This window comes from Malus domestica, chromosome 01, assembly GCF_042453785.1.
Source record: "Malus domestica chromosome 01, GDT2T_hap1".
NCBI lineage: Eukaryota > Viridiplantae > Streptophyta > Magnoliopsida > Rosales > Rosaceae > Malus > Malus domestica.
In genome coordinates this window covers 11180904-11251956 of record NC_091661.1, presented here as the reverse complement: position 1 = coordinate 11251956, position 71053 = coordinate 11180904, and the positions used below count along the sequence as shown (strand labels likewise).

The window sequence follows — 71053 nt, the reverse complement described above, 5'->3', positions numbered from 1 at the left end:
TGTTTTTCTATTCAGTTTTCCAGTGGTGCTGAAAATTTTATTTCTGGGTTCCGGGTGAACTTGTTGAAATGCTAGTGCATCGTGCAATAACCAGCTTCTATTTTGTTTGTCTGAATGGATGAGCACTGGGTGGAATGCCTTTTAGACACTCATATATTTCCAATTTACTGCAATTGGGATTCTTTGTCTTGAAACTGAATATTTTATAAATGAAACCGCGTACCTTTTGAGGAAGATGATGTACTGGGAGTGATGGTGGACACGTGGTAGAGATGGAAATCTTGAAGTCTGATGTTTGGTTGGGTATGCGACCGGATTTTTTAAGTGCGGATTCTGGTGGTTGTTTAAGTGGCGAGTGACATTCTGGTGATGAATGTGGTGGTGATTGCGTGTCTTGTGAGGTGGCAGTTTGGTCGAGTTCTGGGGCTTCTGGTGGAAGGTCTCGTGGTACAGTATCAGGTGCAGTCATTGGTGGGGGCGTAGGTGGTGTGGCCATGGTGATGGTTTGGTTAGTGATGTTGGTGTGAGGCTGATCAGACTCTGTGAGTTGTGGTGTGGGAAGGACTGCCTCATCTTAGTGGTGATGAGTTGTTTGATTTTGAAAAGCAGAGGTATTTTCATAGGGGATAGCCGTCAAAAGTGCACCCTATAACCCTTTTGACCTAGAGGATAGCCGATAAAAATGCAACTGCATGCTCGCGATATTCCAACTAAATATGCCTATTTTACAATTGGATTCTATGAAACATTATTTAAAGTATAAATCAATGCTTTAAATCCTATTTAGATTGTTGGAAACCATTTTTTCTCAAGTAATCATCACCTGCTTATCCTTGTTTTTTTTTGTAACGCAGGCACTTTATTTTTGTGTTCCGTTTCGTGAGCAGTTGCTAGAATATTATTCCAGCAACAAAAGTGCTGGGGATGCAGAAGAAAATCTGTTGACATGCTTGGCGGATTTGTTTACACAGGTAACAACTATACTAGATACATATGGCATTTGTACCTTTATCTAATCAGCAAAGGTGGGATTTGCCATATCAGGGCTGCTCTCCATTTGTTTTTGAACTATTTTTTTTGTTACCTCCTTTCCTTTTCTGGGATGTTACTGTAACTGTATGGCCCTCCCTACTCTGCTGTTCTGCCATGTTTTTGTTACTGGAAAGATTATCGTTTGCCAAATACATGAAGGTGTATCATGGGAATAACAGATTTTTCTTTCCCGTGTGTCATTATCAAATCCTTTTATCTCATATACACGAATGAAGATTGAAGCCAGGAGTACATATGGCTCTTGAATATTGTGCAACAAAGTCTCCAAAGATGTATTGCTAGTTTCTAATTGGTGTTCATGCCATGGAACATATTTCCTTGCCCATTGTTTTAGTCATGGTGCTGGGATCAACAGTTGGTTATTCATTTGTTGTAGATAAGTTCACAAAAGAAGAAAACGGGTGTCATTGCTCCAAAGCGTTTCGTACAAAGATTGAAGAAACAAAATGAGCTTTTCCGTAGCTATATGCACCAGGTATGTCTTTCCTCCTAACAACGAAATGTGTTCTTCTCCTGTGGCATGCAACTTCCTAGAAATTTATATCTGAAACATTGATAATTTTTTTATTTAATAATTGTAAAATAGTATTAATAAGGATATTGATTAGAAAAAATAGCATTATTATCCATTGAAAGCTTGAGCACAAGCCTTGTGAGATAGGCCCTAATAGTATATCCATAGTGATGGCTGCCCTTTGGAAGTTAAACGTAAGTAATTTAACCTTCTTATCCTCGTAAGTTTTGAAGTGGTTTGTAGAATTGAACTGTGATGAAAATTAAATGAAAGAATTGTAAATCGTTGTGTACAGCAGAGCTGGAACTCTTTGTAAAGGCTAAACTTTTGCGACAATCAGAAAATAGTTGAAAACTCGCAGTTTTGAAGTCTTATAATTGTTGGAGTTTGCTCACGACCTTTTTTTAAATGTTGTTGACATGGATGGCCAAATTTTGCATCTGGGGTTTTTACAGAAGTTTCTTTATAATGTGCAAGGTTTGTGAATGTAGTTGTAAATGCCTTTTCTATTATGCAAATATATATATGTGATGTTCCTCCTGGTCGTTGTTACAATGGTCTCAAAATCTTTCTTTGAATAGTTGAAGAGAATGTTACTTACATATTTCCTGACTTGTTACTAAAATATTTTCAGTTCTTATTTAATTATTACACAAAAATGATGTTACATAAGTGTAAATGTTTTCTATCTTTTTCATTCTGGTTTTGTAGGATGCTCATGAATTCTTAAACTTTTTGTTAAATGAACTTGTGGACATACTGGAGAAAGAAGCCCAAGCTGCAAAAAGTGATCAAGAAACTTCTTCACCTCCTGAAAAAATGGGAAATGGTCCGAAGAATGTTCAGGCCAATGGTACTCATAAAGATCCCTTAGTTACCTGGGTGCACAAAAATTTTCAGGTGATCTAGCTCTTAAAAGTCATATAAATATACCAGTTTCCTTGTGTTTAATTTTTAAGTTTATGTGATAAGATCACCACGTTCCTTTCATTTGCATGCATGTATGTATTTATACTTTGTTGAATTGCTTGCTCGTTTTTATATAAGACATTTTGCCGAGATTCTGTGTCATCTGTAATCGATGAATTAAGGGACACTTTGGAAGCGGTCCGTAGTCAACTCACCTTCTGTAGTCAACTCAAACTTTAGACCAAAACCTTATGTGTTCTAATTTTTTTATTCAAGTCCTCAACTCTTAGGACACCATGCCATTTGTCTTTTTCATTTCAAAACTGTTTTTGATATCATTTAAAGCAATTTAATCTAGCAAAATTTGTTTTGAAAAATATCTAACAAAGCAATTTAAAGCAATTTAATTCCACAATTTAAGGGGATTTAAAGTCCCACATTTTGTGGCATGTAAAAAGCCTCCCAAGAGCCAAAAATGTTAGAAGCAATGTATAGTTGCATTTTAAAAGAATGTATCCATCCATAGATTTCACACATATATAATATGGGTACAATTCCAATAATCATGGGTACATATAATGAATTAATATACCGATGTTAGTATGGGTAGATTCTGAATGATCGATCAAAAGGCTTATGGATACATAACCTACAACAACAACAACAACAACAAAGCTTTTTCCCACTAAGTGGGGTCGGCTATATGAATCCTAGAACGTCATTGCGCTCAGTTTTGTGTCATGTCCTCCGTTAGATCCAAGTACTCTAAGTCTTTTCTTAAGGTCTCTTCCAAAGTTTTCCTAGGTCTTCCTCTACCCCTTCAACCCTAAACCTCTATCCCGTAGTCACGTCTTCGAATCGGAGCGTCAGTAGGCCTTCTTTGCACATGTCCAAACTCATTTTGTGTACGTGTTGATGCTTCACCGCCCAACATTCTTTGCCATACAGCATCGCCGGCCTTACTGCCATCCTATAAAATTTTCCCTTGAGCTTTAATGGCCTACAATGGTCACACAACACGCCGGATGCACTCTTCCACTTCATCCATCCAACTTGTATTCTATGGTTGAGATCTCCATCTAATTCTCCGTTCTTTTGCAAGATAGATCCTAGGTAGCGAAAACAGTCGCTCTTTGGTATTTCCTGATCTCCGATCCTCACCCCTAACTCATTTTGGCCTCCATTCTATGGATACATAACCTACAAATGAAAAAAATATTGTACCCATTACATAGTACTCTGAATCTGTGTGTTTTGTATATATACAATTGGTTATTTTCCAAATGAGTAGTGCATGAAGAACATTGAGAGAGGGCAAAGGAGAGAGAGATGAATACCCAGCTTTGAATACCAATTGTTTTTCAACAAAGAAATTTGAAAATAAATTAGTTATTTATTTGAATTTAAAATTACAATTTTTAAGTTATAAAATAAAATAACTGACATGAAAATACTTATGTGTACAAAATCCAGGGACTTTGATAAAAAAAAAACTGAAAACTAATAAGGCTTCAATCTTAGAGCATTGGTAACTAAGGATCGAAACCTAATTTTTCCTTGAATTAACCATGTTACCAGGTTGCACACTTTATCTTTACTGCTCCTTTGTCTTATCAAAACAATCAGTAGGGTATCTTTACCTTTACCTTTACCAGTTTGCAAATGCCTTATCTATTCCACAAATTTATAAATGTGATGTTCCTCCTGGTAAATTTATATAAGCACAATGGTATCTATGGTAATGCTTAATGCTGTGGCCGATGTTTATCTGCTTAGTAACTCATTACCTTTGTATTTTACATTGTCATGCAATAACCGAAATATTGCTCCATGATTCTGCTGCTAAGAATCTCATAATATTCCATGGCTATTTGAGTCAGGGTATACTCACCAATGAAACAAGGTGCTTACGGTGTGAGACAGTGACTGCAAGAGATGAAACATTTTTTGACTTGAGCCTGGATATTGAACAGAACAGTTCAATAACGAGCTGTTTGAAAAACTTCAGTTCCACAGAGACATTAAATGCCGAGGACAAATTTTTTTGCGACAAGTGCTGCAGGTGGATCTCCTTCTCTCAAATTTTCTTCATATTCTTTCTTTTGTTAATATATGATTCGCACTTTTCTGTTTTCATCAATGTTTTAGAAGGCTCGCCTCAGGGCGCCTAGGTGTCCTCTGAGGCTGGGCATGAGGGTTGCCGCCTCTGTTTTGAGGGAGTGGGCGGAAGGTGTCCCCAAAGCCGCCTAGGCGCGCCTTAGGGGTTTTTTTTTTTTTTTTCAAACTCCCAAACCCAAATTTTGGGTAGGTTTTAAAATGCCTCATACACCTCTTCCTTGCACTATCGTCTCTTTGCCTTTTTTGTCTGATTTTTTTTTTTTTTTTATATAATGGATGTGTGTGTTGTCTGCGTGCATTGTTATATGTGTGTTCATTGTGCTTTTCATCCTCTATATTATATATATATATATATATATATATATATATATATAATATGTATATGTATGTGTATATATTTATAATATATGTGTGTGCTCAGGGTGATTATTGATTAATAATCTTCTTATTTTTAATATAATATATGTGTACGCTTAGTGTGTATTAAAAAATTTAGGTCCCGTAAGGCTTCGTCTCATGCCTAGGCCGGGCTATCCCTCGTACACCTCGTCCACATCTCACACTTTTAATACATTGATAAACTGGGGATGGGTTATTACCATAGTACCATTGTGGTTATGCTGGTTTACATAAAGCTCTAAGCATATACTCTAGATAATGTTCTGTAATTTCAAGAGTATTTTGGAAATCAATATCACTCACTACGAAAATTTGAGGTTAACTGTCCATTCTCAAAAGAACAAAACTAAGCAATTGGTAATTCCTAAAATAATAGGGGTCGGTTGCCATGCGTGCATGTATGATAAAATTGGGGGGAAAACTGTTACTTCCATTATTTATATAGCAAGGATTCCCTTGGCCAGCCTGATAGCGGACAAGTTATGCTTTTCATGATATGCAGCTTGCAAGAAGCGCAGAAGAGGATGAAGATAAAAAAGCCGCCTCACATCCTTGTCATCCATCTTAAACGGTTTAAGTACATCGAGCAGCTAGGCCGTTACAAGAAGCTATCTTACCGGGTTGTATTCCCGCTAGAGCTGAAGCTGAGTAACACAGTTGAGGATGTAGAATCTGAGTACTCTCTATTTGCGGTGGTTGTCCATGTTGGTAGTGGGCCAAACCATGGACACTATGTTAGCCTTGTGAAAAGCCATAACCACTGGCTATTTTTTGATGACGAGAATGTGGAGATGATTGATGAGTCTGCTGTGCAAACTTTCTTTGGGTCGGCACAGGAGTATTCGAGTAATACAGATCATGGATACATCTTGTTCTATGAGAGCCTCGGCACCAGTAACAAGAGTTAAGACAACGGCTCGGGATTTAAGATGGTTGGGTATTTCTAATCATTTGGACCTTTTCGCTTCTGTTTTTTTGTTTACCATCTCTCTTTTCTTCTTTTTCTTCCCTTTTCAACCTGTGGCCAGAGCTGTCGAGATGATGATATGGGTTGTGAAAAATGTATACTTAGGCGGTTCGCGTGTACAGCGGATGGTGGAAGCACACCATTCTTTTTTTCCTTTCTTTTTCTTTTTAACAATAAGGAAAAGAGTAGTGTATATGGTGAGAAATTTCAGACAGTATTCGTCACGGTTGAGAACATTAAACACTAGAAATGCCATGAAATCGGAATTTGCTCATCGCCATTTTCTCCTGGTGTACATTTCTTCTTTTCCACGGGTTCAATTGTGCAGGTGTTTTGTTATTGTAGTTTATAGCTTAGTACTTGGTTCTCTTTGCTGTTGGTCAATGAATTGATTTTGACCTGAATCCGATGTTACAGGATATGGCTGTGCAATTTGAATTCGTTAATCAGTTTATGATCTAAATCCAATAATCAAATTTGATTTCGACCTGAATCCGATGTAACAGGATATGGCTTTGCAAATTTCAATTTGTTAATCGGTCTTATGATCTGAATCCAGTAATTAGTGTATATATCATTTTCTGTTGTATGTATAATTTACTAAACTATAATAAGAACAGAGGGGGTGCGGCAATAGTCGAGAAAAAGAGAGGTGTAATTATGAGGGATGTGTTATTCCACCCTATTGTGCCTTTATTTATAGTAATAGGGAAGGTTTAGTCCTTACCCTAATAAGATTACAACTCTAATAGGATAATATCTAACCCTAGAGAATATTCTAAGATATCCCTAGATATATTAAATTTACACAATCACATTCCTAATCTAATAGGACTGCAACCACTTTCCCTTGAGTGTGTGAATACTCAAACAAATGGCGCATTAGGTCTTCAGCGATGAAATAAGTACAGTCGATGAAGTCGTCGGCACAATGATTGAATGCGAATTTCAAATCAACGAAAGAATGTATAAAAGGTAAAACTCACAAAACCTCGCTATGGTGAAACCCAAGGTGGGATAAAAACCCCTATACTAAGGAGAAAAGTGAGAAGTTGCATTGAGTCAAAACTAAACGTCTTCTGGACACAAGTAGAAGAGCTCACAAGGGTATGATCAGCCCAGGATAGGTGCCTCGTCCAAACCTAGTTAGGTAGCAAAAACCCAGTGCGAAAAAATGCTCCTAATCGTAGGGAAAAAGAGTAGGTTAAGATCAAGTGAGTATACTTCTAGATACTCCTCCTGAGTTTGACAAAACTTCCAAATGAGAACCATAAGCATTGCATATGAATAGTTAGGCATACCAATTCCTTGGACAAGCTTCTGGAAGGTTGACTTCAGCAGTGACGTCGTGTAGAGGTCGGCAAGGTTATCTGGGATCGGCTTGCATGACTTCAATCTCTTGATGCTTTGCTGATGTGAATGTAGACGCAATATGTCTTGGCGTTGACTTCGTTGATGTATTATGTCTTGGTCAGGTTGATACATGCGGCATAGTCTTCATGGATCGTCGTTAGGACTCAACGATAGATGAAAACAACAAGTACTTCGAATATGCTCAACATGAGCTCTTAATCGTGTCTCAAGTGTGGCGTAGTGAAGTAAGGTGAGTTTTGGAACAATTCAAAGATTTAGCAACTAAGGTCATATCATGGACCTCCAAGATATTGCGATATCCCTAACGGTAAAGACATAACCATTTGGGGATGTTCCTTGTGCGGGTTTGATAAGTAACCAGCATCAGCATAACAAACAAGGCAAGCATCATTCCGGGGATCAAAGGGGTCAAATCCGCTCGGGATGCATTGGGATTAGCCCAAATCCGTAGTACCCTTCAGGGTAGCAGAAAAACATCTTTAATACCAATTCAGCAGTTATGTGTAAGCGCGATGATGCATCCTTACCAATAGATTAACAACGAAGAAGATGTCCTATCTAATGCAATGAGCTAGGTACAACAAAGCACAAAGTTGAACTCAGATATGGAACTTCATATTCCATAACCTCTTCAAGGGTCTCATTTGCATATAGCTTATGGAAGATCATAGGTATACTCAAAGGTAACACTTTCGGGGTGTAGCTCGACTAGTAGACCAAAGTACCGTCAGAACAACGCTTGAACTTCAGGTCAAGGTATAAAAGAGTTATCCCAAGATCCGTCATCTCAAATTCCATCTTCAGGTGCGAGGCAAGTTTCTCAAGCTCTTTTACTGTCTTAGTGAGATCCATGTCGTGAACATAAATTGTAACTCTAGCAATTCGGAATAAGGCTTCATAGTTTAACACGCAAGGGCGTAATTCATATCCCTGACTGATCAAATAATCACTTAGACATGTATACCACATCTGTCGAATTGCTTCAATCTGTAAGTGAACGCCTTCAAATGAGTTAAGAGTGTGTTCCGTGGTTTAGAACTATTTGAACCAGTCCATGTAATTCTTCGAGAACTTACATATAAATCTTCATAGCAATATCCCCATGGAGAAACACTAACCACATTTCATACTGCTGTTGTCAATCACAGGGCGTTTGAGAGAAACCTTGCGTTGCAAGGTGTGCATCATATCGCACTATTTCATTTATCTCAGTACCTTGGGCAATGTAGGAACGATAAGTCCAAACACACTTTGGTAAGGAATTTAATCTGGATTGTAATTTCAATTGTCCAATCAGTTATACGTTGTCACTAATCAACAAAACACGGTTCGATATCATCGCTTTTCATTTATGTCGGTAGCTACCATATAAGTGAAAACATCATCATTGATAATCTCAGTCCAATTCCATTATCTCATCCAAACTAGTATACTAGACTAAGAACTTCATTAATCTTATGAGATGAAAATGATTTGAGACAGCGATCGAGTATGGATTCATTATGTGTCGTGACCTTCCTCTTCTAAGGAAATGAATCCTATGAATCGAGTGATCTGTCATGCTTCAAGCCGAGACATATTGATTGGTTATCTGCTTGTGTACCGGACCCTCTAACAAGGGCAGCCAAACCGTCCAATAGGAGCGGCACACCCTTCGAGGATGTTGACTTAACATCCGTTAAGTATGTCTATCATTGCAAGCATGTTTGCAGTTGGTATATGATCTCGTCATTTTAGCTAGATCAGAGAAATTCGTCGGGAGAAAGATTCAGAAAGCTAGAATTCATCGCACTTGTGCGGTACGGGGATCGAGATGAGACATAGTGGGCAACATCCACACAAATTCGCATCGTTCTACAGGAACGTTGACGTTCTTATCTCCCCCTAACGGCAAAAAGACTATCTCATTGAAGTGACAATCCGAAAATGAGTGGTAATGAGATCGCATGCAAGGCCTCTAAAGAGCTAGTATGAAGGAAAATCATGATCGACAAAGATTCTCTTCCTTATGTGAGGACCTATATTGGTACGTTGCGGTGGTGCAACTTGACACATGGAATGCAAACCCAAAATGTGTAAATTGAAGCACCAGGTTCATACCTAGCAACAAACTGTAATGTCAAAAATGGTTGGGTGGCAATGGGCCTCAAGGCAGACCAACATAGCTGCATACAAGATTGCATAACACTAGATAGAATCCGAAAGCTTGGTGCGTTTACCAATGTTCAGGCAATTATTGAAATTGCGCTTTATGATTGCTCTGCGAGCCTATATTAGGGTGAATATGGGAATTCGATGTCTAATTACAATCCCAAAAGAAATGCAATATTTATCGAAACATCTTTGATATAAACTCTCTGGCATTATCCAATCTTCTAGACTTTATGGGATAAGTAGGGTGGCGAACCCTTAAAATTGGTCAGGAGGTTTAGTAGCAATGTGTGGACAAACATGTGATCAGTTTGTCGATTCATCAGCCAAAACCATAAGTATTTATATGGTCTGCATTTTGGTTAGATTAGTCCACATATATTCTATCCACTGTGAAAAGAGGGTCGTTTCATATCTTTGCTAGGGATGATTTAGAAATCAACTTCCCAACGAGTATGCTTAGGAAAGTGTACTTTTAGGCACAAGATCCTTACTTCGGGTAAGAAGATGCGATGTGGCATCATTGTTCGACCTAAGTGTCCCAAAAGGTCGTTTCAAGACAAGTAAACTGCTCAATCACCAAGTTCTAGGCCGGCCACATGTGGCGTGTTCCCAGTTGGAAGGCAGCCCATTGGCCCTAAAATAAAGCTTCAGGCTTATTTTTGGAGGTGGTACAAAGATATTCTACTCTATTTTCCATCAGTGGTTTCATTCATGATCATTGTCATCTCGAATATCATTAAAACTCAACAACATTCTTTCATAACGGGGAGAATATAAGGTCTTTAAATGGTAATTTAGTATTATTCATACAACGAGGAGCATGCCAATGATCTTAATCAAATTGGATAGACTTGAAGTTATTGCTAGAGATGTGATTTTAGGTATAAAGTTAGTGTGCGTAGTATCTCATTCATCCAGAATACTAACTTTCCCATATTCGAGGACAATATCGATAAGATTATCCATAACTAAAACAAACACCAAATGTGAATCCAAGAACATAGAAAAATGTTCACAAAGTAAACCAAGGTTACTAAGGTGGATTCGGCCAACATGGTCATTCATGTCAATATTCTGCTTTTCCAACGGTGTTTGCTGGAGCAAAATTAGTCTCACATATTGACTACTAGAATGGTACTCCTCAACAACATTGGTAGAGCCATAAACAGGTGCATAACCAACGATCGATTCCATCGAGATGGAAGTAGATTTTACAGGGTTGAGGTTCGAGAACAATATCCCTTATTCTTGAAGTTTTAGATCTTAGGTGCTAAGGATCACGCTTCGGGCATGATGCCACACCTTGGCAGGCCTTGAATTTGACAAAGATAGACCTATGCTTGGATTCGGTAAGCTCTAGCCGAAGCTGGAGGGGTCTATTCAGTAGGCCTCTGCTGAAGCATAGCACTACCATTCGGTGCACCTCTGCCGAAACGGAGCATGCCTTTCGATGCATCCCTGCTGAAACAGGGCATCACCATTCGGTAAACTCCAGCCAAAGCTGAGTCTATACCGTTTTCTCACATTTATGGTAGTAATCAAATTCGAGAATTTGGTAAACTTCCACTCTCTACACTACTGCTTCAGAAGCAAGTTAGAAACATAGAAGGATGAGAAAAAATATTCTCCAGTCAAATTCGATCAGATTTATAAACTTCAAAGTTGTATTCATTCATGGACGTAATCATGGTGTGCTTTAGGCAATATCTTTCATGATTAAATGGTTCGTGGAGGCGAGCCAAAGAGCAATGGAATCCTCGTCTGAGAGGTATTTTCGTTTGTAACTTCGGGCATAAGTCTTCGTATGAAGATTATGGCGGAGGCTTATTTAGCTTTTCCATTTGTTGGCTACAATGGTTCTTAGCTTTTTGATAGTCAGGTGGAGATTCACGTCTTGTAACCACATAAAGTGGTTTGTGTCAAGAAACGTCCAAATCAATGAAATCGAACTTGTTACGGTTCGACAATCCACTGAATGGAGGGAACAAGATTGTGATTGGTGCTATGGAAATAAGATCTCCATAAACATCAAAGTTAGAACATTCGGGTTTTAAGACATGGTTTACATGAAAAACGTCGAGTTTCCATGAGTGTATTATTTTATAAAAACTTTGGGTTTCAAAGGCACTAAATTCGAAACTACAAGTTTGAGTTTAGTTATGAACTTCTGATTCATAAAAAGAGGTACCTGTAAGAACACATAATACAATATACAACCAAGTGTAGTGGATTTGGGTTGCTTCAGGAACTTAAATGTGTGCTTTGGGACTACGAAAGAGAGTCAGCGGTTCAAAGAAAAGAAATAAAATATTGAATCATTAATGTCCAAAAGTGGGCTTCAAGCCAATAATTTTGGATGTCATGTCAGATTAGTTGACTGCTAGTCACTTTAATTAATTCAATAGATCGGGACCATTTGGGGTCGATCACAAAATAATATAAATATTCAGGCCTATGCACAGAAGTCATGTTGGTTGCAAGCCAATTAGGAGGTAGTGTAATGACCCGAAATTTCTCATTTGGAAGCCAAACACACAGGTAGGCCACAATAAAATAATGGTTAATTATAATTCTAACTAACCACACTAAAAAAATAATCATTTTGTTTAGTTTATGGCTGCATCTAACATTCTGGTTAAACTGCCTACGTACCCTAAAAGAAGGGATCAAGCCATTCGTAGTTCACCTTATGCTTCTAGAACAACATACTAAAATTTCATTCCAATCCAACTGTCGGATCTCCGCCAATCACGAAATCAAGTGGCGGTCAACGTTTTATTTTACAAACTTGCAAATCCAATTCGGGAAGATCCATAGGTCGGATTTCCGATCCGTAAGTTCCTAAGGTCCTCAAATATTACGTACGATAAGGTCTCAAAGTTTGGTGAAGATCCAACGATCGGATCATCGATTCACAAATTGATCAAGTAAGGTATTGTTGTAAATTTAGGTTCAAACGATCAACCTATGTCATACGAATATCAAAATTGAAATCAAGGCATCTAATTTATCCTAAAAATTACATCAACAGCCATCTGGCCACGAGCTGCCATGGTGGAGACTCGCCGGAAAATTTCAAATATTTCCAAAAATTTCCAAATTTCACAGAAATGTAGAACAAGTCAAGGGGAACAAACTTTATACTTGTGGCCAACTCCAATTTGGTTGGGAAAAGCCTCAAATTTCCATAAACCCGCCGGAACCCTAGAATTTGGGTAGTTGTCGATTCGCCACCAAAATGAACTATGACGCCTCATCCAGGACTTGGGCCTTGCTCCTGGGGTTGAGGGAAGCTTTTTGGTGGTGGATATTGACGGTATTCATTGACGGGTTCACCGAAAAAAAAAGCATAAAGCCGTCGGGACACCCATAGTTTTTGTTGCTTCGATTTGTCCTTCCCCTCCTCCCTTCCTCTCCCACATCCCTCATTTCCTCTCTCTCTTGCTGCCACCTGGCAGCGTCCAACCCCATTTCTCTTTCTTTTTTCTTTTTTTTTGTCCAACAATGAAAACATCTCCAATTTCTTCGTTATAACTCTGTTTCACGAAGGGTTTACGCCTACGCGTTCGTGAGATCGAGCTCTATCCAAATATGTCAATAAACATGACAAATATATGAGGATAAAATACGTCCTCATAACATTACATTTAGCCACCTAGGGCATTTTAGTCATTTCACTTTCCGATAAAAAAATTCCACATAATCATATATGTTAAATTTTTCAGGGTATTACAAGCAACCCCAATTGGACTTGGTCCTTGAAAAGAAGCAACCCATGCTGGTGGTTGTCTAACCAGCATGAGCTGGTGTAGGCTTTGGGAAAAAAAATAGCACAATTGTAGGTAAGAGAGCTGAATAAATAAAAGAAAAAATTGCAAGCCATTGGGCTCTTGGGGACACGGGCTGCGTAGCAACCTAGATAGCTGCAGGTGGCAGTGGGCTGAGATAGAGCAAGGCCAGGAGCGCAAGGCTGTTGGCGATGGGCCAATGCACGCAACGAAGCCCAGTAGCTGTTGGCTTTGATTTTGGACCAAAACACAGAAGCCTAGCGAAGCTAGAGCGAGAAGCCCAACAAAGTTTGTCGGTTTTTGGAACGGATCAAGGGCTTGAAGCCTATGCACCAGGGACCCAAGCAACAAGCCTGGTCCAATTTGAGCAATAAGCCTAAAAATGTTATCTTGTCACTAACCCAAGCTTCAGGCTTGGAGCAGTTCGAGGCCAGGCTCAGCAGCAAAAAACAAAAAATAATAATAATAATAATAATTTTTTTCAAAAATTTCTAGGGTTTTAAATACACTAATTGTTTCTAATTTCTTTTGATTCTTTGACTCAAAAATTCCACATAGCAATTTTATAAATGCGCAATGCATGAACGTATATATATTAACAAATATATGAAAATATACAATATATATATATATATATATATATATATATATATATATATATCGGAAGGAAAATATAAATATAGGGGGTTCATGCATTATGAGGATTGTTTTCATGCTTCACGGTCATTTCAAATATCTTAATTTATTTTTAAAAAACCTAATTGGCAGAAAACAACTGAGGCCTTTGAATTTGTAGAAGATCCTTCTCTGAAAACCGGAATTGCATCTCCAATACGTTGTATCACGTTCAACAAAGAAAAATTAAATTGAATCAATAGCATGTAGATCAATTTAATAAAATAATAAATTAATTATAAAAAGAATGATTAAAACGTAATACTCATCTGATTAAAGAACAAACTCTCTTTAGCGCAACATCATGAGCATGCTGATAACGTGTTGTAAGCCTAATTTATTGACTATAATAGGAACAAAGAGAGGGGGTGTGGCAACAGTAGAGAGAAAGAGAGATGTCTAATGTGAGGTATGTGTTATTCCATCTCATTGTGCCTTTATTTATAGTCGTTGGGAAGGTTAAATCGTTACCATAATAGGATTACAACTCTAATAAGATAATATCTAACCCTGGAGAATATTCCAAGATATCCCTAGATACACTAGGATTTACACAATCAAATTCCTAATCTAATAGGACAACAACATTTTCTACAATTTTGAAGAATTATTACAATAAGAGTATCTCGAATCTTTTCCAGATTGAAGCTTAAAAAATTTAAATAATTCCACGTAGAATGTAACTAATCCAATAACAAAAGTTTCAATTATGAAGAATTATTATAATAAGAGTATCTCGAATCTTTTTCAGATTAAAGCTTAAAAAATTTAAATAATTTTATGTAGAGTAACTAATCCATAGAAGGCTACCGCGAGACAAAGTTTTTTTTTTTTTTAAAGAGGATTATATTGGGAACTATTGTATGTCGTCCAAGGTTTAGTATTGACGAGTTTCAGAAGTTTTTCTTGACTTTGCCTGCGTCATCAAACAATTGGTTATATAAAAAAAAAGCTGAGGTGATCAAACATGGAGTATTTATTGCTAATCGGTTGGTAGTCCTCCTTAGTAATTCGATCGGCAATCAAAATATATGGTTTTATTCTTTTTCCACTGACAATTATATTTTTCCAAAATCAGTTTAACATGAACAAACTCAAACATTTATAACTAAAAAAATGAGGCTGCACTGCTGCATCCACCTCCGGGGCAACTCTGTAAATTTACACAAATTAATGTTAAAAAATAAATAATGCCCTACAGATTTTACAAGAGGATACGTACGGTGAACTAGAGATGGATCACTTTGGAGCTTCTGTAGGCATGTAAATGTCTTCTTCGTCCAACAATGCTGCAATATCTATGAGGTTGTGATCCATATCGACTCTCCCTTCTGAACTAGTCGTACCACTATCATATACCACCTGCATAACATCAGTTCAAGTTCAACGAAAAACCAGTCAGCCTTATAAAGTGGATACAAAACTCAAACCAACCACCAACGCATATATGCTTTACCTTGGTTTCCTGTATCTCAGTGACAACATTCAGCAGCCGACAGTATTGATCTCTTGCTTCAGGATATTGAACCATGGATTTCACCCTGGCAAGCGCCTTTTGCAACCTTTGCTCTGTTTGCTTCCTTCCTTCTTTCAGTACATCATAATCATCATCCTTCGATGATGAAGCTTGCATGCTGGGGGCTTCAGTAAGTGGTTCTGGCTTGAACCCACGCAAACCACTTCCTTTTCTTCTCCAACGCAAAATTATCTTCTCTACAATTCCTACGGACCAGACTATCTTTCTGTAGTTTTTCCTCACCTGGTGGCCTCTTACATGAGCCTGTTATCAAGAAGGTAGAAGTTCAACTTCAAGAATGGGTTTGAGCACAGAACAATGTTTATGGGAGAATACGGAGAACATTAAATGCCTCAAAAATCGAATCAACCCACAAATCATATTAACAAAGAGAATCATGGTAACATACCTGAATTTTGACAATACGTTGTCGGATTATCAAATAATCTTTTCTACCCTTCCAACTACGGAACTTATTTTGTATTCGAATTGCAGCAGCATCCACATGCTCATCACGTTTCCCTGGCTTATGTGACTTGACTGCAATCATTGATAGAGCATCTTCATCTGAAATTCCAAAGTTATCACTACCATATTCTTTCAACTGCTTCAGCTGGAAAGATTTTACCCTGAACACTTGATGAATACGAGCAGCAGCTTGGGTAGCATTACAGACAGCAGTTAAAGAATCCCTCAGGGAAAGCCCATCCGTTAAATCCCCATTCCCGATAGGAGTTGCAATTTGTTCTGAAACTGTTCGTACTGCATTGGCCCCTGAAATATCAGCATTATTGTCTTCCTTGATATCCAAATTAAGAAATGAAAGTTGGTCACTCAAAGCAGATTCTGCAAGATAACCAGCAATTCCCTTGTGGCCCTGTGCAGAAGCTAGGTCTGCAGGTGTTCTTCCATTAGGATATTTGGTTTTTGGATCTGTTAATAGTCCGGGAGCTGCACCAAGAGAGATGAGGGAAGCAACTGTGCGCTCTCTGATATTAATTACATGAACAGAAGAAAATGAAAACAGAAAACAAGTTAAAATTAGATAAAACTAAATTAACAAGTCAAGAATGGAGATAATATCTAATGCAAGATTCTGAGAGCTGTCCTATATGAGAAAATCCTGGCACAATGATCTGAACCAGATACATAGAAGTAAATGCATTCTCTTGATCTACGGTCTAGCTTTTCATACAAAGGATAGTGTTTTTCTCTTCTGATTTCTTCATATTTAGAGAATAACATTCTCCTTTTGTCTCTCTGGTGTATTAACTGCAAGTTTACGTAACTTTTAATATCCATCTCGGGCCTCTTCGTCCTACAATAGCTCTGCAAGTTCCCCTTTTTTTCTTTCTTTTATGCTTTCTTTTAACTCCGCCGTGTAAGTTTATCTTACATTGCCGGTCCCAAGCCCGGATAAAGGAGGAGGGGGAGGGCGTCAGGTAGTCGACAGCCGGCACTCCATGATCACGTCGAATCCTTATGAAAATGAATCCAGAACGAAATCGCGCTAAAGCTAGGGCGTCACCCGTAAGTGGCGCGCTGTGTGGCCTGAGCACAGTGATAAGTGAGCAAGGGTCGCTGTATCTCCATCGGCACCCGGATACAGTGTTAAATGAGCAAGGGGGCTATAGAAACTTCTTTTCGAACGACTCCACTCAAAGTTGTTTGGGAGCATATGCTCCTATCAACTTTACACGGGACACACAAAAGAAGTACTTTGATCCTATTAGACGGGGAAGGGTGAAGAAGCTAGGACAGAAGGGTAGAGTTCAAGAGAGCAAAATGCGTTTAGGAACGTGGAATATAGGAACCTTGACGGGAAAATCTATGGAAGTAGTAGAAGTTATGGTGAGGAGAAGGATAAATATTATGTGCCTACAAGAAACTAAGTGGGTTGGTCGTAAGGCAAAGGATCTAGAAAACTCAGGGTTTAAACTATGGTATTCGGGCACAAATAGAACGAGAAACGGTGTTGGCATCATCGTGGACAAGACCTTGACACAAGATGTTGTAGATGTCAAGAGGGTAGGAGATAGAATCATGGCAATCAAGATTGTAATAGGACAAGAACTTATCAATGTGATTAGTGCGTACGCACCTCAAGTAGGGTTGGATACGAGTTCGAAGGAGAAATTTTGGGAAGACCTTGGAGACTTGGTGCAAGGAATTGCTCAGACGGAGAAGTTATTTATAGGAGGAGATTTAAATGGACACGTGGGCAGGGAGACAGGCAACTATGGAGGTTTTCATGGTGGCCATGGTTTTGGGGAGAGAAACGAGGATGGGGAAGCTATCTTGGATTTTGCAATGGCATATGATCTCTTCTTAGCCAACACCTTCTTTAAGAAGAGAGAAGAACATGTGATCACCTACAAGAGTGGGTCGTCAAAAACACAAATAGATTTTCTTCTAATGAGGAAAGGGGATCGTATAACTTGTAAGGATTGCAAAGTTATACCAGGAGAGAGCGTGACTAATCAACATCGCTTATTGGTGATGGATGTACATATCAAAAGAGTGAGAAAAAAGAACAAGACTTGGAAGTGCCCAAGGACTAGATGGTGGAATCTAAAAGAAGAAAAACAAGCCATTTTCAAAGAGAAAGTAATCACCCAGTGTGTGTGGGATAGAGAGGGGGAAGCTAACCAAATGTGGGATTCCATGGCTAGTTGTATCCGAAAAGTAGCAAAAGAGGTATTAGGAGAGTCCAAGGGCTTTGCCCCACACCAAAAGGAATCTTGGTGGTGGAATGAGGAGGTACAAGCAAAGGTGAAGGCTAAGAAGGAATGTTGTAAAGCCTTATACAAGGATAGGACCGATGAAAATGGTGAAAGGTATAGAAAAGCGAAGCAAGAGGCGAAGAAAGCTGTGAGAGAAGCTAAGTTAGCGGCTTATGACGATATGTATAAGAGACTAGATACCAAAGAAGGAGAGTTGGATATCTATAAACTAGCTAGAGCAAGGGAAAAGAAGACAAAGGACCTAAACCAAGTGAGGTGCATCAAGGATGAGGATGGAAAGGTTCTTGCTACAGAGAACGCGGTTAAAGACAGATGGAAAGGTTATTTTCATAATCTTTTCAATGAAGGACATGAAAGGAGTGCTTCTTTAGGGGAGTTGAGTAACTCAGAAGAGTGTAGAAACTACTCTTTTTATCGTAGAATCCGGAAGGAAGAAGTGGGTGTAGCTTTGAAGAAGATGAAGCATAGAAAAGCAGTAGGCCCAGACGATATACCAATCGAAGTGTGGAAAGTTTTGGGAGAGACAGGTATAACATGGCTCACTGACCTTTTCAATAGGATTTTGAAAACAAAGAAGATGTCGAATGAGTGGCGAATGAGCACTTTGGTGCCTATCTACAAGAATAAGGGCGATGTACAAAATTGCATGAACTATAGAGGAATTAAGCTAATGAGTCATACAATGAAGCTCTGGGAGAGAGTCATTGAGCATAGATTGAGGCAAGAGACACGGGTTTCGGACAACCAATTCGGGTTCATGCCAGGGCGCTCAACCATGGAGGCAATCTATCTCTTACGAAGATTGATGGAAAGATATAGAGATGGGAAAAAGGATTTACACATGGTCTTTATAGATTTGGAAAAAGCGTATGATAGGGTCCCAAGAGACATTCTTTGGAGGATTTTAGAGAAGAAAGGAGTACGAGTAGCATATATCCAAGCTATACAGGATATGTATGAAGGAGCAAAGACTGCCGTAAGAACTCATGAAGGACAAACCGAAAGCTTTCCCATAACTGTAGGATTACATCAAGGCTCATCCTTAAGTCCTTACCTTTTTGCGTTGGTAATGGATGAGTTAACAGGACATATTCAAGGTGATATTCCTTGGTGTATGTTTTTCGCAGACGATATAATGTTGATAGATGAAACTCAGGAAGGGGTAAATGCAAAGCTTAACCTTTGGAGAGAAGTGTTGGAATCTAAAGGTCTTCGCCTAAGCCGATCAAAGACAGAATATATGGAGTGCAAGTTCAGTGCAAATGGAGGCCAAAACGAGTTAGGGGTGAGGATCGGAGATCAAGAAATACCAAAGAGCGACCGTTTTCGTTACCTAGGATCTATCTTGCAAAAGAACGGAGAATTAGATGGAGACCTCAACCATAGAATACAAGCTGGATAGATGAAGTGGAAGAGTGCATCCGGCGTGTTGTGTGACCGCCGTATGCCACTGAAGCTCAAGGGAAAATTTTATAGGACGGCAATAAGGCCGGCGATGCTGTATGGCACAGAATGTTGGGCGGTGAAGCATCAACACGTACACAAAATGGGTGTAGCGGAGATGAGGATGCTTCGTTGGATGTGTGGGCACACGAGAAAGGATAAGATTAGGAATGAGGATATCCGGGGTAAAGTAGGAGTAGCCGAAATTGAAGGAAAGATGAGAGAAAATCGGTTACGGTGGTTTGGACATGTGCAAAGAAGGCCTACTGACGCTCCGATTAGAAGATGCGACTATGGGACAGAGGTTCAGGGCCGAAGGGGCAGAGGAAGACCTAGGAAAACTTTGGAAGAGACCCTAAGAAAAGACTTAGAGTACTTGGATCTAACGGAGGACATGACACAGGACAGAACACAATGGCGTTCTAAGATTCATATAGCCGATCCCACTCAGTGACTTGGATTTTCTAAGTCTCCAACCGAGAAGTTTTTCCTCACTCGGGAAATTAAGGGAACACTACCTCAACCTATATGCTCCACTCACAAAGCTTCAACATACAAGCTTCAACAAAAGAAAATTCAAAGAACTTAGCGAAGAAGGCTTTGGTGTATTTAACACAATACGTTGAAATGAAGGAAAGCTTATTTATTGATATCCCCGATAAGTTACAAATATGTACATATACTTGAGTCAAAATAAACAAACAAGAGGGAGCCTTCACAAAGGTTGCTTAGGAGAAGTCTCAGCAGTCGGTAGAGCCCCAGAAAGAGAAGGCACCGGAGGGGGATCATTCGGAGCCTCAGTACTGGACAAAACCCTAGAAGGAGGAGGCATCAGAGATTGATCATTTGGAGCTTCATTACGCGGTACAGCCCCAGAAGACGAAGGCAATAAATGCCTTTGGAACAAACCCACAAATCTCTGATGATCAAGTAAAACCTGACCATCAGATTCCTTCATCTGGTCAAGCTTCCTCTTCATGTTTGTAGCATAGTCATGTGCGAGCCGGTGCAACTGTTTATTCTCATGCTTGAGCCCTCTAATCTCCTGTTTGAGACTCATCACTTCAGCCGCCAATGATTCAACTTGGCGGGTTCGAGCAAATAGGCGTTGGGCCATATTAGACACAGAACCTGCACACTGAACACTGAGAGCCAGAGAATCCTTAACAGACAACTCATCAGACCGTTTGGAAAGTAGTCTGTTATCTTTGGGAGTGAGAAGGTTCCTGGCCACTACCGCAGCGGTCATATCATTCTTCATCACATAATCCCCAACGGTAAGAGGACCAGTAGGGGAGACGAAGGATGGGCGCCATATGTTGTCTGGAGAAGGCGGGGCTGCCTCTTCAACAAGGTTCAAGTCAAAACGACGGTCGGAGGGGCCAGACATTTTCAAAGGTGTTGAAGAGAGAAGAGGTCGGACAAATCAAGATCTTAGAAGTGCAAGAATGGAGCTTCTACTGGTGGATATTCAAGTGTGCTTTGGAACTTAATGTCAGCCCCTATAAAAATCTGCACTCGACGAAGCTTCAGAAATCGAAGAGGCGCCTGCTCAGAAATCGAAGAGGCGCCTGCTTTCTCAAAAGCTGGGCTGCTCAGAGACCACGAGGGTCGATCTCAGAAATCGAAGAGGTGTTTGCTTTCTCAAAAGCTGGGCTGCTCAAAGACCACAAAGGCCGATCTCAGAAATCGAAGAGGCTTGCTTTCTCAAAAGCTGGGCTGATCAGAGACCACGAGGGCCGATTTCAGAAATCGAAGAGGCACCTACTTTTCCAGCCTTGTCAGCACCTGTCACACGCACACTCAGCTTTGCGGAAATTATGGGCATTCTGTCGAAGATTTCTGGCGAAGTAGAAAGCAGATGAATCGTACTGTTCAATCACCCACTTCCCACACGCAACAGTAGCTCATGGGTACCACAGATAACTTTGCCAAAGTTCTCTGACAAAGTTGAGACACGTGAAGCTTGCAGCTCCCACTACATCGCTCTGACCAAGAAGGGTAAAAGAATTGCAAAGAAACAACACTAACAAAGTTTAGACACATAAATTTTGAAGGTCTAGCTACCATATTATTACCCACAAGGGTAAAGGAACAGTACCACCGCTGGATAATTGGAAAGCCCCGGTGTGTCAACCTCTGTGCTTCGTGGCAAGGTAGACTAGCAAACATGCCCAACCTTTACTCACATTCGAGAAAACACTCCTAACAAGATTGCTTGCTCCAAAATCGAAGAGGCACCGCCCTCCGAATCTCGAGAGCCAGACTCCCAACATGATTACTTTCTCAAAAATCGAAGAGAGGGTAAAGGAACAGTACCACTGCTGGATAATTGGAAAGTCCCGGTATGTCAACCTTTGTGCTTCGTGGCAAGGTAGACTAGCAAACATGCCCAACCTTTACTCACATTCGAGAAAACACTCCCAACAAGATTGCTTGCTCCAAAATCGAAGAGGCACCGCCCTCCGAATCTCGAGAGCCAGACTCCCAACATGATTACTTTCTCAAAATCGAAGAGAGGGTAAAGGAACAGTACCACTGCTGAATAATTGGAAAGTCCCTGTGTGTCAACCTCTGTGCTTCGTGGCAAGGTAGACTAGCAAACATGCCCAACCTTTACTCACATTCGAGAAAACACTCCCAACAAGATTGCTTGCTCCAAAATCGAAGAGGCACGGCCCTCCGAATCTCGAGAGCCAGACTCCCAACATGATTACTTTCTCAAAAATCGAAGACACCGCTCTCCGAATCTCGAGAGCCAGACCCCCAGCAGGATTGCTTTCTCAAAAATCGAAGAGGCATCGTTCTCCGAATCTCGAGAGCCAGACCCCCGACAGGTCTGTAATCTTCACACGCAACATCAGCTTTCCAGATACCACAAACCACTTTTTCAAAGTGCTCTGACAGAGTTAAAACATGTGAAGCTGGCAGCTCCCACTACCGTGCTATAACCAAGCAGGGTAAAGGAATAGCATTATTACTTGATGTTAGGGAGACTCCTATATATGTCGACTTCCATCCCTAACGGACAGGCAGACCTGCAAAAATGCTTAACCCTTTCTCTTATCTGAGAGGGCACTCCCAACAAAGCCTTTCGAAATATTCAGCTTTCTTTCCCCCCGATAATACCTCTGTAAACAAGCTATACTAGAGCAAGAATATCTCATATCATCAGGGTTAAAAGCAAGAGTATCCCATATCATGCTTTTTCCCTGTCTTTTCCTTTGGCCTTGTTCTTACCTGCAAGACAAGGAGAAAGAGAGCAATCAGTCAGCACTTGGAATCAAGCTTCCAGCCAGGAACTGACTGCCTGGAACCCCTTACCTGATTACTTACCTGGCATTGCTCTCGAGTACTCATCTTCAACATCTTATGCTTCCAAGGAAGATACCGCATCTGCCTGAGGAACAGATAGGGCAAGTGAGAATGATACAAGGAAGCATGTGGAGACAAGCGTAACAGCACACGTGCCGATACATCCACTACTCTATCAAAAGCAAAAGTATCCCATATCAGCAGGATCGAACGTACTCTAGATTTGATGGACTTGTTTTGACCCTCAAATTCTTCAGTCGGCCTTATACTCTGGAGGAAACCAGAAAACCCTCCAGCCCAGTTCAAGAATAAGCCTGTGGAAAGTTACTTCTTCAAAAGCAAAAGTATCCCATATCATCTCTCCTCATTTTTCTTCTCTTTATCCTTCATGCTGCTTGCAAGATAGGGAGAATGTGAACAATCAGCCGGAGCTCTGATTGCTTACCTTGTCTGTCACCTCTTTCAGCAGATCCCCCAGCTTGGCGACTTGGGGGACTCCTACTACATGGTTTGTATCTCGCTTGACCAAGCATGAAACTACAAGTAAGCTTCAAGTGAAATTGATACATTACCTTGTGCATCTCCACCAGTTACAGATACCACCCCTGGATGGAGGAAGAGTACTTCCAGAGAAGATGCCACATCTACCTATGAGACAGATAAAGGCAAGTCAAGACGATACCACACTCCGGTACTTAGAAGTTTCGTGGCTACGAGATCATTCTCCCACAATATTTCCTAATGTCATTTGTACTAAATCATTCACTTGTACTTACTAAAGGAGAGCTTGAACCTATGTACTTGTGTAAACCCTTCACAATTAATGAGAACTCCTCTATTCCGTGGACGTAGCCAATCTAGGTGAACCACGTACATCTTGTGTTTGCTTTCCTATCTCTATCCATTTATATACTTATCCACACTAATGACCGGAGCAATCTAGCGAAGATCACAAAAAGTGACCGTTTTCGCTACCTAGGATCTATCTTGCAAGAGAACGGAGAATTAGATGGAGATCTCAACCATAGAATACAAGCTGGATGGATGAAGTGTAAGAGTGCATCCGGCGTGTTGTGTGACCGTCGTAGGCCACTAAAGCTCAAGGGAAAATTTTATAGGACGGCAATAAGGCCAGCGATGTTGTATGGCACAGAATGTTGGGCGGTGAAGCATCAACGTACACAAAATGGGTGTAGCGGAGATGAGGATGCTTCGTGGGATGTATGGGCACACGAGAAAGGATAAGATTGGGAATTAGGATATCCGAGGTAAAGTAGGAGTAGCCAAAATTGAAGGAAATATGAGAGAAAATCGGTTCCGGTGGTTTGGACATGTGCAAAGAAGGCCTACTGACGCTCCGGTTCGAAAATGTGACTACGGGACAGAGGTTCGGGGCCGAAGGAGTAGAGGAAGACCTAGGAAAACTTTGGAAGAGACCCTAAGAAAAGACTTGAGTACTTAGATCTAACGGAGGACATGACACAAATGAGCGCAATGGCGTTCTAGGATTCATATAGCCGACCCCACTTAGTGGGAAAAGGTTTTGTTGTTGTTGTTGTTGTTGTTGTATGCTTTCTTTTCATTCATCAGTTTGTTTTTAAGCAAGTTGTTGATGGTTATAGTGAAATAGTAGATCGTAGCTGGTGGCTCGCATGCTGAAAGAAGAATACTACAGAAGAATAGAAAGGAATGCATAGCAGCACGGAAGTTCAAAAAAGGAAAGAAACTTTTTCTATGGTGCTCACCTGCCACAAAAAGCTGCCCAGTGAAGAGCTGTCCATCCATTAATGTCACGAAAATTGACACTGACTCCGGCAGTTATTGTGGGCAGTAAGACCCAATCATAGCCAAGAGCAGCTCCAAAATGTAATACACCTTGGCCACCCTCGTCTAGTACACTAGGGCCTTTTCCACCAGCAGCCAGCTTTTGCAAGAGCCATGCAAGCAACTTCTCTTTAAGTAGCTGTTGAAGCAACTGGTCCTCTACTCTCTCCAAGGAAAAGTCCTCATCTGACGTAAGTTGTAGCATCTTGTCCCACTCACCATTGTCATTTTTCAGCAACAAATCAATTTTACTGATTATCTCAGAATTCTCTGCTACGCTGGTGGGATCAAAAGTTGGAGAGCTAGAGCTTAAAGACAGTAATTTTCCAAAGCGCATATTTAATATTTCATTTGTGCAGCCACTGTAATCATCTTTAACATCATAATCTGGTATTTGCCCGACTCGGTATTCAAATTCCCTGATTTCACTACAAGCCAGCCTATTGGAACATGTCACGTAGAAAGGAATTCTCCCAGCCTTATGGATGGGAGTATAACAACGAAGAACACCATCAGCTATAACCTCAGCAGGAACTTCAACTTCGCCAAACATGCATGACCACTTACAACTTTCTGCTTGTTGACTCTTCAAAAATCTTCCTGTGATCAGAACCTGCATAAATTGAGTTCACAATGAGACAATTTATGATACATGAGAAACTTGAAGATAACTTTTACGCAAAAGTATAGCAAGGAATATGGAAGACTAAGTCACTCTTTACCTTGATTACAGAGTTTTCGTATGCCCAGTTTGGTGAGAAATCAATAATGCTAAAGAGCTGGTCCTGGGAAAGAGAAGGCCCCAGCATATAGCTATCCAAGCGTACTTGAAGAGGAATACTGGACTCATCGACCCCATTGTCACTTTCAACAGTATCCCAGTACGTCTCTGAATTGGACTGTGTGTGTGTCTCGTCCACGTCTCCAAGTTCTTTGCTCATCCATCGGTTGAAACTGTCAAGCTTCTTCAAGCCTTCATCTAACAAAGGCTTTGTAGCAAAAGTGTGATTGTATTTTCCCTCTATGGTTTCATTTCTCTTTGAAATAGACTTCAGATGATATTCTTGCTCAGTGTTTGAAGGCTGTATTTGAAGGTCATTTGGCATAGAAAAATTATTTGTCTTCTCAGAATCCACACTGCACACCGGAGAATTGAGTAAATTAGAATCGACTCCTCCACGGAACCTTGTGGTGACATCATATGCTGTGTCTGAATGCAAGTTCTGATCCACAGGCCAGCTGGATGAACCAGAAGAGTTGGCTTCCAAAGTCTGTTGGAAAGTCAAACTGAAGGGTGAACAAACAGAAGAATTGAAAAAGCAGAAAACAATCCATTAATAAGAACCGTACTCATGCTCCCCACTAAACCTGCCGCAGGGGTGCCAAAGTAATGGAAGGGGAACCCAAATAGCTCCCCTCCGTAAACTTGTATTCTGAGTATGCTTAAATAACCAATAATCGCATACATTTATTTTATTTGTTTGATTTGCCATTAACAAACTACAAATTTATAAATAATTAAGCAGGATTTTAGGACTTTGTAAGCATATGGCAATGATAACCATCACTAGAAAGTTTTCAAGTGCAGAAAACAGGATATTGAAAACTTCAAACAGACTAGACCATCGCATTAGCCAACTATATGATTAAATGACTCACAATAAAGGATGATGACTGGAAAGCCCATATATACAGATAACTTATGCAGAAGTACCACATAACCTAATTACATTGATAATTTTCATTAAAAATTAAAATCTCATCATAATAAGTTCTGGAAACTTGGAAATATCAGAAATAATTTAAGAACTGACATCTCAAATATTTGTTTTAGTAGTTGGAAACAATTAGACTAATTTCTTGTCAAACTCCATGTTTAATTAGGTTTGACCATGTGTATAGTTTTCTCACACATAAACAGAATCAGTATATGCTTCAAGGATCTTTGATATTGTCAGTGTAAATGAATTCTAAAAATCCAAACAATAAACCTGATGGAAAAAAATATCTTCTATGGTGGATCCAAGTATATTAAACTGATGAAAAAGAATATCTTTTATGCATGCTTCACCAGTTTTCACTTGTGAATGTCCGTCATCAGATTCCAAAACAGATATACCATCCTTAATAGTTATTACACGAGCTTGTAGCCATAGCCCTAGAATAAAAAATTTGTCATGAGCAGCATTAAATGTGCAAGTAAACTTCCCCTTACCTGCCAGCTTTGTTGGACCCTTGGTTTATCCTCGTACATCTGCTTTTTACCAAAGTTGTCTGTGAAAAGGTGCCCAAGCGTCTCATTCTCTTGCTGAGAGATAATTCCCATTGAATCAGAATGTGTTGCTGAAATTGATGGCTGGAAAGGCAAAGATTGAAGGCCAGTAGTAATATTCCCCAAGGCACCATCCCATACTGTGGAGTTAGGATTTTTCCTGGGATCATAGGTAACGCCAGCATCATTACCATCTTCCTTCCTATATGCTTGAGTACGTGAGCTAAAATTCACCCCAGGAACGGCTGACAATTTTTCTTGATATTCTTCTGTTTTCAATGATTTTATCATGAACTTGGTATTCCATTTAATTAAACAAATAGTCTAGCTATTTAAAAGCACCAATGCATTTACAAAGACAATTTATAGAAAATACAAGGAAAAAGTTTACTTGAAAATGACATCGGATAGAATGCATTAGAGAATCCAGCATTGATCTTCTCAGCCTTAGGCTGTAGTAATTCGAGAAAAGGTTGTAACTGGGAACTTGCTTGGTGATTATATGCTGCATCATGTACCATGTTAAGTTAAATTAAAGATAACTGCATGAAAGATATATATATATATATATATGGTAAAACTGGAAAATGAACAAACAAGTTTAGTTCTACCAAAATATTTATAAGAGAGAGGAAATTATTGACAAATGTGGTAACAGAAATGGACAACACACCTGACTCAGCATCTTCGAACTCTGATGCTTGAGCGCTACTCAAGCTTGTTGTACCAGCAGCTTGGGAACGCATTTGGAAATTATTTGGATTGAAACTAGAAGAAACAGAATTGTCCATCTCAGAATTGATTGCAATTTCTTTAGTTTCATGGGAATAAGGAACAGCTTCTTCAGTGCCTTTAAAATGGTTATAGTTTGTCCTATTTCCCTGAACAAGCAATAAAAATAAATGAGGAAACCCAGAATATAAATAAATCCATAAGATAAATAAAAAGTTGGATCACACAAATGACAACAAGATGCACAAATATCCTATGGTAAAACACTAGGTAGCATGAGAATAAGAACTAATCGATGAACAGTTATTTCATATTAATTGGGAAGTGGACCAAAAGCCGAGCACAAACTTCTCTTCTTTCTCTGGTACTCCTTTTACACTAAGTGACTAATTTACTAACAAGTTTTCGACATTGATTCAAACATGAATCACAGGTTCAATTCAAGTATTCAAAAATACATGAGTGATATAACATGAGCAGTTGCTTTTAAATGACATGCACTTTTACCTTGAAATGGAATAACAGTAACTCTTATGATATTTTGGGTCCAAAAATATTTTAAAATGATGATAACGAAAGGCTGGAAGAATCACATAAACAAAGACGGCAAACAACAAGAATGAAATGAATAGAATAAAGCATAACCTTAACTTCCCGGTAGTGGACAAGAACTATGTGTTGCAGATCCCTGCAGCAATGACCAAGTAGGTCAGACGTGGGTATTCAAATGAGCAGGCAGCCATGGGTGCCTGCTTGTACTTGCAAACACATCCACAAACACTGCTAAGGCTGAGAATCAAAATCTTTGATAGATTTGTTGCATATAAGCAATTATAAAATACAAACTCACTCCTCAAGCATCCAATAACTGCGTCTTTGGAAATTTTCATTTTCTTCTCCATGTGCATAATAGCAGTGCAAGACATCAACACTTCCAGCCTGAAAGGATGTTCAATTATTATTCAACCAATTTGATTAAAAAAAGGAAGGATTTATTAACGAATTAACTCTTGACACAAGCCACAAAAACTTGAGAAATCTTTAGTATCTAATTGTTACCGCCTACTTAATGAAATCTTAAACCAATTTTGTTTCCCCCTCTGTTAAGCTGCAATTTTATTCAATGAATTTTTTTCCTTGACATTGGTACTTCCTAAACTCTGCCGGTGTAAGTTTATCTTACATTGCCGGTCCCAAGCCCGGATAAAGGAAGAGGGAGAGGGCGTCAGGTAGTCGACAGCCGGCACTCCTAGTTTACGTCGAATCCTTATGAAAATGAATCCAGAACGAAATCGCGCTAAAGCTAGGGCATCACCCGTAAGTGGCGCGCTGTGTGGCCCGAGCACAGTGATAAGTGAGCAAGGGTTGCTGTATCTCCATCGACACCCGGATGCAGTGTTAAATGAGCAAGGGGGCCATAGAAACTTCTTTTCGAACGACTCCACTCAAAGTTGTTTGGGAGCATATGCTCCTATCAACTTTACACAGGACACACAAAAGAAGTACTTTGATCCTATTAGACGGGGGAGGTTGAAGAAGCTAGGACAGAAGGGTAGAGTTCAAGAGAGTAGAATGCGTTTAGGAACGTGGAATATAGGAACCCTAACGGAAAAATCTATGGAAGTAGTGGAAGTTATGGTGAGGAGAAGGATAAATATTATGTGCCTACAAGAAACTAAGTGGGTTGGTCTTAAGGCAAAGGATCTAGAAAACTCAGGGTTTAAACTCTGGTATTCAGGCACAAATAGAACGAGAAACGGTGTTGGCATCATCGTGGACAAGACCTTGACACAAGATGTTGTAGATGTCAAGAGGGTAGGAGATAGAATCATGGCAATCAAGATTGTAATAGGACAAGAACTCATCAATGTGATTAGTGCGTACGCACCTCAAGTAGGGTTAGATACGAGTTCGAAGGAGAAATTTTGGGAAGACCTTGGAGACTTGGTGCAAGGAATTGCTCAGACGGAGAAGTTATTTATAGGAGGAGATTTAAATGGACATGTGGGCAAGGAGACAGGCAACTATGGAGGTTTTCATGGTGGCCATGGTTTTAGGGAGAGAAACGAGGATGGGGAAGCTATCTTGGATTTTGCAATGGCATATGATCTCTTCTTAGCCAACACCTTCTTTAAGAAGAGAGAAGAACATGTGATCACCTACAAGAGTGGGTCATCAAAAACACAAATAGATTTTCTTTTAATGAGGAAAGGGGATCGTATAACTTGTAAGGATTGCAAAGTTATACCGGGAGACAGCTTGGCTAATCAACATCGCTTGGTGATGGATGTACATATCAAAAGAGTGAGAAAAAAGAACAAGACTTGGAAGTGCCCAAGGACTAGATGGTGGAATCTAAAAGGAGAAAAACAAGCCATTTTCAAAGAGAAAAAATCACCCAGTGTGTGTGGGATAGAGAGGGGGAAGCTAGCCAAAGGTGGGATTCCATGGCTAGTTGTATCCGAAAAGTAGCAAAAGAGGTATTAGGAGAGTCCAAGGGCTTTGCTCCACACCAAAAGGAATCTTGGTGGTGGAATAAGGAGGTACAAACAAAGATGAAGGCTAAGAAGGAATGTTGTAAAACCATATACAAGGATAGGACCGATGAAAATGGTGAAAGGTATAGAAGAGCGAAGCAAACAGCGAAGAAAGCTGTGAGAGAAGCTAAGTTAGTGGCTTATGACGATATGTATAAGCGACTAGATACCAAAGAAGGAGAGTTGGATATCTATAAACTAGCTAGAGTAAGGGAAAAGAAGACAAGGGACCTAAACCAAGTGAGGTGCATCAAGGATGAGGATGGAAAGGTTCTTGCTACGGAGAACGCGGTCAAAGACAGATGGAGAGGTTATTTTCATAATCTTTTCAATGAAGGACATGAAAGGAGTACTTCTTTAGGAGAGTTGAGTAACTAAGAAGAGTGTAGAAACTACTCCTTTTATCGTCGAATCAGGAAGGAAAAAGTGGTTGCAGCTTTGAAGAAGATGATGCATAGAAAAGCAGTGGACCCAGATGATATACCGATCGAAGTGTGGAAAGTCTTGGAAGAGACAGGTATAGCATGGCTCACTGACCTTTTCAATAGGATTTTGAAAACGAAGAAGATGTCAAATAAGTGGCGAAAGAGCACTTTGGTCCCTATCTACAAGAATAAGGGCGACATACAAAATTGCATGAACTATAGGGGTATTAAGCTAATGAGTCATACAATGAAGCTCTGAGAGAGAGTCATTGAGCATAGATTGAGGCAAGAGACACGGGTTTCGGACAACCAATTCGGGTTCATGCCAGGGCGCTCAACCATGGAGGCAATCTATCTCTTACGAAGATTGATGGAAAGATATGGAGAGGGGAAAAAGGATTTACACATGGTCTTTATAGATTTGGAAAAAACGTATGATAAGGTCCCAAGAGACATTCTCTGGAGGATTTTGGAGAAGAAAGGAGTACGAGTAGCATATATCCAAGCTATAAAGGATATGTATGAAGGAGCAAAGACTGCCATAAGAACTCATGAAGGACAAACCGAAAGCTTCCCCATAACTGTAGGATTACATCAAGGCTCATCCTTAAGTCCTTACCTTTTTGCGTTGGTAATGGATGAGTTAACAGGACATATTCAAGATGATATTCCTTGGTGTATGCTTTTCGCAAACGATATAGTGTTGATAGATGAAACTCAGGAAGGGGTAAATGTGAAGCTTAACCTTTGGAAAGAAGTGTTGGAATCTAAAGGTCTTCGCCTAAGCCGATCAAAGACAGAATATATGGAGTGCAAGTTCAGTGCAAATGGAGGCCAAAATGAGTTAGGGGTGAGGATCGGAGATCAGGAAATACCAAAGAGCAACTGCTTTCGCTACCTAGGATATATCTTGCAAAAGAACGAAGAATTAGATGGAGATCTCAACCATAGAATACAAGCTGGATGGATGAAGTGGAAGAGTGCATCCGGCGTGTTGTGTGACCGCCGTATGCCACTGAAGCTCAAGGGAAAATTTTATAGGACGGCAATAAGGCCGGCGATGCTGTATGGCACAGAATATTGCGCAGTGAAGCATAACACGTACACAAAATGGGTGTAGCGGAGATGAGGATGCTTCGTTGGATGTGTGGGCACACGAGGAAGGATAAGATTAGGAATGAGGATATCCGAGGTAAAGTAGGAGTAGCCGAAATTGTAGGAAAGCTGAGAGAAAATCGATTATGGTGGTTTGGACATGTGCAAAGAAGGCCTACTGACGCTCCGGTTAGAAGATGCGACTACGGGATAGAAGTTCAGGGCCGAAAGGGTAGAGGAAGACCTAAGAAAACTTTGGAAGAGACTCTAAGAAAAGACTTAGAGTACTTGGATCTAACGGAGGACATGACACAGGACCGAGCACAATGGCGTTCTAAGATTCATATAGCAGACCCCACTCAGTGACTTAGATTTTTCAAGTCTCCAACCGATAAGTTTTCCTCACTCGAGAAATTAAGGAAACACTACCTCAACCTACATGGTTCACTCACAAAGCTTCAACATACAAGCTTCAACAAAAGAAAAATTCAAAGAACTTAGTAAAGAAGGCTTTGGTGTATTTAACATAATACGTTGAAATGAAGCAAAGCTTATTTATTGATATCTCCGATAAGTTACAAATATGTATATACATGAGTCAAAATAAACAAACAAGAGGGGGCCTTCACAAAGGTTGTTTAGGAGAAGTCTCAGCAGTCAGTAGAGCCCCAGAAAGAGAAAGCACCAGAGGGTGATCACTCGGAGCCTCAGTACTGGACAAAACCCTAGAAGGAAGAGGCATCGGAGACTGATCATTTGGAGCTTCATTACGCGGTACAGCCCCAGAAGACGAAGGCAATAAATGCCTTTGGAACAAACCCACAAACCTCTGATGATCAAGTAAAATCTGACCATCAGATTCCTTCATCTGGTCAAGCTTCCTCTTCATATTTGTAGCATAGTCATGTGCGAGCATGTGCAACTGTTTATTCTCATGCTTGAGCCCTCCAATCTCCTGCTTGAGACTCATCACTTCAGCCGCCAATGATTCAACTTGGCGGGTTCGAGCAAATAGGCGTTGGGTCATATTCGACACAGAACCTGCACACTGAACATTGAGAGCCAGAGAATCCTTAACAGCCAACTCATCAGATCGTTTGGAAAGAAGTCTGTTATCTTTGGGAGTGAGAATGTTCCTGGCCACCACTACAGCGGTCATATCATTCTTCATCACAGAATCCCAACGGTAAGAGGACCAGTAGGGGATAAGAAGGATGGGCGCCATATGTTGTCTGGAGAAGGCGCGGCTGCCTCTTCACCAAGGTTCAAGTCAAAACGACGGTCGGAAGGGCCAAACATTTTCAAAGGTGTTGAAGAGAGGAGGTCGGACAAATCAAGATCTTAGAAGTGCAAGAATGGAGCTTCTACTGGTGGAGATTCAAGTGTGCTTTGGAACTTAATGCCAGCCTCTATAAAAATCTGCACTCGACGGAGCTTCAGAAATCGAAGAAGCGCCTGCTCAGAAATTGAAGAGGCGTTTGCTTTCTCAAAAGCTGGGCTGCTCAGAGACCATGAGGGCCGATCTCAGAGATCGAAGAAGCGTTTGCTTTCTCAAAAGCTGGGCTGCTCAAAGACCACGAGGGCCGATCACAAAAATCGAAGAGGCGCTTGCTTTCTCAAAAGCTGGGCTGCTTAGAGACCACGAGGGCCAATCTCAGATATCGAAGAAGCGTTTGCTTTCTCAAAAGCTAGGCTGCTCAAAGACCACGAGGGCCGATCTTAAAAATCAAAGAGGTGCTTGCTTTCTCAAAAGCTGGGCTGCTCAGAGACCACGAGGGCCGATCTCAGAAATCGAAGAGGCACTGCTTTCTCAGCCTTGTCAGTACCTGTCACATGCACACTTAGTTTTGCGGAAATTACGGGCAATCTGTCGAAGATTTCTGGTGAAGTAGAAAGCACATGAATCTTTTTGTTCAATCATCCACTTTCCACACGCAACATCAGCTCATGGGTACCACAGATAACTTTGCCAAAGATCTCTGACAAAGTTTAGACACGTGAAGCTTGCAGCTCCCACTACATCGCTATGACCAAGAAGGGTAAAAGAATAGCAAAGAAACAGCACTAACAAAGTTTAGACACATAAATTTTGAAGGTTTAGCTACCATATTATTACCCATAAGGGTAAAAGAACAGCACCACTGCTGGATAATTGGAAAGTCCCTGTGTGTCAACCTGTATGCTCCATGGCAAGGTAGACTGCAAAAATGCCCAACCTTTACTCACATTCAAGAAAACACTCCCAACAAGATTGTTTGCTCCAAAATCGAAGAGGCACCGCCCTCCGAATCTCGAGAGCCAAACTCCCAACAGGATTACTTTCTCAAAAATCGAAGAGACACCGCTCTCCGAATTTCAAGAGCCAGACTCCCAGCAGGATTGCTTTCTCAAAGATCGAAGAGGCACCGTTCTCCAAATCTTGAGAGCCAGATCCCCGACAGGATCGCTTGTTCGAAAACCGAAAAGGCATCGCTTTCTCAACTTCGAGAGCCAGATCTCCTTGGATAAAGCTTGTCTGTAATCTTCACACACAACATCAGCTTTCGAGATACCACAAACCACTTTTTCAAAGTACTCTGACAGAGTTAAAACACGTGAAGCTGGCAGATCCCACTACAGTGCTATGACCAAGAAGGGTAAAGGAATAGCATTACTACTTGTTGTTAGGGAGACTCCTATATATGTCGACCTCCATCCTCAAAGGACAGGCAGACCTGCAAAAATGCTCAACCCTTCCTCATATCTGAGAGGGCACTCCCAACGAAGCCTCTCGAAATACTCAGCTTTCTTTCCCCCCGATAATACCTCTGCAAACAAGCTACACCAGAGCAAGAAAATCTCATATCATCAGGGTTAAAAGCAAGAGTATCCCATATCATGTTTTTTCCCTGTCTTTTCCTTTGGCCTTGTTCTTACCTACAAGATAAGGAGAAAGAGAGCAATCAGTCAGCACTTGGAATCAAGCTTCCAGTCAGGAACCGACTGCCTGGAACCCCTTACCTGATTACTTACCTGGCATTGCTCTCAAGTACTCATCTTCAACATCTTATGCTTCCAGAGAAAATACCACATCTACCTGAGGAACAGATAGGGCAAGTGAGAAGGATGCAAGGAAGCATGTGGAGACAAGCATAACAGAACACGTGCCGATACTTCCACTTGTTTTGTCAACAGCAAAAGTATCCCATATCAGCAGGGTCGAACGTACTCTAGATTTGATGGATTTGTTTTGACCCTCAAATTCTTCAGTCGGCCTTATACTCTGGAGGTAACCAGAAAACCTTCCAGCCCAGTTCAAGAATAAGTCTGTGGAAAGTTACTTCTTCAAAAGCAAAAGTATCTCGTATCATCTCTTCTCATTTTCTTCTCTTTATCCTTCATGTTGCCAGAACTCGAAATCAAACTTCTGATCTGGGACTGATTGCTTGAAGCTCTGATTGCTTACCTTGTCTGTCATCTCTTTCAGCAGATCCCCTAGCTCGGCTACTTGGGGAACTCCTACATGGTTTGTATCGCGCTTGACCAAGCCTGAAACTACAGTAAGCTTCAAGTGAAATTGATACATTACCTTGTGCATCTCCACCAGTTAAAGATACCACCCCTGGACGGAGGAAGAGTACTTCCAGAGAAGATGTCACATCTACCTATGAGACAGATAAGGCAAGTGAAGACGATACCACACTTCGGTCCTTAGAAGTTTCATGATTACTCAGCGGTTTGGATCTTGCAAGTCCCCAACCGAGGAGCTTCCCTTCCAACCAGGAGGCTAATCACAGAGCGACACGTGTCGACATCAGAAGCCAATCATAGCACGACACATGTCAACATCAGAAGCCAATCACAACACGACACGTGTCAATGTCAGAACAAGGCTAGAAACTCTCTTCTATAAAATGAGATCATTCTCCCAAAATATTTCCTAATGCCATTTGTACTAAATCATTCACTTGTACCCGCTAAATGAGAGCTTGAACCTATGTACTTGTGTAAACCCTTCACAATTAATGAGAACTCCTCTACTCCGTGGACGTAGCCAATCTGGATGAACCACGTACATCTTGTGTTTGCTCTCCTGTCTCTATCCTTTTACATACTTATCCACACTAATGACCGGAGCAATCTAGAGAAGGTCACAAACTTAATACTTTCTGTTGTACCAAAGTCCTCACTGATTTTGTGCATCAACAATCCCTAAGTCCTTACCTTTTTGCATTGGTAATGGATGAGTTAACATGACATATTCAAGATGTTATTCCTTGGTGTATGCTTTTCGCAGACAATATAGGGTTGATAGATGAAATTCAGGAAGGGGTAAATGCGAAGCTTAACCTTTGGAGATAATTGTTGGAATCTAAAGGTCTTCGCCTAAGCCGATCAAAGACAGAATATATGGAATACAAGCGGGATGGATGAAGTGGAAGAGTGCATCCGGCGTGTTATGTGACCGTCGTATGCCACTGAAGCTCAAGGGAAAATTTTATAGGACGGCAATAAGGTCGGCGATGCTGTATGGCACAGAATGTTGGGCGGTAAAGCATCAACATGTACACAAAATGGGTGTGGCGGAGATGAGGATGCTTCGTTGGAGATGTGGGCTCACGAGAAAAGATAAGATTAGGAATGAGTGGGTTGGACATGTGCAAAGAAGGCCTACTGACGCTCCAGTTCGAAAATGTGACTACGGGACAGAGGTTCGGGGCCGAAGGGGTAGAGGAAGACCTAAAAAAACTTTGGAAGAGACCCTAAGAAAGTACTTAGAGTACTTGGATCTAACGAAGGACATGACACAAAACCGAGCGCAATGGCGTTCTAGGATTCACATAGCCGACCCCACTTAGTGGGAAAAGGCTTTGTTGTTGTTGTTGTTGACATTGGTACTTCCTAACATTTAATTTTGGGATAAAATAAGGGTGCAGACTAGCCGCAACAAGTTGAGCTTTGGACTACACAGACTTGGCAGGCTAGAACTTTTTTGAGCTCAAGCGAAATACCAGCCTTGAAATTTCCACCAAGCTATATCACAGCCCGGATTCAGACCAAACTAAATTCGTGAGTGTGAGCTATAAAATAGATTGAATATAAATCTATAAAGGAGGGACCTAAATCGTAAGTTCACCAAGGCCTTCATGAATACTCACAAGTGGATCGTTCATTTGCATCCCTAACATGAAAGTTTTTCAATTTAAAAAGAATTTGTAATGAATGCAATTGCATAACCATTATATAATTTAAAGCCACAACTGTGATTTCCTAAGCCTTAGCGCCCACAACACCAAATTGGAGCTATTGACATTCGACATGTCAGAATCTCCCACATCAATCTTATACCAGAGTTCTACCCCTCTATTTAATTAAGTTTGGTATTTAGGTTACTTATTTTTTTCAAAATCCTGGGCCAAAAAATAATTTTCAGGATATAGTTATAACATAATGTAGCTCCTAAAAATTATTCAATCAAATTTGATGCGAAAACTTGTCATAATATATTTATATGTGCTTTGTAAAATCTATTACAGCATTCTTTGATGATTACCTTAAGTCTCTCATGAGCTTCCCTCACTGTCTTTCCATCTTTTTTCTTCCTCCAGTTATGGCCATCTTTCCTGAAATATCTAAGCACCTTCCGATCAAATAGAAAAAGTGATCCACCTAATACAAATGGCGTGTGTCAACCCACAGTAGGTATCCAAAGGTAAATGCAACAATACAACAAAGCAAGCTGCAAATCAAATTTCCGCAAACATCTCAAAAAATTTAAAATTTGTGTAAATGCATTTACAACTTCATGTGATGCTATTATATACGACTTTAAAAAGGAAAATCGTGAGCCCTTACATGCAAAAGTAAATGCATTAGTGCCTACTAAAAACAAACCAAAGACAATACAAGACTCAACTATCATGTCAGACGGCAATGAAAAACAAAGATGGTTAAACTGATTTTACTGCTTCTTAACACAAGCACCAATTGACAGATAATCCCTAGACACAACGTTATGAGAAGAAGTTTCGATACATATCCCAAAAGGAAGATTTAGAGAATGATGCACAAAGCAAAACCAAACATAAAAAAGGTGTCCTGATGTGCCTTAAAATGTTTCAGAGTTAAGATTTTAAAAAAAGAAAACTACCAGGCCTACCCTCATATTAAATCATTGTGCAAGCAGAGGGAGTACCATGTTCTACAAAATAATCCGCCATGTTTGTTGACAACTGTACAGATTACTATCACACATACCCATTGAAATTCAAGCTTCATTACAATTACTTTTGGGGATGAGACCAAGAACGCATCTTCCATGTAACTTTTGAGTAGATGGAAATAATAAGAGAAATACTCAAAGCTGGGAAAGCGCTTTCTTAGGCTCCAAGAGAATTGAGAAATTTGCTTAGAAAACCAAAGTTAAGAAATCTTACAAATTAATGATTTACTATGTGATAGAAAGTAGGGACTTCAATAACAATATTTATTGCTAAATCCAGTGCAGCTGAAAATTCATACCGGGTGGCATATTTGCAGGCTCTGAAGAAATGTCAAATTTTTGAAAATTTCGAAGAATTTCACATATTTCAGCCGGGCGTAGCCAGCGATGTTTAGCTTCTAAGAGTATCTGCGCAATATCTGCATTCAATTATTATATCACATTAGTAAATATCCATATTCCATATATATAATAGATAATAGTGCATTATAATGCTTGAGCCATTGTCATGATTATAGACAGATTTAAAGCTAAAAGAGAAAGGATAATTTACAGGATGGACTCCTCTTGACCTAGTGGTAGACTTGTTGACAACAACTTCAAAGATAATCATCTGATTCAGGAGGAGTTCCTCCTAAATTTACTTCATGTATCAAGGAATAGAACTAACTAATCCTAAGGCAAAGGGTTGAGAAACTCAAGGCCACAATTCTTGAAAATCTGATTCAGGAGGAGTTCCTCCTAAATTTACTTCATGTATCAAGGAATAGAACTGACTAATCCTAAGGCAAAGGGTTGAGAAACTCAAGGCCACAATTCTTGAACAACTTGGAATTGGGCCTTCTTTTCCCACTATTACGAATACGAAAATAATGGGAAAAATAGGATTGACTATGGATTTGAGCCATAGCACATGGTTTCAGAATCTAAATAGATTCATATAACTTCGTATTTATAATCAAAACTATTTATATTATAAATCACTTTGTAAAAATCATCTCTATAAAAAATGAATTAAAACTAAGGTCGTTTAGTCAATTAACGATAGCAAACAGATTGACAGTTCATAATGTTTTTACCGAATTTGTCCATCTGTTTTTGTATAGTTTGATGACCAAATGATCTCATATTTTTTTGCAGAGTTGATCTTTATAAAGTGATTTATAATATCAAAGGTTCTAATAATAAGCTTGAAGTTCCATGAATCGGCCACAAAGTGAATTGAGGAGGAGTTCCTCCTCAACAATTGAGGAGCCAAGTTAACCCCTTATTTAATTTTTAGCTTCCTTGGAGACCTTAAGAGAGAAATAAGGAACATGGACAAGACAATTTACCATGTCATACTCTCTCAAGCAATCAAATTGGCCAAAATGAAAGAAACCACATCAAGCCACAACCTTAACAACGGAGCACATTTATCATAGCTAGACATCCCAGCCTCATCTTGCCAGCTAATTTGACGTCCAACAATTCAAGGAACCAAAAGAAAACCCACTAAGAAGGCCTTCAACCAGTTTAAAGAAAGTCTTATGCAAGAATCAACATCTACATCTTTTTGTAGCAGACCATGAGGAAGATGAACCACCTGCATACTAGAAGAATTAGACAACTTCTTGGAAACGTAGAGAAGTGGCTTTAGAGATTTTTGTCCATCCCTTATGTGGACATGTAGCCCACAAAAGTTAACCAGGATCATCAAGAAATGTCATTGATCATCATGGTGAACAGTGGGAGCACCCACAGATTCCTGGTTCTTTAAGGCGCAGAACAAGGAGGCTAAATTTAAGAGCCCACAGCAAGTGTGGCAGATTGAAGTTTAGTAATTAACACTAAAGATCCAGATTTCTAACAGGCAGTGCGGATCAAAACAATATGAGGCAGAAATGAGAATTCTGCCATTGGTAGCTTGCGACAAGGTACCAAGGATGGAGAGACAATAAGGGATCCATCTAGGCTTTCATGTCTCCAGCTTAAGAAGAAAACTGGGAAACCTATCCCTCCAGGGACTCAACTACCATTAGCAGGAAAGGAAGGTCGACTATTAGCAGATTCTATAGCCATTAGAGGGAGAAACTGCCTGGCACTTAAGTGCTATTCCAAGGGTCAGAAATAATACTAGAAAATGCTACTTGAGAACATAGATTATGCATTGCAACCTAATTTCCTCGTTTTTGTTCTCGAGGACACAGTATGGAGGGATGAGGTCCATTGTCATTTTCTAAAGAAGTAAAGAAGAGTTAACAATAGTTGGCTGCTATTCTTGATGCTGATGTCATGCTAAAGCTAGCTGCACAACTAAGCCTACGCTTTGACTGGTAAGTGCCAAAGTGGTGAGTGGCTACTTCTGCTGCTTCACAAGAAGAACGCTGAAAACGGATCTACGGACCTATGCTTTGACTAGGAAGCTCTTGTCTTAATTCTTTAGTTGATGCTATTCTGCGTTCATGGACATAAATTTGAATGTTTGATTCGAAGTTGTATTATTCCAACGCAACACCATATAATCAGAGTAGGCTAGAGTTTTTGATATGGGCAGTTGGGAGAAGTTGGTTTAGTACTTGATTGATTACTTTGCTGGCAGCGTATGATTTCCAATGAAGATTGAGAAGTTCTTCTTCTTACCTAAGAAAATAATACCCAGCCAGTAGCTCCAGACCGGACTAGACTAAGTGTGACGCTGATTGGATAATCAAAAAGGGTAGGCTGGCTGGAATTGAAGACTGTTTCAGTTCTCAATAGCATTTCCATCGTTTGGCAAAAGATATAAATTTTTTTCAAAAAATAAATCACAAGATTACCAATAAATCTCAGAAAACAACAGAAAATCCAAAATTCAACTTGGATAAACAAGTAACACAAGAAAATAATAAATGAATTACACAACGTTGTATATAAAAGCAAAGAAAAACACTAAACAAACTTACCCAATTGATTACCAAGACCGTAGCGCTTGATCTCCGCCATGAACTCAATATGGGTTGCAATCACTGTAACCAGAAGCAGCAGAACCAAGCTGAACTTGTATAAAATTCACTCAAACACAGACACCAAAAAGTTGAGCCTCCATTGAAATGTAAAAGCGTGTGATGAAGACTGCAAATAAAGGGGGAAACTTTTAGGGTGAGGAGGGAAATAAGGGAAGGTTCTGAGGAAGGTGAGAAAAATTCAGCAGAAATGGAATGGAATTAAGGAGGACAGTAACTTTGTTTTTTTTTTTTTGACTCGTCCTCACTCGTGTGTTTGTGTGTAGTGTATGAATGAGAAGACTGTTCATACTTTTCGTATATAAAACTTGGGCCACTTTTTTTGACGTAAAAATTTGGGATCGTCTTCGCCTATCGGGGACTTCCTTTCTTCCTATGTCTTGTCCCTTTAAGTATTTTCAAAATTGGTTTCAAATTTAGGGAGTTTTAGTTTTAAACTTTTTTTTTTGTTTTTTAATTTGTATTTTATTAAGAATGCATATGAGAGAAGTTTGAGAGAAACATGAAAAAGAGAGAGTGATTGAAAGAGAAAACGTGGAGTGGAGAGAGGTGTCCTACTACATCTTATTTAGATTCTACAATATCTTTTAGATAGTTTTTAAACTATAATGTATAACTTGAAAGTCAAGTAGTCTTCATTCCATACTACAATAAGTAAAAGGCATAATGATGTGAGATAATACACATCACATAATTCACTAAATTCTCTCATTTTTCTTTGTTTGCCGCACTCTTCCTCTCTATTATAATTCTTCAGTTAAATATACCGACAACACGTTATCAACACATTTTTGACGTTGCATTAAAGAGAGTAAGTCCATCTTTAATGAGGGAAGTGTTACGTTTCTACCATTCTTATTATGGTTCGCTTATTATAACAGAGGTTCTGGATTTTTTCATAGACTCACCTTCACAAGTTGGGGTTTCTTCAAAGGTTCTAAATGAACCAACCTTATCAACTCCAATCCAAGCACATTTTTAATCCACATGAAATCGAGCGCTCACACCCTTCACCACCTCCCTCTCTCTGCCTCTCTTTCCCCACCCATTCAACCCTCAATCTTCGACAAAAACACACCCACTGAATTGAAAAAAATAAAGGTACATGATTTACCAACTAACAAAAAAAAGGGTATAAGATTACCAAGTCACAGTCGCAATGCAGCTTCAATCCACCTCAAGTCCATTCCTCACCACAGCTCCCCCTCTTTGCCTTTCTTTTCCCATCTCCAACGAAAGATACCCACTGAGTAAAAAAAATTCTAATTACACCGGGTCACAACAACCTAGTTCTACTCGTGAGCTCGTCCCTTCTCAGCCTTTAGATTGTCATTCGTATGGATGGTCTACACTCTTCGTCCGCACATTAGACACGCCCTTATAGAGATAGTTTCTAGATTGTAATGTATAACTTGAAAGTCAAGTAGTGTTTCTTCTTTACTACAATAAGTAAGGGCATAATGAGGTGAGATAATACAAACCACATAATTCACTAAATTCTCTCATTTCTTTCTGTTTGCCGCCCTCTCCCTCTCTATTATTATTCTTCAGTTAAATATACCGACAACACATTATTAACACACTTTTGACGTTGCGTTAAAGGGAGTATGTCCATCTTTAATAAGGGAAGTGTTACGCTTCAACCATTCTTATTATGGTTCACTTATTATAACAAAGGTTCTGGATTTCTTCATAGACTCACATTCCCAAGTTGGGGTTTCTTCAGAGGTTCTAGATGAACCAGCCTTATCAACTCCAATCCAATCACATCTTTAATCCACATGAAATCGAGCGCTTACACCCTTCACCACCTCCTTCTCTGTGCCTCTCTTTCCCTGCCCATACAACCCTCAATCTTCTACAAAAACACACCCACTAACAACAACAACAACAACAACAAAGCCTTTTCCCACTAAGTGGGGTCGGCTATATGAATCCTAGAACGCCATTGCGCTCGTTTTTGTGTCATGTCCTCTGATGAGTAGTTTTTATATTATATATTTTACCCTAATCTTAGTATATTTTGGTTAATATATTGGAAGAATTTTGATACTTTGAATTGTATTTTCAATATAGGACTTTCGACTTCCTCTAGAGCAAAACAGGACCAAATGGACGAATTTTGGAGTAATTCCAATTGGAGGACGTTCGTGAGTCACTTAGCTTGATCGTATCAAAATTTGGGATTTTTTCACCAAGCGGTGGTTTTCTGGCGATGAAATAAAGAAGCAGTGCGCAGTGCTGGAAAGTGACGTTTTTGGGCTTAAATTGCGTTTTTGGAGCCTAAGATGACCTCGGATGGGTTCGTGACCTTCTGGAAAAGTGTTCAGAATAGTCCAAACATTAAATCCAGCTATATTGGGCCAGTTTTGGAGCAGCTTATGGGCCAAAACGTGGCTGTTCAGTTTTTAGACGAATTTTATTATTTAATTTAGGGTTTTGTTTGCTAGGGTTTGTGTGGTGGCTTAGCAAATATATTGCTTGGCCGTCTACAGTTTTGTGGTACGCTTTATTTTTATGCAATACTGGAGACAGAGAGAAGTTCTAGGGTTTTGAAGATTTTCTACTTGAAGGTGTTTTCAATCCTTTTCTTAATAGATATTTCTATGATTTCAATTATGAATATGCGGAACTAATTTCTTTTGCTAGGGCGAAGCCTTGAGCCTTAGCATGAATATGTGATTTTTATTTAATTGCTTATGATCGATTGCATGCGTACTTTGAATTGTTAATCACCGGGATAAAAACTATCTAATTGTCGTAATGCCTGATCACCATTAGGATCTTTAGAAAAGTAATTTGATGCAATTTTGGTCGGAAGGTTCCCTGAAATTGACGCTGGCTTCTTGTGATTAATAATTGTAATTTCTCTTAGGATGAATATCACGTCTTAAGGATTGCATGGTTTTTCAAAGGATTTTCATAAAGCATAATGAGTCTTTCATGTTCATATTTGATCCGAACGTCCGGACGGGTTGCATGTTAGATATACATTCTATGTTGGAGGTTCCAAGTAGAATATGAATTAGGAAAATCTAACCTTCAAAATGGCATGTGTAGATCATAAGTAATTGGTAAGAATTCATAGGATTGTTAGGTGATGGTGGAACCCTAGTGCTTTCTTAATTTGATTTCTCTCAAAACTGTTTTCTTTTCTCTCTAGTTTTAATATTACAGATTGTCTCATCATTAATTCATTAAATTCGTTTTTACTTTAAGTAGGTTATAAAATCAATCATCAAAATTTCTACTTTACAATCATTAATTGAAATCTGGTTTGTTTCGATTTATTTAATAATCCCTGTGGAGAATGACCTTGCGAGATCCATTTATACTACAATAACCTTGTGATTCTTGCAAGTAAAATAGAAGGTTTTTATCGCATTCACATGAGTAGTAAAAATCCTATCAAGAAAATGGCGCCGTTGCCGGGGATTATTTAAAATAATCCCTACGAATCAGATTTTCAATTAGTATTGCTGTTTATACATATAAAAAAAAACAAAAAAATATTTAATTTTCATTTTCATCTATTTTTACAGATTACAACAGTACAGATTTCAGAAATCTGTGCATGGTCAGCACCCGTTCAACAGTGCAAAAATTGATTCCATTTGATCCAGAATTTGAACAGCATTTAAGGAGGAAACGCAGGGAACAACATTTGCAGCGGGTTCGTCCTCTGCAGGAGAGGTTTCTGGAATCAGTCTTTTCTGGGAACCTGCACAACAAAGAAAAAATGGCGTTTATAATTCCAGAGGCAGGTCTGCCCCTGGGTGATTCACTGACTGCCCATACCACAAATATACCCAGTTGCATCACATATCCGGCAGTGGAGGAAGGGACAGCATTTGAAATAAAACAGCACATGTTGAATATTCTACCTACGTTTCATGGGTTGTCATCTGATGATCCTAACATGCACATTGCAGAATTTTTAATGGGGTGCAAAAACATTTTGGTGAGAGGATTTTCAGCTGAATCTATTAAGCTGCGGTTATTTCCATACACTCTAAAAGATCAGGCAAGGAGATGGCTCCTCACACTCCCATCAGGAAGCATTACAACTTGGGCCCAACTCAGTGAAAAATTTTTAAACAAGTATTATCCGGCTTCTAAGACCCTTGACATGAGAACTCAGATTTTATCGTTCGCTCAAAAACCAAATGAAGAGTTTCATGAGGCGTGGGAGCGGTTCAAAGAGTTGATTAGAAAATGTCCACATTCGGGTATTAACACTACTGATCAAATGCACATATTTTTCAGAGGGTTGAATATGACTACAAAAACTCTTGTCAACGCTTCATGCGGAGGTACGTACAAAGACAAAAATGCACAAGAGGCGTGTTTGTTATTTGAAAAAATGGCAGAAGATACTCAGCAGTGGGCAGTGGAGCAGCCACAATCTAGGTCAGCTTTTGAGATGTCGACTGGTTCTCCATATGTTACAGCACAAATTGAAAAAATGGAGAAAAGGCTTGACGCAAAATTTGACATGTTATTACAAAGAATGCCAGGTTCTCAAGTTGCTGTAAAGCAGCCCTTACAAGCTGCCTGCAGCATTTGCAACATGATAACTCACGATTTTATGAGCTGCCCACATAAAGATGTTTCACCAGATTTTACAGCAGAGCAGGTTAATGCATTTAACAATTTCCAGCGGCCCAGATATGACCCATATTCTAATTTCTACAACCCCGGTTGGAGAGATCATCCTAATCTAAGGTGGGATAAGGAACAGCACACTAGACCACAATTTCAACAGCAGGTACAACAACCTGCTGCACCTAAGGCTGCTTGGGAGGTTGCGATTGAAAAATTGGCAAATACCACAACTCAAGAAATTCAAAATCTGCAGGCATCAATGAAAAACATGGAAAAACAAATAGGGCAGATTGCTTTGCAGGTTTCTGGTAGGGCACCAGGTACATTTCCCAGCCAAACCGAACCAAATCCTAGGGGAGGTGCTGATTGCAAGGCAGTTAGAGTTTTACGTTCCGGAAAAAGTTATGATAACAAGGATGAATATTGCATTCAAAATTCGCGGGTGGATTCACAGCCAAAAACAGATTCAGGGAATGTTGAAAAATCCGACAATTCAAAAGATTCAGATCAGCCGGTTATCAGTTCTGAAAATAGCGCAGAAGATATTGTTGAGGATCGTGTTTATGAGCCACCTATGCCGTATCCCGAGCGGTTGAAGCCTAAAGTTAAAGATCAACAATTGACAGACTTTATGAAGACTTTGTCTAAGGTTCAGATTAATCTGCCGTTAATTGATGCCATCAAGAACATTCCGTCTTATGCCAAGTTTTTGAAAAATGTTTGCACAAAGAAAAAGAAGCTTGTTGATTTTGAGAAAGTAATTCTTACAGAACAGTGCAGCGCTGTTCTGCTTCACAAATTGCCCCCAAAGAAACAAGATCCAGGGAGTTTTACAATTTCATGCACAATTGGAAATTCTCATTTTAAACGTGCTTTAATTGACTTAGGTGCTAGTATTAATTTAATGCCATTTTCTGTTTTTCAGAGACTAGGACAAGGAGAAATAAAGCCAACATCAGTTATTCTACAACTAGCGGACCGATCGGTTGCTTATCCAAGGGGTATTATAGAAGACCTAATAATTAAAGTGGATAATCTCTATCTTCCTACAGATTTTGTGATTTTGGATATGGATGAAGATATGCAAACACCGATTATTTTGGGACGTCCCTTCATGGCTACAGCCAGAACGTTAATTGATGTAGAGGCTGGGACACTTACACTTAGAGTGCAAGATCAATCTGTTGTGTTCAGTTTATTTGAAGCTACCAAAAGGCCAGGTGATGAGCATGACTGTATGCGTGTTGATGTGCTTGACAGCATATTACATGCTGAAATTATGTTACGTTTGACATCTGATCCATTGTTAAATGTGTTGCACGGGTTTGAGACTAAATATACAGAAGATGAAGAGGTTTTTGAGTATGTTTCAGCTTTGGAAAGTGTTCCTTTTCAACCTCCACGTTGGAGACACGTTTTTGAAAGTTTGGGGGAACCCAAAAAGCTATTGCAACCTTCTAAGGTACAGCCACCTAAACTGGAGTTAAGGGTGCTTCCAGAACACTTGAAATATGCTTACTTGGGTGCAGATTCTTCGCTGCCAGTTATTATAGCTGCTGATTTATCATCAACAGAGGAAGATAAATTGTTGCGCATTTTAAGGAGTCATCAAGATGCAATTGGCTGGACTATAGCTGACATTAAAGGGATCAGCCCTACAATTTGTATGCACAAAATTCTGATGGAGGATGGAGTAAAACCTGCCATTGACGCACAACGTCGGTTAAATCCGATTATGAAAGAAGTGGTTCGTAATGAAGTTATGAAACTTCTAGATGCTGGGATGATCTATCCCATTTCAGATAGTAAGTGGATTAGTCCAACTCAAGTGGTGCCTAAGCGTTCTGGTATTACAGTTGTGAAAAATGATAATAATGAACTTGTGCCTACTCGCTTGACTACTGGGTGGCGTATGTGCGTTGATTATAGAAAGATCAATGCGGGAACTAGAAAAGATCATTTTCCATTGCCTTTCATTGATCAAATGTTGGAAAGGTTGGCTGGTCGTGCTTTCTACTGTTTCTTGGATGGCTATTCAGGGTACAACCAGATTCCTGTTGCCCCTGAGGATCAAGAAAAGACAACCTTTACTTGTCCTTTTGGGACTTTCGCATATAGAAGAATGCCTTTTGGTTTGTGCAATGCGCCTGCTACGTTTCAGCGTTGCATGATGAGCATATTTACCGGGTTAGTTGAACATGTAGTTGAGGTATTTATGGATGATTTTTCTGTTTTTGGGGATTCTTTTGACCAGTGTTTGCAGAATTTATCTTTAGTTCTGGACAGATGCATTAAGACCAACCTGGTTTTAAACTGGGAAAAGTGTCATTTCATGGTTAGGCAGGGAATTGTCTTGGGCCACTTAATTTCTAACAGGGGTATTGAAGTTGATAAGGCTAAAATTGATGCAATTGAAAAGTTGCCACCCCCGACAACTGTTAAGAGTGTTCGATCTTTTCTTGGCCATGCCGGGTTTTATAGACGGTTCATCAAGGATTTCTCCAACATTAGCCGCCCATTGTGTAATTTATTGGCTAAAGACGCTCCTTTCGTTTTTGATGAGGCTTGTGTGGAGGCCTTCAAGAAGTTAAAGACACTCCTCACTACAGCACCCATTGTTGCAGCTCCTAATTGGAGCTTACCTTTTGAACTGATGTGTGACGCATCAGATTATGCAGTGGGGGCAGTTCTTGGACAGCGCACAGATAACCTTCCCCAAGTTATTTATTATGCTAGTCGAACCCTCAATGATGCACAACTAAACTATGCTACCACAGAGAAAGAATTGTTGGCTATTGTTTTTGCATTGGAAAAATTTCGTTCGTATTTATTTGGGGCTAAAGTGATTATTTATACAGATCATGCAGCTTTGAAATATTTGTTGTCTAAGAAAGATGCTAAGCCTCGATTGATACGTTGGATTCTTTTATTGCAAGAGTTTGACTTGGAAATCAAAGATAAAAAGGGTCGGGAAAATGTGGTGGCTGACCATTTGTCTAGATTAACTATTCCCACATCATCAGAAGAGGATTCCCTTCCACTGAGGGAGAGTTTTCCAGATGAACAGCTATTTGCAGTCCAATTCCGTACACCATGGTTTGCTGATATGGTTAATTATTTGGTTAAAGGGGTGGTGCATCCAGATTTAACGTTGCAGCAGAAAAAGAAGTTTCTTTCTGATGTGAAGCATTATTTCTGGGATGATCCAAATCTATTTAAGTATTGCCCAGACCAGATTATTCGCAGGTGTATTCCTGAAACCGAACAGGAAAGTGTTTTAAGGTTTGCTCATCATTTTGCTTGTGGGGGACATTTTGGGCAGAAAAGAACAGCAGAAAAAATTTTGCAGAGTGGGTTATTTTGGCCTACACTTTTTAAAGATGCATACAATTGGTGCAAGGCTTGTGATAGATGTCAAAGAGTCGGCAACCAGTCCAAAAGGAATGAGATGCCCCAGCAAAGTATTTTGATTGTTGAATTATTTGATGTTTGGGGTATTGATTTCATGGGACCATTTCCATCGTCCCATGGAAACCAATATATTTTAGTTGCTGTGGAGTATGTTTCTAAGTGGGTCGAGGCCATTGCAGCACCAACTAATCAAGGATCAGTAGTCCTGAGGTTCCTCCAAGGGGTTATATTTCCGCGTTTTGGAATTCCACGCGTTATTCTTAGTGATGGGGGGAAGCACTTTATTAATAAGTCATTTGCTAATTTGTTGGCAAAATATGGGATTAATCATCGTGTGGCTACACCTTATCATCCACAGACATCTGGTCAAGTGGAAGTTTCAAACAGAGAATTAAAACGCATTTTGGCAAAAACAGTTGGTTCTACACGAAAAGATTGGAGTTTAAAATTAAATGATGCGTTGTGGGCCTACAGAACAGCTTATAAAACTCCTATTGGGATGTCCCCATTTCGACTCGTTTATGGAAAAGCATGTCATCTACCTATGGAGCTTGAGCATAAGGCGTACTGGGCAATTAAAGAGTTAAATTTTTCATATGACTCAGCCGGAGAGCAACGTAAACTGCAGCTCAATGAGCTACAGGAAATTCGTCGGGATGCTTATGAAAGTTCTCGCATCTACAAGGAAAGAACTAAGGCGTTTCATGATAGTCAAATTTTACGCAAAGAATTCCAGCCAGGGCAAAAGGTGTTGCTATTCAGTTCAAGGCTTAAGTTGTTTCCAGGGAAATTGAAATCTCGCTGGACAGGGCCGTATTTGGTTACTAAAATCTTTCCTCATGGGGCAGTTGAAATATCTAATGGGGCTCAAGGCAACACATTCAAGGTGAATGGTCACAGGCTGAAACCATACGTGGAGTCGCCATTTGATACGGGATACGAGTCTTTGACTCTGAAGGCACCAGTGATCTAACCACCAGACTTCCGCAACGTCTAGCTACAGACTTAAAATAAAGCGCTTATTTGGGAGGCAACCCAATTTTTCTAACTCTTTCCTAATTTTAATTTTTGTTTGATTTTCTCATTAATATATATATATATATATTTTAAAAAAAAAAAAAGCATACATAAATCATTAAAAATATAAAAAACGAAAAAAAAAAAAAAAAAAATTCAAAAAAAAAAAAAATTGAAGATTGCGAGTTGATTTTATTTACCCATTTTATTTTTATTTTTATTTTCAATTTTTAACGCATATTGGTTAATTGCAGGTTGCGAACGTGGAAAATAAAACGCGTCCTATGCTGGAATCCTGCACCCAGCAGCAAGTCTATCGTTCACATCAACCACATCTACACTATGCTGGAAATTGAAAGCAGTCCACATAAAAAGCCATTCACATATGCAAGTTTGGGGGTGATTGTTGCAGATCCAGCACATAAACAGAATTTAGAGCAGTTAATTTCTGCAGCTCAGTTTTGCGATGCATGGAGGAAGCACAATTAAATCACAGATCCATACACCACAGAACTGAGTACAGATATTATTACCAGATCTACAACAACTACACTTGCAGGGATTCGAATTTTACCTCCCAGATGCATCGATCTGGGTCATGCGGCCTGTGCTATTTTCCTCCGTTGCTCTTGTGTGTTTACTTCTGTGTCCTTGGCTCTATCATGGATCCGTATACCCCTACATAAAGACCAACAATATGAGTACATACAGGTTACATATGGCATTCAAATGAACTGTTGTTGAACTTGTAAATGTTGAGCTTAGCAAAAGCAGACGAACGAGATCTGTACCTATATGACATACAGAGGCCGCGACAGTTGCTGTTGATTTTGCTTTCTGGGACTATTAGACCGGCAGCTTAAGCTTGTTTTCTCACGGGTGTATGCTGGATTTGAGTGTTATTTTTCAGTCACAGTAGGGGTTATTTTTCAAGTATCAGATCATAGTCCATTAATAAAAAGGGTTACGGGTTTTACCTCAACATTTTTAGATCCTTGGTTGAGCTGAGCTGCTGACTCCGGGGGTGTTCTTGTGTTGTTGTCTCGGATTTGAAACCATTAGGGCTCTCCACACTGATAAAACCACATGCAGGTGTTAGTGTTTGTTCCAGATCTCTCCAACAAATAAATTGGACACTGCAACCACAAGATTGGAGGATGATTTTACCTTTGGGTTTCCGTTTTTTCCGATTTTCCATCACGGCGGGGTACTCACGGAGGTGCGTTGTTGTTGGGTTATGGAAGGCTACGGATGCATCAATCTGCGAGGAAACTGAGACATACACAGAACAATCAAATGCATCAGTCACAAACATTTTCATGTTACTCTTGGTGATGAAGTTAGCAGAAATGGAGCTACATCTTTACATTTGAACGAACAAAAGGAGAAATGGCATGGCTTAGTTTTTACCTGCAAAGGGAGGAAGAAGGACTTGCTTTGACATGGAGAGAGTAAAAGCATTTTCAGACTTTCTAGAGAGAGCAGAGCTAAATTGAGGAAAGGAGAGAAAAATGTGAGAGACAGAGAGGTCCTTTCATTTTAGCAAAATGGGGTCTGCGAGAAAGAAAGAGATATGGGCAAATGGATTGATCTTCACTCTTAATTTCGAATCCTATGGAGCTACCCTTCTTGATGCCTGACACGTGTGCGCCTCATCTGTTTTTTATGTTTCCCTAGGGCACGGTTTGGAGAGAGCCGTTTGGGCTCTGTGATTGCTGATTGACAGCGCCAGACAACAACTCTGCACGCCACTTTCCCCTTGCATGCCAGCTGCGTCCCATTCATTTCGCAGGGGATCCAATGTTCAAAGCACGCCACTTTTCAAATTGCATGCCACAATGGAGTCCATATTCCCAGGTGCTTTCTTGTCTCATTATTTATTTATTTTTTATTTTTATATATCATGTTCTTTATTATGTTCTTTGTCCTGACGTCTTTGTCCTATTTTGTTAATTAGTCATAGATTTAGTTCGTTTCCGTTGTAATATAAAATTTTCTTTGGTTTTGTTCCTCATTTTCCCTTCTATAATTCTTATATGTTAGTTTAAGTTTATTTCCTTTTTGTCATTTTTCTTTTATTTTTCACACCTTGAGGACAAAGTGTGACATAAGTTTGGGGGTGGGAAAGTAAATTTTAGTTTTTTTTATTTGTTGTGTCCGTTTAAAAATTTTCATTATTCCTAAGTTAATATCCATAGAGTATTTTAAGCGTTAGAACAAATGGACATGGTGAAAGTTAATCCCACATTAGAGTCTTTTCTATTTATCGTTGCTTAGACACTAATTCATGAATTATACTTTGAACTTTGCACATCACACCAACATGGTTTGTGGGGAGTGAGATTGAAATACTTGCTTTTAGTCTAAGTTTATTTTTATTTTTTATTTTTTATTTTAAGTAAAGTCAGTTATTAGTGTGAAAAAAAATAAAAAATAAAAATAAAGTAATAATTGTCTCACCCGAGGTTCTGCCTAGTAACCGGGCCAGTCCTGCCTAATCAGCAGTGATTCTCGCGTCAAACGGTAGAGTTTTGGCATGAGGCAGGGTGGTTAGTTGGTTTCGTAGCCTTTTCAGCTCGGGTTAATAAGTCCTTAGGGGTGTTCTACACCTAGTGTCCTAAAGCCCTAGTGGTTTGGGAGTCATTGACCTAAAGCTCGCTACATGGGTTGGATCGAAAGCTTAAGTAAACCGACATTGCACGACCACTACTGTTACTAGAGAAAAAAAAATGTTATATATAAAAAAAAGTGAAAAGAAAAAAAAAAAGAAAAAGAAAGAGAGTTATATTTAAAGTTACTATGTGTGAAATAAATAAGGACGAGAGGTAAGGGTTTTAGTCGAGTCTCCTTAATTATGTTGGTTCACTTTACACCAAAGGAAGTTTGTGAATTCTTTTCTAATTGATTCTAAATGGCTTAGACTCTGTGATGGGATTGGTTGGAACTTTTGAAAAGATGTTTTAGTTTTTAAAATTTGCTATGGATTGCAACTTTGAAGGTGAAAATTTTTGTCAGTTAATTTTAGCTAGTTAGTTTGTTAAGTTTTTATTTTTGTTTGAGTCTTGTTTTGCTTGAGGACAAGCAAAAAGCTAAGTTTGGGGGTATTTGATGAGTAGTTTTTATATTATATATTTTACCCTAATCTTAGTATATTTTGGTTAATATATTGGAAGAATTTTGATACTTTGAATTGTATTTTCAATATAGGACTTTCGACTTCCTCTAGAGCAAAACAGGACCAAATGGACGAATTTTGGAGTAATTCCAATTGGAGGACGTTCGTGAGTCACTTAGCTTGATCGTATCAAAATTTGGGATTTTTTCACCAAGCGGTGGTTTTCTGGCGATGAAATAAAGAAGCAGTGCGCAGTGCTGGAAAGTGACGTTTTTGGGCTTAAATTGCGTTTTTGGAGCCTAAGATGACCTCGGATGGGTTCGTGACCTTCTGGAAAAGTGTTCAGAATAGTCCAAACATTAAATCCAGCTATATTGGGCCAGTTTTGGAGCAGCTTATGGGCCAAAACGTGGCTGTTCAGTTTTTAGACGAATTTTATTATTTAATTTAGGGTTTTGTTTGCTAGGGTTTGTGTGGTGGCTTAGCAAATATATTGCTTGGCCGTCTACAGTTTTGTGGTACGCTTTATTTTTATGCAATACTGGAGACAGAGAGAAGTTCTAGGGTTTTGAAGATTTTCTACTTGAAGGTGTTTTCAATCCTTTTCTTAATAGATATTTCTATGATTTCAATTATGAATATGCGGAACTAATTTCTTTTGCTAGGGCGAAGCCTTGAGCCTTAGCATGAATATGTGATTTTTATTTAATTGCTTATGATCGATTGCATGCGTACTTTGAATTGTTAATCACCGGGATAAAAACTATCTAATTGTCGTAATGCCTGATCACCATTAGGATCTTTAGAAAAGTAATTTGATGCAATTTTGGTCGGAAGGTTCCCTGAAATTGACGCTGGCTTCTTGTGATTAATAATTGTAATTTCTCTTAGGATGAATATCACGTCTTAAGGATTGCATGGTTTTTCAAAGGATTTTCATAAAGCATAATGAGTCTTTCATGTTCATATTTGATCCGAACGTCCGGACGGGTTGCATGTTAGATATACATTCTATGTTGGAGGTTCCAAGTAGAATATGAATTAGGAAAATCTAACCTTCAAAATGGCATGTGTAGATCATAAGTAATTGGTAAGAATTCATAGGATTGTTAGGTGATGGTGGAACCCTAGTGCTTTCTTAATTTGATTTCTCTCAAAACTGTTTTCTTTTCTCTCTAGTTTTAATATTACAGATTGTCTTATCATTAATTCATTAAATTCGTTTTTACTTTAAGTAGGTTATAAAATCAATCATCAAAATTTCTACTTTACAATCATTAATTGAAATCTGGTTTGTTTCGATTTATTTAATAATCCCTGTGGAGAATGACCTTGCGAGATCCATTTATACTACAATAACCTTGTGATTCTTGCAAGTAAAATAGAAGGTTTTTATCGCATTCACATGAGTAGTAAAAATCCTATCATCCTCCGTTAGATCCAAGTACTCTAAGTCTTTTCTTAGGGTCTCTTCCAAAGTTTTCCTAGGTCTTCCTCTACCCCTTCGGCCCCGAACCTCTGTTCCGTAGTCACCTCTTCGAATCGGAGCGTCAGTAGGCCTTCTTTGCACATGTCCGAACCACCGTAACCGATTTTCTCTCATCTTTCCTTCAACTTCGGCTACTCCTACTTTACCTCGGATATCCTCATTCCCAATCTTATCCTTTCTCGTGTGCCGACACATCCCACGAAGCATCCTAATATCCGCTACACCCATTTTGTGTACGTGTTGATGCTTCACCGCCCAACATTCTGTGCCATACAACATCGTTGGCCTTATTGCCGTCCTATAAAATTTTCCCTTGAGCTTTAGTGGCCTACGACGGTCACACAACACGCCGGATGCACTCTTACACTTCATCCATCCAGCTTGTATTCTATGGTTGAGATCTCCATCTAATTCTCCGTTCTCTTGCAAGATAGATCCTAGGTAGCGAAAACGGTCGCTTTTTGTGATTTTCGCTAGATTGCTCCGGTCATTAGTGTGGATAAGTATATAAGTTAACACACAAAATTAAACCCTCTTTTTATCAATTGTAGCAAAGTATGTAAATAGGGATCGTTCTAGACCGGGGATTAGGAGGGATTGCTAAACACTTGAAAACTGACTTAGAAATGTAAAAACAAAGTTTAAAGCACTATATTAGACTCAAAGAATGCAAAACTCACGTTAAAATACTAAAACGAACCAAAAGAATCAAAATAGCAACCAAACACTCAAAACTGCCTAAAAACCACTTTCTGTGCAGTTTTGGGACTCTAACTCAACTTGGACGAATTTTGGTTTCCTAGTGACCTAAAACACCTAAAAACATAAACCAACACACTTTCCAATTAATCTAGGAATTCAAAATAATTGGGGATTTGATTTGGACGAAAATAAACTTAAATGGCAGATTGTAAGAGAAACAGATTATAATACAAAGTTATGAAGAATCAATGGATGATGGAATGGCTAAGGGGTTCTTCTCCACACATGAAATATATGCAACGTAAATCAATTTCCAGTTATCAATTCGATAAGTTATGAACCTCAACACTCCAAGTTAATTAGGTCCGCTTAAATTAACCTTCAGATTTCCCTAGGATCATTGAATTGGATGAATATGCATCGCAAACAAATTATTCCTAACAAGTTCTTTATATGAACAGCATGATAAAGACACAAGTTAGAATCATTACGTTCTTTGGAAATCATAAGCATTGACAAGGCATTCGTAACTATGAAAAGCATGATACTCTTGCCAGGAATCTACTTAACACGATCGTGACTAGCGACCTTCACTACTTACGAATATAAATTCATAACGATTAGGTGAAACAAATTTATATCCTAGCATCAAATTCAAGCATGCAAATTAAGCGTGCACTCTCAATCAATATACAAGAATAAGTTCTAAATCAAATGGTTAAGCAAATTGTATTCACGACTTATGTAACAATAACTGGAAGTAATCAACTCATTTCACATATATAATCATGGTTTTGAATACACCCTTAGCCAAAAACGAAATTAGCCAATCATACTTAAAGCAAAACAAAGATTACATGAATTAGACATTAAAATCCAAAGAAAGAAAACACCTAGAATGCTCCAACTTGGCAGCAAGTGCATCCAAGATTCCTCATTTCCCTTGCTTGCGGCAGATTAGGTTATGGACAGGTTTTGGGTAGTTTTATGGTGTAGAATGGATAGGGAATGGTATGGAAAGGTTTAGGGTGAGTATGGAGGAGTGTTTGATGGTTGAAGGATGGTAGAGAACTCGGCAAAGAAGGTGGAATAAGGTGGAGTGGCTGTTATGTTTTCTGGGCACTAGAATGGTGTTTTTGGGGTGTTTTGCTGCCTAAGGTGAGTATGGACGAATTTTCTGCATGAATGATGAATATGGGAGGTTGAACCCTTTGCCAAGGGTTGTAAACATGTATATATAGGCCCCAAAAACCCTAGAGAATCAGATTAGGCAGTGGGGAAATGCACAGCAAGGAGGGTGAATTTGTGGTGTGCAATGGTCCAAGGATGAAAATGGAGCAATGATGCAAAGTATGGAGGGTAAAATGGAGTGGTATTTCAGCTAGGGAGCATGAATGATTGTGTTCATTGCATGGAAATGAAAAGGGGAGGTGAAATGTTTCAGAAATTAGTTAAAGGTGCAGCAACATGTGTTGCACAAGGCATTGGATCCCAAATGTGGATGATGGAGCATCAATTGGTGCATGGAATGGGTGTGAAATCTGAGGGGTGAAGGGAACAAGAGGTATGCAGCAATTGAGTGTGATAATTGAGTGTATTGAGGCATGAAATCAGAAATATTTTAGGGGACAAGGATGATTAAGCATGCATGGGAATCCAAAAGGAATGCTATGTGGATTGCACGGCAAGGATGTGTGTTCTTTTGTGGCTGAGTTCATGATCCTTTGTACACTAATTCTTCACACTCTTAGCCTCTTTAAGTCTTCAATTTCGTCCAAACCTTGGTTCCAAATATGTGACATGCATTCCAAGCTCCATTTTGCTCCAAAATGCTCCAAAATGCATCTTCTTGCCTACTTTGTCCTTAAAATCTGAAAACACATGAAAATGACTTTAAACATTAAAATAACTAAGGAAACACGACATAAATGCACAAGAACAAGCTAACTAAGTCGCATAAATATGCTCCTATCACTCATACTTTACCTCGGATATCCTTATTCCCAATCTTATCCTTTCTCGTGTGTCGACACATCCCACGAAGCATCCTAATATCTGCTACACCCATTTTGTGTATGTGTTGATGCTTCACCACCCAACATTCTGTGCCATACAACATCGTTGGCCTTATTGCCGTCCTATAAAATTTTCCCTTGAGCTTTAGTGGCCTACAACGGTCACACAACACGCCGGATGCACTATTACACTTCATCCATCCAGCTTGTATTCTATGGTTGAGATCTCCATCTAATTCTCCGTTCTCTTGCAAGATAGATCCTAGGTAGCGAAAACGGTCGCTTTTTGTGATTTTCGCTAGATTGCTCCGGTCATTAGTGTGGATAAGTATATAAATGGATAGAGATAGGAAAGCAAACAAAAGATGTACGTGGTTCACCCATATTGGCTACGTCCACGGAATAGGGGAGTTCTCATTAATTGTGAAGGGTTTACACAAGTACATAGGTTCAAGCTCTCCTTTAGTGAGTACAAGTGAATGATTTAGTACAAATGACATTAGGAAATATTGTGGGAGAATGATCTCGTAATCATGAAACTTCTAAGTACCGGAGTGTGGTATCGTCTTGACTTGCCTTATCTGTCTCGTAAGTAGATGTGGCATCTTCTCTGGAAGTACTCTTCCTCCATCCAGGGGTGGTATCTTTAACTGGTGGAGATGCACAAGGTAATGTATCAATTTCACTTGAAGCTTACTTGTAGTTTCAGGCTTGGTCAAGCGCGATACAAACCATGTAGTAGGAATCCCCCAAGTCACCGAGCTAGGGGATATGTTGAAAGAGGTGACAGACAAGGTAAGCAATCAGAGCTCCAAGCAATCAGTCCCAGATCAGAACTTTGATTTCGAGTTCCGGCTGATTGTTCACATTCTCCCTATCTTGCAGGCAGCATGAAGGATAAAGAGAAGAAAAATGAGAAGAGATGATATGGGATACTTTTGCTTTTGAAGAAGTAACTTTCCACAGGCTTATTCTTGAACTGGGCTGGAGGGTTTTCTGGTTTCCTCCAGAGTATAAGGCCGACTGAAGAATTTGAGGGTCAAAACAAGTCCATCAAATCTATAGTACGTTCGACCTTGCTGATATGGGATACTTTTGCTTTTGACAGAGTAGTGGATGTATCGCCACGTGTGTTGTTACGCTTGTCTCCACATGCTTCCTTGTATCCTTCTCACTTGCCCTATCTGTTCCTTAGGCAGATGCGGTATCTTCCCTGGAAGCATAAGATGTTGAAGATGAGTACTCGAGAGCAATGCCAGGTAAGTAATCAAGTAAGGGGTTCCAGGCAGTCAGTTCTTAACTGGAAGCTTGATTCTAAGTGCTGACTGATTGCTCTCTTTCTCCTTGTCTTGCAGGTAAGAACAAGGCCAAAGGAAAAGACAGGGAAAAAGCATGATATGGGATACTCTTGCTTTTAACCCTGATGATATGAGATATTCTTGCTCTAGTATAGCTTGTTTGCAGAGGTATTATCGGGGGGAAAGAAAGCTGAATATTTCGAAAGGCTTCGTTGGGAGTGCCCTCTCAGATATGAGGAAGGGTTGAGCATTTTTGCAAGTCTGCCTGTCCGTTGGGGATGGAGGTTGACATATATAGGAGTCTCCCTAACAACAAGTAGTAATGCTATTCCTTTACCCTGCTTGGTCATAGCACGGTAGTGGGAGCTGCCAGCTTCACATGTTTTAACTCTGTCAGAGCACTTTGAAAAAGTGGTCTGTGGTATCTGGAAAGCTGATGTTGCGTGTGAAGATTACAAACAAGCTTTATCCAAGGAGATCCGGCTCTTGAAGTTGGGAAAGTGGTGCCTCTTCGGTTTTCGAACAAGCAATCCTGTCGGAGATTTGGCTCTCAAGATTCGGAGAACGATGCCTTTTCGATTTTTGAGAAAGCAATCCTGCTAGGGGTCTGGCTCTCGAGACTCGGAGAGCGGTGTCTCTTCGATTTTTGAGAAAGTAATCATGTTGGGAGTCTAGCTCTCGAGATTCGGAGAGCGGTGCCTCTTCGATTTTGGAGCAAGCAATCTTGTTGGGAGTGTTTTCTCGAATGTGAGAAAAGGTTGGGCATGTTTGCTAGTCTACCTTGCCACGAAGCACAGAGGTTGACACACAGGGACTTTCCAATTATCCAACAGTGGTACTGTTCCTTTACCCTTGTGGGTAATAATATGGTAGCTAGACCTTCAAAATTTATGTGTCTAAACTTTGTTAGTGCTGTTTCTTTTCTATTCTTTTACCTTTCTTGGTCAGAGCGATGTAGTGGGAGCTGCAAGCTTCACGTGTCTCAACTTTGTCAGAGAACTTTGGCAAAGTTATCTGTGGTACCCATGAGCTAATGTTGCGTGTGGGAAGTGGGTGATTGAACAGTAAGATTCATGTGCTTTCTACTTCACCAGAAATCTTCGACATAATGCCCATAATTTTCGCAAAGCTGAGTGTGCGTGTGACAAGTGCTGACAAGGCTGGAAAAGTAGGTGCCTCTTCGATTTCTGAGATCGGCCCTCGTGGTCTCTGAGCAGCCCAGCTTTTGAGAAAGCAAGTGCCTCTTCGATTTCTGAGATCGGCCTTCGTGGTCTTTGAGCAGCCCAACTTTTGAGAAAGCAAACGTCTCTTCGATTTCTGAGATCGACCCTCGTGGTCTCTAAGCAGCCCAGCTTTTGAGAAAGCAAACGCCTCTTCACTTTCTGAAGCTCCGTCGAGTGCAGATTTTTATAGAGGCTGGCATTAAGTTCCAAAGCACACTTGAATCTCCACCAGTAGAAGCTCAATTCTTGCACTTCTAAGATCTTGATTTGTCCGACCTCTTCTCTCTTCAAAACCTTTGAAAATGTCTGGCCCCTCCGACCGTCGTTTTGACTTAAACCTTGTTGAAGAGGCAGCCACGCCTTCTCCAGACAACATATGGCGCCCATCCTTCGTCTCCCCTACTGGTCCTCTTACCGTTGGGGATTCCGTGATGAAGAATGATATGACCGCTGCGGTAGTGGCCAGGAACCTTCTCACTCCCAAAGATAACAGACTACTTTCCAAACGGTCTGATGAGTTGGCTGTTAAGGATTCTCTGGCTCTCAGTGTTCAGTGTGCAGGTTCTGTGTCTAATATGGCCCAACGCCTATTTGCTCGAACCCGCCAAGTTAAATCATTGGCGGCTGAAGTGATGAGTCTCAAACAGGAGATTAGAGGGCTCAAGCATGAGAATAAACAGTTGCACCGGCTCGCACATGACTATGCTACAAACATGAAGAGGAAGCTTGACCAGATGAAGGAATCTGATGGTCAGGTTTTACTTGATCATCAGAGATTTGTGGGTTTGTTCCAAAGGCATTTATTGCCTTCGTTTTCTGGGGCTGTACCGCGTAATGAAGCTCCAAATGATCAACCTCTGATGCCTCCTCCTTCTAGGGTTCTGTCCAGTACTGAGGCTCCAAATGATCCCCCTCCAGTGCCTGCTCTTTCTGGGGCTCTACCGACTGCTGAGACTTCTCCTAAGCAACCTTTGTGAAGGCTCCCTCTTGTTTGTTTATTTTGACTCATGTATATGTACATATTTGTAACTTATCGGGGGTATCAATAAATAGCTTTCTTTCATTTCAACGTATTGTGTTAAATACACTAAAGCCTTCTTAGCTAAGTTCTTTGAATTTTCTTTTGTTGAAGCTTGTATGTTGAAGCTTTGTGAGTGGAGCATGTAGGTTGAGGTAGTATTCCCTTAATTTCCCGAGTGAGGAAAACTTCTCGGTTGGAGACTTGGAAAATCCAAGTCACTGAGTGGGATCGGCTATATGAATCTTTGAACGCCATTGTGCTCGGTCCTGTGTCATGTCCTCCGTTAGATCCAAGTACTCTAAGTCTTTTCTTAGAGTCTCTTCCAAAGTTTTCCTAGGTCTTCCTCTACCCCTTCGGCCCTGAACCTCTGTCCCATAGTCACATCTTCTAATCGGAGCGTCAGTAGTCCTTCTTTGCACATGTCCAAACCACCGTAACCGATTTTCTCTCATCTTTCCTTCAATTTCGGCTACTCCTACTTTACCCCAGATATCCTCATTCCTAATCTTATCCTTTCTTGTGTGCCCACACATCCAACGAAGCATCCTCATCTCCGCTACACCCATTTTGTGTACGTGTTGATGCTTCACCGCCCAACATTCTGTGCCATACAGCATCGCCGGCCTTATTGCCGTCCTATAAAATTTTCCCTTGAGCTTCAGTGGCATACGGCGGTCACACAACACGCCAGATGCATTCTTCCACTTCATCCATCCAGCTTGTATTCTATGGTTGAGATCTCCATCTAATTCTCCGTTCTTTTGCAAGATAGATCCTAGGTAACGAAAACGGTCACTCTTTGGTATTTCTTGATCTCCGATCCTCACCCCTAACTCGTTTTGGCCTCCATTTGCACTGAACTTGCACTCCATATATTCTATCTTTGATCGGCTTAGGCGAAGACCTTTAGATTCCAACACTTCTCTCCAAAGGTTAAGCTTTGCATTTACCCCTTCCTGAGTTTCATCTATCAACACTATATCGTCTACGAAAAGCATACACCAAGGAATATCATCTTGAATATGTCCTGTTAACTCATCCATTACCAACGCAAAAAGGTTAGGACTTAAGGATGAGCCTTGATGTAATCCTACAGTTATGGGAAAGCTTTCGGTTTGTCCTTCATGAGTTCTTACGGAAGTCTTTGCTCCTTCATACATATCTTTTATAGCTTGGATATATGCTACTCGTACTCCTTTCTTCTCTAAAATCCTCCAAAGAATGTCTCTTGGGACCCTATCATACGCTTTTTCCAAATCTATAAAGACCATGTGTAAATCCTTTTTCCCATCTCTATATCTTTCCATCAATCTTCGTAAGAGATAGATTGCCTCCATGGTTGAGCGCCCTGGCATGAACCCGAATTGGTTGTCCGAAACCCGTGTCTCTTGCCTCAATCTATGCTCAATGACTCTCTCCCAGAGCTTCATTGTATGACTCATTAGCTTAATACCCCTATAGTTCATGCAATTTTGTACGTCGCCCTTATTCTTGTAGATAGGCACCAAAGTGCTCGTTCGCCACTCATTTGGCATCTTCTTCGTTTTCAAAATCCTATTGAAAAGGTCAGTGAGCCATATTATACCTGTCTCTCCCAAAACTTTCCACACTTCGATTGGTATATCGTCTGGGCCTACTGCTTTTCTATGCTTCATCTTCTTCAAAGCTGCAACCACTTCTTCCTTCCGGATTCGACGATAAAAAGAGTAGTTTCTACACTCTTCTGAGTTACTCAACTCCCCTAAAGAAGCACTCCTTTCATGTCCTTCATTGAAAAGATTATGAAAATAACCTCTCCATCTGTCTTTAACCGCGTTCTCTGTAGCAAGAACCTTTCCATCCTCATCCTTGATGCACCTCACTTGGTTTAGGTCCCTTGTCTTCTTTTCCCTTGCTCTAGCTAGTTTATAGATATCCAACTCTCCTTATTTGGTATCTAGTCGCTTATACATATCGTCATAAGCCGCTAACTTAGCTTCTCTCACAGCTTTCTTCGCCTTTTGCTTCGCTTTTCTATACCTTTCACCATTTTCATCGGTCCTATCCTTGTATAAGGCTTTACAACATTCCTTCTTAGCCTTCACCTTTGTTTGTACCTTCTCATTCCACCACCAAGATTCCTTTTGGTGTGGGGCAAAGCCCTTGGACTCTCCTAATACCTCTTTTGCTACTTTTCGAATACAACTAGCCATGGAATCCCACATTTGGCTAGCTTCCCCCTCTCTATCCCACACACACTGGGTGATTACTTTCTCTTTGAAAATGGCTTGTTTTTCTTCTTTTAGATTCCACCATCTAGTCCTTGGGCACTTCCAAGTCTTGTTCTTTTTTCTCACTCTTTTGATATGTACATCCATCACCAACAAGCGATGTTGATTAGCCACGCTCTCTCCTGGTATAACTTTGCAATCCTTACAAGTTATACGATCCCCTTTCCTCATTAGAAGAAAATCTATTTGTGTTTTTGACGACCCACTCTTGTAGGTCTATTACAACCTCATACAACATCTTTAAAATGTTTCACTTTCATACCTCACCTACTATTTTATTTCAATATAGTACCTCTGTTACATTTTCCATTTATTGATCCGTTAAAAGCTGACGTACCTGCCACATTTATGCCACGTGGCTACCAAATTTATGCCACGTGGCAAAAAAAAATAATTAAAGAAAAGTAAAAAAAAACAAAAACGCAAAAAACCATCCATTCCCCTCCCTTTCCCTGCAATGCCCACCCCTCTCCTCCACTCTGTTCACCTCCCTCAACCGATCCTTCACCAAACCCATTTCGTCCCTCTCCGCCGTCCTCCACCATCAACTTGCCTCTGTTGCCTGCACCCATCCACCATAACTCCCGTAAGCAAAATTTGGAAGCCACTATTGAAACCACATCCGCACCTTCGCACACCTCCGCCTCTTCAGGTGGGTCAAGCGGTTTAGGTTGTTCAAGCATGACCGGGAGAAGGGGAATTTTTTTGGTGGGTGATGGGGTATGGGAGAAGAGGGTGAGTGATGGGTGGGGAAGACGGAGGCAACGTGTGGATCAACGTGAATCGGTTCAAGATCGTGAGGCAGCTCGGGGAAGGTAGGTTCACCTATGCATTTTTGGTTAAGGAGGTGGTCGTCGATTCCTCCGCCTCCAGCGGTGGTGGCCTTGCCAAGAAATTCAAGGATCCCTCTCATGTCTCAGGTGATTCAATTTATGTGGTTTGTTGATTTTTTGGATGTGTTTGTGAGAATTTGGGATTTGGGTAGTGATCTGTTTTGGAATTTTGTGATTTGGGTTGCACTAATTTGAATTGAAAATGGTTGAAGTTTGTATCTTTAAGGAATTAGTGATCTGGGTCATTTGGATATAAGAATATGAAATTATTGGTTTTGATTCTCTGAGATGGGGAGCAATGGGTAATGAGGATGGGAGAAGGGTTGGGCTCGGGTCGGGAAGATGATGGGGATTTCTGGGTTTATTTTTTATTTTTTATTTTTTATAACTTTTCTTTAATTATTTATTTTAATATTTTAAATTTTTTGTTATGTGTTTAGCCACGTGGCACAAATGTGGTAGCCACGTCAACACAAATAGGGACCCTATATTTGCCACATCATCATTTAACGGTTTACTTAACGGATTTTCTAACGGATGTATGAAATTGAAATAAAATGATAAGTAAATGTATGAAAGTAAAATGTTTTAAAGATGTTGTATGCGATTGTTATAGACCCCAATCCTGAGTGGGTACAGTGTAATTTACCCAAAAATAAAGGTATAAGATCACCAAGTCACAGTCGCAGCGCATCTTTAATCCACCTCAAGTCCATTCCTCACCCCAACTCCTCCTCTCTGCCTCTCGTTCCCCGTCTCCAATGAAAGATACCCATTGAGTAAAAAAAATTCAAAATTTTTTAATTACATCGGGTCACAGCAACCCAGTTCTACTCGTGAGCTCGTCCCTTCTTAGCCTTTAGATCATCGTCCGTACGGATAGTCTGCACGCTTTGTCTGCACATTAGACACGCCCTTAAAGAGATTGTGATCTCTAATTGGGTATCATCTACAGTTTTATTACAATCAAGCCCACCTTTAATTAAGGGGTGTGCTATCCACATACCCCTTTTTACTTCTCTCACATCTCTTGTTAATTTTTGTCCTTTGATCTTCTTTAATTCATGCGATTCGACGGCCGAAAATTAAAAGGATGTGAGAGAAGTAAAAAGGGGTGTGTGGATATCACACCCCTTAATTAATTGCAAAAACCTTCCTCAGAGCCTCAGATCCTTGTGTGTTGACAATCATCTACCACAATGTGTATGCCCCATCATTATTCATGATTTTAATGATTAATTAGATAAAAACAAAATCCTTGATTAAAAATAAAAGGATAAAAACAAATTCCAAGCATCTGTAAGTTCGCTAATTTATCTCAAAAAATACTAATCAAATACAAAACAATTACAACAACAAAATATTTTTCCAATAAGTGAAGTTGGCAGAGTCAAATACAAAACAATTAATCTCAAAATTATAATACGCCCGGGTCAAGTACAATCATACAAAATTATAGTCCTCATTTAGCTACTCAAATGACATTAAAAATCCCAAGAAAAATTACAGCAAACTTTCTGTTAGTCAACAGAAAACATCGGAAACACTGTGCCTTGTTTCTTCTCTTTTTCCCAAGTATATATTGAAAACACAAAACAAGAAAAGAAACACAACCAAACTATTCATTCTCGACAAGAACTTTTGGACCTTGATCTGGATTGAAAACTATTACGTCAACTCTACTCTGAGAAAAATCTTCATGAACTCGTATACAAGATAACTTATAGCAGCTGACGGTAAAACCTGATGAGCACATGAGAAAAAGGTCAAGAAACTTCACCGTAAACCTGATAGAATGACAAAAGGGCTAGACATAAGATGTGTTCTCATCTAAACAATCGTCAGAGTACCATACCTGCAATAGGCTTGGTGTTAATCCTGCATAAAGAGCAGGTACACCTCCTTGCTCAACAATTTTCACACAAGTTGCAAAAGCACTTAACTTAGTTGCCCGAACTTGCATTTGAAGGTGTCTCCTCACAACTTCAAATGGATATGTAGCAGCTTCAGAACAAGCACCGGCAATTGCCCCATATAGTAATGTTCGAACGGGATCCAACTCCAGTTGTTCCATAGCATTCAGTTTATCACCTTCTTGTTTCATGTGTTGGATCCTTTTCCTCCCTTCAGGTGAATGCAGATAAGCTGATTTCAGTATATCATAAACACCGTAGAAAACTGCACCTGAAGGTGCCATGCTCACAATCGAGGGTAGTAAACCCTTGTAAAGCGAAAAGAACCCTTCAGTTTGGATCATGTGGCGGAAAGCACCAATTACACCACCCAAGGCTTCTCCACCAGGTGCTACCATCTTTGTCCTGATCTGAAAGAATTGACATTTTAGAATAGGACTTGGGCCAATTTTTAAGTGCAAGCAATAGAATTCAGCCTATGCACACTCTTACAGTGTGACCTATAAAAGTGTGGGTCATGGACGATCAATCCTATTCTGCACATTGAACTACAAAGTTGAAGAAGAAATAATCTGAACACAAATTAAGAGAGAAACCAGGAAAAAAGTGCTTACGAGATGAAATCAGCTGAACCAAATAACAGTAGAAGGTTGCAACATACCGTGTCCATAGGTAAGCAGAGCAAAGTGGCTGTAATTCCAGCCGCAGCACCAGCAAGAAACCTCTCGTAATTTGTGGACTCCTCATTCCGAGACAATTTCATCAGATGATTTCTGTAAGTATCGTAAGCGTAGAAATTGATAGCCTTAAAGGGTGCCGTGCGAAGAATATTGACAAAATTTCCTTTCCAAAATCCCTTCAGCCCTTGAGAAGCTGCAATCGTCCTGATGAGCTCAAAAAGGTTCTTCTGTTCACCTCGAACTATATATTCCAGCTTTAGCCTCTCAAGAGGAGCAACAAACGTCCTAAGAAAAAAGAAAACACCAAGAAGTTTCTTTTGAGTCCTGGAGAAGCATATGATGTACCATTAATCAAATTAAAGCATAACAAATGATTCAGAACCAAAATCAATCGAAAAGAGAAATGGACGATCCATCTTTAGTTGCTTCAAAATCACAAGATAAGAGAAACTGACAATTGGGTTTTTGTTTTCCATTTATAGACCAACTCCAATGGAGTCATATAAATTCAGTTTTTAGTCCAAAGTTTGCCCACAATGCATGTATCTCTAACGGTCGAGAATATCCAACAAAGGGTCATACAAATTTTGTTTTTAGTGCAAAGTTTTTGTTCAAATATCCACACAAAATCAAAACCACATCACAAAAATTTATTTGATCGGAATTTGAAATCAAATAAAAAAATTTCTCTTTATTTGGAGGATCAAAAACTTCAAAATCACCATTCATTCGTAAAAAAAAAAAAAAAAAAAAAAGAAGCTTGTTTTCATATGACGATGTCTTAAGAGTTTTAGTCAAAATAGATCGTAAAAGAAAATTTGCGTGATGGCAAAGAGTTTGAGTACTTGACATGGATTTATTGATAAATTTTAGTTTTGATGTTAATTTCATTTGTGTTTAATGATAATTATATGAAAGGGCTAAAAAAATAATTCATATTTAAAATTTAAGTGAAGTTATAATGATTCAAATAAAATTTTCCTATAAGTTGTAAGCTTAAAAATACAGAAATCATGATCTAAGGCCATCTCCAACCGAAGGGTCCAGAGGGCCAGAGGGCTAAAAATACTCCGAAAACCGTCTCCAATCGAGAGCTAGGCCAAAGAACTCGTGGAATCTGAGAGGGCCCCACGGAATCTGAAAGGGCCAAAGAGCTGGCCAGAAAAAACATTAATCTTGTCGGTTATAACCGACAGGAATGCTTCAAAAGAAATTTGAATCCAACGGCTAGCTGGTGCTAGTTACTGTTGGATTCAATTTTTTTTTTGGGCCTTTTTTTTTTTAAATTCTCAAAAATTCTGATTTTTTTTCCTATAAATACCTAAATCATTCATTCACTATTTCTCACAAAATTTTCACCATTCCTACACCAATTCAATTCTCATAATTTCTTTCCTCTTTCAAAAATCTATCCTTCAATTTTTTCAATAATTTTCAAATGACCTCGTTGTTTTTAAATTTAAGTTAATGTTGTTTTTAAATTTAATTTGTAGTTTTTATATTCAAGTTAATGTTGTTGTTAAATTTTATTTGTAGTTTTTAAATTTAATTCGTCGTTTTTAAATTTAAGTTGTAGTTTATAAATTTAAGTTGTTGTTGAATTTGAATTTAAGTTGTTGTAGTTTTTAAATTTAAATAATAAATTATGTTTGGCCCTTTGGCCCTCTATTGGAGACGGTTTTTTGTGACAGGATTAAAACGAGCCCTATGATTTGGCTCTCGGTTGGAGATGGAGGCAAATATAACCTTATACTGTTCATTAAAATATTAAGGAAAATTTTATTTAAACCCAATTATCTTATCTTCAAACCCAACTTAAATATTTTTGCCATTAAATTCTCCATTTTGCCCCGACGTTATTTAGAAAGTAAAAATAAATTAAAAGAACATGAACCCACATATATGCCCACCACTTTTCGGCATCTTCTTCACTGATGCCGGCGTGAATCTCTTGTTGCCGGCGTCTTTTAACCACCTCCTCCTTCGTATTATCTCCCTCCTTATTTGTCCCTCTCCCTCCTCTATTTCTCACACTCTTCAATCATAATGCCGACATCGGAGGCCTACAAGCATAGTCGAAGCTATGTGAGGGCGAGGAGTGGCAGCATCCCCTCCCTTCGCCGGAAAACATGCCTAGGACCGCTTCGATTGAAACTTGCACATGTGATGTGTCGTGGTAGTCCTTGGCTGAGAAGGAGCTCCTTCTTGCAACTTCCATGTCAGGGCGTTTGGCATACGTCGTCAAGTCCGTACAAATGGAGACCAAAAGCCGTACGTCGACTAGTGTGGTGCTTTTCCTACCGTTCAACTACTTGAAGCTACTTTTGCCGCAACTCATTCAAATAGTCGGAGACGTGAAGATCAAGAGCAAGAAGCCGAAGCACAATGCTTGATAATGCAAAGGATACCCAGATTGAGAAAACCCAAGGGTAGAACCTCCTCTCTAGTAACAAGTTTACGAGTGGTATAGAGCCGGCAATGCGGAGAACCACAAATGTCTATGGCCGAGAAGGGATGGCGGAGTCTTTGACAAGGAAGGCGTTGACCCGAAGAGGGATCATTTATCTCGTATGAATAGTTCGAAGTCAAAACTTGTGGAAACTAAATGATATGCCATATAAGGTGGTTGTGACGCTAAAAGAATTTGACTTGAAGTTGCCACGGAGAATTGCCGCTGAATCTTCAGTGGGGTTTGAGGTGGAAAAGAACCACTGGGTGTGGAAAGAGATTTCAGTTTTATTTATTACTTTTTTTCAGTTTTAATCAAAGGGTGAATTAGGAATTTTAAGAAAATATTTTTTGTATTAGATGTGGAAAGAGGTTGAATAAGTTCTAATAAAATTTCCTAAATATTAATATCTAAAATGAGCATGTGACTAGCCCTTGGATGGAGATAACGGCTAAAACACGGGAATGGGAGAAAGCATAATGTAATTCTATTGTCAATCTAAAAGCGTCAAGTAATTCACAAACAAATACAACTCATTCGGGTTTTAGAGTGATCGAACCTTGAAACCATAGCAGCAACAGCTCCAGACCAAAGATGCTTGGTGGTGTTCATAGCACCCGATCCCTTCCGTGCAGTCTCACCCTCACCCTCGAACACCGCCACAATGGCGGCCTCCTCCTCCGAGGACGAAAAGCTTTTATCCCCATTTTGCCCCAGGACTTGTCCTGATTCCCGAACATACCTTTCCTCACCACCATCCCCTTCACTCCCCCTTATCGACAAGCTTACAGACAAAAACAACCCGCCGCCACCACCTCTTCCTCTTAAACCTTCAAAACGCAGTGTCTTGTGGCAGTGGCGCCTTAAACAACAGGCCGAACCCGAACCGGAACGCAAACGGGTACGGTGAGAAATCAAAGAAAGGAAGGACGGAGGGATGGTGTTGCTGGGGTGCAGGAACAGTCCTCCGAGGGAGATCGGATCGGGATCGGACGGGTAGGAATTGATGAAACGGGTGAGGAGGTTGAAGCTGGAGTGGTCGGGTGGGAGCATTTCCGGGGACGTGAAAACGGCGTCGTAGAAGGGTGGAGGAGCGTGGGAACTAACGACATTTAGGGGTTAATAAGAGAGTGGGGAAGAGAAGAGGGGGAAGAAGGAAGCTTGAAGAGGACGAGAGAGAGAGAATGTTTGTAATTGTTGTGGGAAATGAAGGCGACGGGTGGGAATTTTGAATTGGTGAGGGGTGAAGGGTGAAGGGTGAAGGGTGATGGTGGATTTGGTGCTTGGTTTCCATCGCCTTCACTTCATTTCAGTATCTCTGGTTTGGATGATTGCTTGATTGAACCCTTTCTGTTTGGATCCCACCAACCTCCAAACCTCCAAATACTTGCTCCCTTTCCTTCCAAACGATCAAATAATTGGCCTTATGCGGTGGAGTGTGGACCTTGCGTGCGGACCAAAATCTGACGGCTGAGATTGGGCGAGCTCACGCGTAGAACCGGGTAATCTGCTACATCGAACTGGTCAAAATCAGTCTCCTCTCCGTTGTCCTTCCTTTCCTTTTTCTGCAGATCACTCCATCAACAAATTCTTTGTCAAATTTCCCCCCCAGCGAGTCGGGAGTGCTGAGCGTGAAGAGCAGCGGCACTTTTTCAAGGAGAAAGATAGGATGTTTTGTCACTAAGCAGAAAATTGAGAGCTCTTCAAGCAAGCAGCAGATTAATTTTTCACCCATGTCAAATATTTGATTATTTTTTTGAATTTTTTAACTTTTTGACCTTAAAGTTCTGTTCTTTGGATTGGTTTTTCAATTGGGTGACTTGGGTTTGAGGGGTTGTGAATTGATTTAGCTGTTTTTGATGGACTATGAGATGTTTTACTAACTCGCTATAGAGCCTAAGCTAAAGTCCCAAGAGCAACATTCTGGCCACCACCTCCTGGGACAACCAGGTATGTATGTATGTAGCCTTAC

General features: G+C 39.9%; 3 protein-coding genes, 3 long non-coding RNA genes and 1 other non-coding gene across 12 annotated transcripts in view; 2 read left to right on the top strand and 5 right to left on the bottom strand.

Annotated features, from left to right (window-relative positions):
* LOC103433135 (ubiquitin carboxyl-terminal hydrolase 4) overlaps positions 1 to 6240 on the top strand; it is a 7006-nt gene extending 766 nt beyond the window's left edge. Inside the window, exons 2-6 of the mRNA XM_008371403.4 lie at positions 855 to 971; positions 1430 to 1528; positions 2279 to 2467; positions 4357 to 4538; positions 5496 to 6240. Of these exons, the coding sequence (XP_008369625.1) occupies positions 855 to 971; positions 1430 to 1528; positions 2279 to 2467; positions 4357 to 4538; positions 5496 to 5901 (993 nt within the window). The 3' untranslated portion in view covers positions 5902 to 6240. The remainder of the gene's footprint in view (positions 1 to 854; positions 972 to 1429; positions 1529 to 2278; positions 2468 to 4356; positions 4539 to 5495) is intronic.
* An 8389-nt stretch (positions 6241 to 14629) lies between these two features.
* LOC103417524 (calmodulin-binding transcription activator 3-like) lies at positions 14630 to 41308 on the bottom strand. Of its 5 annotated transcripts, none has more exons than XM_029106983.2 (14): positions 40981 to 41308; positions 38356 to 38475; positions 37388 to 37503; positions 28648 to 28736; positions 28443 to 28485; positions 27739 to 27946; positions 27457 to 27570; positions 27009 to 27334; positions 25516 to 26064; positions 24715 to 25406; positions 15877 to 16456; positions 15408 to 15731; positions 15174 to 15313; positions 14630 to 14867 (listed from the first exon to the last, which is right to left on the bottom strand). In XM_029106983.2, exons 1-13 carry the CDS (start codon positions 41018 to 41020, stop codon positions 15191 to 15193), a joined length of 3324 nt encoding a protein of 1107 aa, XP_028962816.1. In that variant the 5' UTR covers positions 41021 to 41308; the 3' UTR covers positions 14630 to 14867; positions 15174 to 15190. The 5 variants fall into 5 exon arrangements, with proteins under 5 accessions (XP_028962816.1, XP_028962783.1, XP_070679133.1 ...); XM_029106950.2 differs by lacking the exon at positions 14630 to 14867 and adding an exon at positions 14910 to 15104; XM_070823032.1 differs by lacking the exon at positions 14630 to 14867 and having other exon boundaries at positions 14910 to 15313.
* Positions 41309 to 45166: 3858 nt separating this feature from the next.
* On the bottom strand, positions 45167 to 45271 carry LOC114826847 (small nucleolar RNA R71). The gene has a single exon (XR_003775857.1). It is a non-coding gene; the product is annotated as a small nucleolar RNA R71 (small nucleolar RNA).
* Positions 45272 to 50458: 5187 nt separating this feature from the next.
* LOC139196644 (uncharacterized) lies at positions 50459 to 51038 on the bottom strand. Its single transcript, XR_011581743.1, has 2 exons — positions 50865 to 51038; positions 50459 to 50751 (listed from the first exon to the last, which is right to left on the bottom strand). It is a non-coding gene; the product is annotated as an uncharacterized lncRNA (long non-coding RNA).
* Position 51039: 1 nt separating this feature from the next.
* LOC114826493 (uncharacterized) lies at positions 51040 to 51625 on the bottom strand. The gene is made up of 3 exons (XR_003775315.2): positions 51484 to 51625; positions 51241 to 51345; positions 51040 to 51146 (listed from the first exon to the last, which is right to left on the bottom strand). It is a non-coding gene; the product is annotated as an uncharacterized lncRNA (long non-coding RNA).
* Positions 51626 to 65386: 13761 nt separating this feature from the next.
* LOC103433047 (probable mitochondrial adenine nucleotide transporter BTL3) lies at positions 65387 to 70449 on the bottom strand. The gene is made up of 4 exons (XM_008371300.4): positions 69641 to 70449; positions 66614 to 66917; positions 65895 to 66362; positions 65387 to 65782 (listed from the first exon to the last, which is right to left on the bottom strand). The coding sequence occupies exons 1-4, from the start codon at positions 70132 to 70134 to the stop codon at positions 65708 to 65710; spliced, it is 1341 nt and encodes a 446-aa protein (XP_008369522.2). The 5' UTR covers positions 70135 to 70449; the 3' UTR covers positions 65387 to 65707.
* A 264-nt stretch (positions 70450 to 70713) lies between these two features.
* The window catches only part of LOC103432955 (uncharacterized), a 2638-nt gene continuing 2298 nt past the window's right edge, over positions 70714 to 71053 (top strand). For both annotated transcript variants that reach the window (XR_003775282.2, XR_003775273.2), the window contains exon 1: positions 70714 to 71031. This is a non-coding gene — a long non-coding RNA (uncharacterized lncRNA). The remainder of the gene's footprint in view (positions 71032 to 71053) is intronic.

What these genes read in the sequence shown, in the direction of transcription:
- LOC103417524 (XM_029106983.2), bottom strand. Translation starts at nt 41,020, where the DNA reads ATGGCGGAGATCAAGCGCTACGGTCTTGGTAATCAATTGG. An exon ending in GTTCGAAGATGCTGAGTCAG is followed by an intron (nt 27,571 to 27,738) that starts GTGTGTTGTCCA and finishes TACATGATGCAG; the next exon opens with CATATAATCACCAAGCAAGT. An exon ending in ACGAAAACTCTGTAATCAAG is followed by an intron (nt 25,407 to 25,515) that starts GTAAAGAGTGAC and finishes CAATTTATGCAG; the next exon opens with GTTCTGATCACAGGAAGATT.
- LOC103433047 (XM_008371300.4), bottom strand. Translation starts at nt 70,134, where the DNA reads ATGCTCCCACCCGACCACTCCAGCTTCAACCTCCTCACCCGTTTCATC. An exon ending in GTTGCTGCTATGGTTTCAAG is followed by an intron (nt 66,918 to 69,640) that starts GTTCGATCACTC and finishes CTTTTTTCTTAG; the next exon opens with GACGTTTGTTGCTCCTCTTG. An exon ending in TCTGCTTACCTATGGACACG is followed by an intron (nt 66,363 to 66,613) that starts GTATGTTGCAAC and finishes CAATTCTTTCAG; the next exon opens with ATCAGGACAAAGATGGTAGC.